This window comes from Peromyscus maniculatus, chromosome 11 (genome assembly GCF_049852395.1).
Source record: "Peromyscus maniculatus bairdii isolate BWxNUB_F1_BW_parent chromosome 11, HU_Pman_BW_mat_3.1, whole genome shotgun sequence".
Taxonomy (NCBI): domain Eukaryota; kingdom Metazoa; phylum Chordata; class Mammalia; order Rodentia; family Cricetidae; genus Peromyscus; species Peromyscus maniculatus.
Genome location: NC_134862.1, coordinates 70,504,291 through 70,576,379, shown reverse-complemented (window position 1 = coordinate 70,576,379; position 72,089 = coordinate 70,504,291). Strand labels below are relative to the sequence as shown.

At 41.3% G+C, this 72,089-nt stretch overlaps 1 protein-coding gene across 1 annotated transcript; it reads right to left on the bottom strand.

Moving 5' to 3' along the window:
- Positions 1-32,809: 32,809 nt before the first annotated feature.
- On the bottom strand, positions 32,810-53,308 carry Tnfsf4 (TNF superfamily member 4). The gene is given in 3 exon segments (XM_006979590.4): positions 32,810-33,204; positions 35,052-35,094; positions 52,797-53,308. Coding segments are annotated over 3 exon segments (597 nt in total). The 5' UTR covers positions 52,956-53,308.
- Between the last annotated feature and the right edge of the window lie 18,781 nt (positions 53,309-72,089).

The window sequence follows — 72,089 nt, the reverse complement described above, 5'->3', positions numbered from 1 at the left end:
ACAAAGAGAAACATAAAGCAGGAGAAGGGGATTAGAGAGACCATAGAGGTCAGTGCCAAAGTCCAAAATGCAGTGTGGTTTTCTGAGCCTCAGAGGTGCCTAATTAAAAGAGTATTTACCAATCCTGATGTTTCAAATCCTCTGAATCATCCCTCACTGACTGTGCTCCTCTGAGGAGAGTCTGTTCCTGGATCTGGATCAGAGCCTGGGGCCTGGCAGACCAACTAGAGAGAAATAATTGTGAAAATCAGAGAAAGGAGACTTATTCAATACTGTCACATTTGCAAGTGGAGCAGATGAAAAGGTTCAGTTTTCACAGGTATGGCTCAAAGTTACGAGGACACCTGCTGCGGTTGCAAGGTTCTCGTTTGCTGGGACCAAGAACTGAACCTGGGACAAATGGACAGTGGCAGAAACAAAGGCAGCTAAAATAGCACTTCGGAGAGTGGTAATAGACCAGCAAGAAAGGGGTGGTGTGGGGCTGTGCATGGATCCAGTAGAGTCGTAACCCATTATTGGTCATCTTCATGGTGTCATCCTGCTCCTGAATTTTGGAGACTGTGGGCTTGCCCCTGGTGGGAGAGTTTCCAGTCTTTCTTTGAACTAGCTTCATTCATATGCTAACCTCAATGCCTCCCTTTCCTCACCCTCCTTCATCCCCTGCCATACAGTGACCCAAGTCTACCTTTGGGGTCTTGACAAAAGGTCTAGGATTAAATAGAAGGCAAGAAGTATCCACACATAACTAAGCAGTCCTGTTCAAGGTTATAGCCAAGCCATCACTGTCTGTGTCCCTGTCTCCCCTATAGGTAGTTTGACAAGTTGTCAGCACTGTGTGAAATCTCTTCCTGGGAGACAAGTTCCTCTCTGGCTGACACCATGCTTCATCCTGCCCCTTCTCCCAGCGTAAGATTCCTTTGGAAATTCCCATTCTTTGGTAACTATTATTTCAATAATCTGATAGCCAAAGGGAAGAGCAAGAATGTCTCTTTTTAGAATATCCTCATTCCTGCCAGGATGGTTAAGTTTCTTCTTACGTAAGTGAGAGGAGAGGTTCATTGAGAAAAGAAAAAAAAAAAAAGCAGACTTTGGGAAAGAACAACCCAACATATTTAAAAGACATTCTATGGAAATTTGAATCTGGATCTTGATTTTTCCCAAGACTACCTTAGCCTTGATCCTTGGTATACCTGCATGTTAAGAAATGCCCCAATTTGAGGACTTTCGCTATTAACATCCTAGGACACAGACACAGAGAGTCCCAGCTGTCTTCTGCATGTCGGCCTTTTGCTCGTTGGCTTCCATTTCATTCTGATATTTGTTCTTTTCTGTGCTGCAGTCTGTGGTGCTTCCTGGCTCTGTTTACATATTTTGCACACACTCATAAACCACTGCCTACATGTGGTGAGAGCAGAGCCAAGTTCTTGTGAATGAAAACGAAAGAGTCACCACAGAACACACCCCAGTGCTTTTTTTTTTTCCCCAAGTGGCTTCCCAGGTATTGGCCTGTGCTAACAATGAATGGGAAATTCTCTAGTAGAACTTTCCACAGCCCAACTTTAAACACCACAAGTTTGCTCAATCTTGAAGCCTAAAAGGGATGATTTGCTGATAATGGGTGTATTCTCATTTGATTCCTGAGATTCTTTCTTGCATTCCAAACATAGTTAGCCTGCACTTTCCCCTCAGGGGACAGTTTGCAGAAGAAAAAAATATATAACAACCTGTATTTTATTTTTCCCACCAAATGTCCCAAACGTATTTTTCAAGTTTTCAAATTCAAATTAATGGAATAAAGTCCAGAAGGTCTATGGGAGTTAACATTTGATGAAAACCTTTTGGCAAAGAAAAGGGCTGGAGAAATCATTGCTCACAAGCTGATGACAGCTAGCTGAAGTCAGCGGTTTGAGGTGCAGAGGCACTCCAATGTCTAAAGGTGATTCCCTGACTCGTTACAATCCTAAAAGGCAAAGGCACATTCCTGCAGTGATTTAAGATGTGAATGAGACCTGGGAAACTACGTGAAACAGGATGCAAGACAAAGCCTGCACTCTCCAAGTGACCCAGAAACCCTGCTTATAAAAATTACCTCCAAATCCCATGAAATGTAACATAAAAACCCCTATCCTTCTACACCTTTATTCCATGAAGCTGAGAGTCTCTGAGGGCTCTGCTCCTGCAAAAAGGCCTTCTGACTGTTTAGGCATGGATCCGAGTCGGAGTCCTGAGGGAGCCTGCTGAGATTCCCAGCTTCTTATATTGCAACACAAAGAATTAGACGAAGGCAAATGGATAGTTGTAGGAGTAAGGGAACACTCCCAAGCATGGAAGCAGGCAGAAACCTAAGAACTTTGAACTCTAATGGCCCCCAGCCAAGAGTGTGGTGTGCCTTTGTGGGTCGCATACCTACCACATACCACCTTTTTGGCTGTTTGTCATACATGCTTTATCTTGTTACACGGATCCCTGGAGATGGGGAGAGTGTAAATGGTAGTCTTTCTGACAACTGACTTCTTTCATACATTCATCTCTTTTGTTTGTTTTGTTTCTTGAGACAGGGTTTCTCTGTGTAACAGTCCTGGCTGTTAGACTCTGTAGACCAGGCTGGCCTCGAACTCACAGAGATCCATAAAGGCATGGATCATCATACCCAACTTCCTATGTTAGTCTCGATGCCTCTTTCCCAAAGCCCTGCTTACTCTTCTGCCCCAACAGATGTTATTTGAGTAAGAAATTACTCCCCACCCCCATAGCCTGAGGTATTAATTCAAAAGAAAAATGAGAAAAAACAAATCATGAAATATGCTTAAATCTATCAATAGATTTTATAAACACAGCTTACCTTGTTATTTAAAAAGTTAAGACACCCTTTTAAAATAAAGATTGATTTATTTATGTATATGAGTGCTCTATCTGCATGTACAACTTTATGCCAGAAGAAGGCATCAGTTCCCACTACAGATGGTTGTGAGCCACCATGTGGTTGCTGGGAATTGAACTCAGGACCTCTGGAAGAGCAGCCAGTGCTCTTAACCACCAAACACCAGCCCCCAAACACCCTTTTTTGTTTGCTTGCTTATTCAATTGAAAAGAGTTAAGTCTCTTTAGCCCTTTAGCCGTTTGTAGGTATAAATGATCTATCTTTAAGGTGTTCTTGAGGCCATGGCAACTCAGAAGCTTTAGAGAATAATTTCTGAGTTCTGTTAGTCTGGATCGATATTTATCTGCTTTGAATAGGTATTAACAAATACCAGAAAGTGTTTATATTTTTGATCAAGTTTTTGTATATGTTTTATAACTGTCTGAAAGAATGTTTTTGAAGGTATACAATTCTACATACTGCTACCATCCATGTTTTAATGCTATTAGTGAACATAAATATGTCGTAGCTGTTGTCTTTGGTGCCTTATACATGTTTTAATATTTTATTGTAACCTTATCAAACCTAATCTATTTGATAGCAACACACAAAGCTTCTGTTACACATAAGAAATCCAAGGCTCCAATTTTATCCATGCCTTCTGTGTTACAGACTGTTTGAGATGTCATTTTTCTCTCAATTAATGTCACCACTTCATTCTAAATTTCTGACAGTTTTTTTTCAGTGATCTACACACTTATTTATACTAACACTCTCATGTTTTTGCCACTGTGGATCTGGAGTATATTTTGAAATCTGATACTGTGTTATCTTCAAGCATTGTTTTGCTCAAGATTGATGTGCATATTTGGAGTCTTTGTGCTAAATGTGTTGTTGAATTTGAGTTGTATGTATTTTATTTGCCTGCTGGTTACTATTATATTCACTTATTTATTGCATCTATGTTCATCAAGGGAGTCGATCTATAATTTTCTAATTTTTCTTTTTTGACTGCTTAGTCCGCAGAATATCCTGGCTTTGTAGAATTAACTTGGAAGGTTTTTATTTTTCTTTTATATTGTATGGAATTGTTTGAACAGTGGTATTGGTTCTTTCTAAAAATATCTGCTGAAATTAGCAACGAGTCCATCAATAATCTTGGGCTTTTCTATGTAGGAAGACTTTTTATTAACACTTCCACCTCATTCTGTACTTTTATTTGAGATGCTTACTTTTTAAATACACATTAGGTTCTATTTGCTTTAGTTTCACTTGTTACTTAAAATATGCCAGATTTCCAGCAGAACCAAAACGTGTTCTTCACAAGAGTGAAGCTCTTCTCTATTAGACTTAGAGAACAGTTCTGTGGAGAAGTACCCACCAAGTGTGTTTGTGGCGCCAAGTTTGATACTCAATGCTGCTCATATAAATAATTCAAAAACACATTAAAAACTGTAACTACAGCACCTATTTTTTTTTTAAAAAAGAGGCAATATATGCTAAAAGGTTTCTTTTTTTAATAGTAAGAATGCAAAACTAAAGAAAGGTAAGAGATTTACAAGGAAGACTGCGGAAGTAGTTTTTAAAGAGAAAAGAATGACAGAGAATGATACAAAAATATGGGGGAATGAGAGAGGAAAGAAGTCACAATGAAATTCAATTAAAGAAATAAAGGAATGAAACAGTTAAACATATGAAAATGCAGAAAAAAATAAAGTTAGACTAGACAAACGGAACGAGAGCAGAAAAGAACAAAGTCTAGTTAATGTAGAACCCCTTGTCTAAAGTCTGGCCAGGAACTCGGACCAGAGGTGCTGTGTTCCTGGTCCTGCAAGCCTCTGCCTGTATAGGAGGAGAATGGGATGCTAAGACAGCTGGCTTGGCTTTCTCCAGCTTAAGGCAAGTTGTCAAACCAGTTAGGGCTCCAGCAAGCTTCCCTGAAGTTTCTCACTGGGCAGGTTTCGAGACTGTTGATCATGTCAGGGGTGTTTCCTGGGGACCTCAAGGCATCCCAAGCAACTGAACCAGCTGGGAGCCCTCTAATTTCTGCATGTTTAGAGTCCTGCTGTGTTCACTTTCTCCCCAAGACTCTGTGCACCCAGCTGTGCCCCTAAATTGGGCCACAGCAGAGGCTTTTTCTTTTAAATAGACCCCTTCTAAAAGTGATTTCAGCATACTTTATAGGCTGGACATGGTTTCAGCAGATGAATCTAGACTGAGCACCTGGGGTCATGGTTAGCACGCAAACCCCAGAAACCAGAGAGTGGCTGCCGAGGAAGTAGGCCAGCTGTTCACTCCAAGCATACTTCCCCAATAATAATAATAATAATAATAATAATAATAATAATAATAATAATAATAATGTTTTTAATTTTCAAAATTACAATATAATTACACCGTCCCCTCTTCCTTTCCTCTCTTCAATCCCGTCCACATAATTCCCCTTTGCTCTTTCTCAAATTCATTGTCTATTTAATCGTTCCTACATTTATATCCATATCTCCAGTTGGTTATCCAATACCACATGGTCTCAACTTCCTCCAAACTTCTGACAGTAACCCGACTGACCGGCACTTCACTCCTCTCTGCCCTAACACACATTCCCCTTGCCACTCCAGTCTCTCGGAAGACACCGTCAGCCAAAACTATCCCATAGGATGGCTGGTTTTCCTCACATCAAAGTCAACACAGGCCGCCCACTGGAACACAAAATTGTAATTTCTGTGTGTCCTCTAGTCCACAGAGGGGTTAGTCCTCAACAAATGGACCCTTCTCAAGAAGGCTTCTCAAAGAGTCCTTTGAGAGTTTAACTGAACTGTTGAGATGGATTTTCTTCCCCAGTTGCTACCTCGCTGTGCAGGTCACATCCAAACTTGAAAGGACTGTGGGCAGCGGCTCTTACGGGGTGATAGTGGTGTCTGTGTTCCCATTTTACCCTGTACTTGCAGCTCCCCTTCCTGTTCCCTGCCCCCAGTACAGGAGCCAGGATAGAAGCTGTGAATTGTTGCGCAGCCCGGTCTGTTTACCGTTCTGATTTTCCAAGCAGTTTTAGTTTTTCCAGACGCTTCTTGATTACTTCCCAGATTTTTCCTCCCCCTCACTTCTTCCCCTCCAGATACAGTGTCTCTCAGTTGCAAACACCAACAAAAAGTTGCAGACACCGATACTGTCTTAGTTCCACCTGTCATTATTTCTCCACAGCGTTTTCTACGGTCAGCTGTGGCCTCTCTCCCCTGACCTCTCTCCCCTGTATCATTTCTGGTTCACTGGCTAAAAGACATTCGCAATGAGGCCTCTTTCCCTATGAAGGCTGACACAACCTCCGAAAGCCTTTGCTTCTGATTGAGAAAATAATTCTGCCCATTAAGAATTTCTACTGCTTGGCTGTTGTTTTCCCTGAAAGAGTTTTTTTTTTTTTTTTAAAGAAACAAAAGTCTTGTCAGTGTTCACTGGTGTTCACAGTCCAGCAACTTATGCACACACAGGAAGCCAACAAAATATGTAAATATTTGATGCCATGAGACTTGCAGATATCACCCAGGGTGTTTCCTCAAGATAAGAAATCGAGAACCAGAGCTGCTGCAGAAGGGAAACCACCTCCTCAACAAGCTAAATTCCTAGCATAATACCATCATCTCTCCGTTTCAAATTTTCCCATATTTTCTTGTCAATGATACACCCAAGCATTTTCCATGGAATTATTATGGGTTACGTTCCCTTGGTCATGTCATTACACATTCTTTGAGAATCTATTCTTCCAACAGCATCATTCCAATAGAGTGATCTGTGTCGCTATTCCTGTTATGCAGGAAGACAGCACCACGTTTCAGCCACTTGTGCATCCCTATTGGCTAGCTCCTTTCTGATGCATGTGGGCTGGGTTCAATTCATTGTATTTTCAAAGCACTTTTTTTTTTTTTTTGCATGACACATGCTTGCCCTTTACATTGAGGTTTGAAAAAGGAATGTCTATCTCCTTATCTCACACATAGGAGAGGTGTTGACTTCCAAGGAAAATAATAATATATAACCACTATAGTTTGTAAGACATAGGAGTTTGAAGTTCAGGGAAAATATTGATTCAAAATATGGCATAACTGCTCAGGGAACAGGGCCAGAAAGGTGCTTGTATGTCCCTATCAGACATTATTGCTTGAGTATGTCAGGACAAAGAATAAAGAGGGAAATCCTGGTGTATTGAGCTGGCTTTTTGGAGCCCACCACCTATGGTGGGACACCTCACACAGCCTTATGACAGGGGGAGGGGCTTGGCCCTGCCTCTACTGAATGTACCAGGCTCTGCTGACTTCCCATGGGAGGCCTTACCTTGTTGTAGGAGGGATTGGGGGTGGTTTGTGGGGGGAAGCCTGGTGGGGCAGGAGAAGGGAAAAGGGGGATCTGTGATTGGTATGTAAAATGAATATATTTTAAAAAATGGAGTACAGATCTACACAGAGAATTCTCTACAAAGGAATCTCAGTTGGCTGAGAAACACTTAAAAAATGTTCAACATCCTTAGCCATCAGGGATATATAATAAAATTACTTTGAGATTCTGTCTTAAACCTGTCAGAATGACTAAGATCAAAAACACAAGTGACATGCTCTCCTCATGCTGTCAAAGATGTGGAGCAAGGGGAACACTCCTCCACTGTGGATGGGAGTACAAATTGTACAAACACTTTGGAAATCAATATGGTGGTTTTTCAGAAAACTGGAAATCGATCTGCCTCAAGACACAGTTATACCACTCCTGGGCATATACCCAAAGGACACTTCATCATACCACAAAGACATTTGTTCAACTATGTTCGTAGTAGCTTTATTCATAATAGCCAGAACCTGGAAACAACCTAGATGTCCCTCAACCAGAGAAGGGGTAAAGAAAATGTACATTTACACAATGGAGTATTACTCAGTGGTTAAAAACAATGACATTATGAAACTTGCAGGCAAATGGATGGAGCTAGAAAAAAATCATCCTGAGTGAGGTAACCCACACTCAGAAAGACAAATATGTTATTTATTCACTTATAAGTGGATATTAGCTGTAAAGGATAACCATGCTGCAATCTACAGACCCAAAGAAGCCAAGTAACAAGGAGGGCCCAAGGGATGACTATGAATCTCCCTGGGAAGGAGAAATACAAAAAACATTGTGGGTGGAGGGATGGAGGGATGGGAACAGGAGGGATTAAGTGGGGAGAAGATGGAGGGAGAGAGTACTGGGAAAGACAACTGGAATTGGGGGCATCTCTGGGATGAGCTAGAAACCTAGTGCAATGGAAACTCCCAGGAATCTATGGAGATGACCCTAGCTAAGACTCCTAGCAATGGGAGATACAGCGCTTGAACTGGCCATTTCCTATAACCAGGCAAGACTTCCAGTGGAGGTATTGGGACACCAACCCAGCCACATACCTTTCAATATACAATTTGTCCTGACTATAAGATGTGCTGGGGTAAAGGTGGGACAGAAATTGTGGGAGTGGCCAACCAATGACTGGACCAGCTTGAGACCCATGCCATGAGGGAATAGCCCACTCTTGACACTGCTTGGAACTCCAGGACCCAGAGGCTGGATAGCCCAGAGGCCTGGGATAGAACCAAACATGACTGGTGAAAAAAAAAGTCAGTGGATGATTCCTAATAATATTCTGCTATACTCATATATTGGTGCCTAGCCCAATTGTCATCAGAGAGGCTTCATCTGGCAACTGATGGAAATAGATGCAGAGACTCCTAGACAAGCATCAGGTGGAGCTCAGGGAATTCTGTGAAAGAAGGGGAGGAAGGGCTGTAGCGGCCAGTAGGATCAAGTACACCATAAGAAAACTCACAGAATCAACTAACGTGGGCTCACAGGGGCTCACAGAGACTGAACCAACACCCAGGGAGCCTGCATGTCTAACCTAGGTCCTCTGCATATATGTAACAGTTGTGTAGCTTGTTCTTGTGGTTACAGTCCTAACAATGGGAGCAGGGACTGTCTCTGACTCTTACCTGCTCTTAGGACCCTTTTCATTAGGCTGAGTTGCCTTGTCTAGTCTTAATATGAGGAGAGGTGCCTAGTCTTACTGCAATTTGATATGTCATATCCATGGGAGACCTGCCTGTATTGGGTAGCCGTTCCAGCTTTGACCTGGAAATACCACCCCCTTTGAGGCTTCGGTAACTGTCATACCCACAAGGCGGAGCCAAGAGAGGACCCCTGAAGACCCGAGATCCAGATGGGGGAGCTCTCTTGGTTCCTGGACCCTGGATGCTGGAGGTAGACTGAGCAGAGTTCTCCAGAGAACACTGCTGGACTGCGCTACACCTTTCCCAGACCCTGTTACCTATCCCTTCACTTGCAAGTTACCCACAAAATAAACCTCCCTTTTAACTACGTGGAGTGGCCTTAATAATTTCACTAATATACCACTGCCACCACTCTTCTCTGTGCTGTTCACCTGGCCCTTGGGTTCCTGTCACCATATTGTTACTTACTTGTCATTTATTCTATTTATAAAAGCAGATGAAATAAAATGGAGAGAAATTTGCCCATGAGTATTTCTCACACTTTCTTATGTCTACTTCCTATAACTGAAGTTTGCCTGTATCCTGCCTGGTCCATGGTCAGGACAACTCTCTCTCACCCGCCAGTCCTGCAGCCACTTGGGCCCAAGTAAACACACAGAGTCTTATATTATTTACAAAGTGTATGGCCTATTGGCTCAGGCTTCTTGCTAGCTAGCCCTTACATCTTAAATTAACCCATTTCTATAAATCTATACTTTGCCACATGGCTCCTGGCTTACTGATATCTTTACATCTTGCTTCTCATGGCAGTGGCTGGCAGTGGCTACTGACTCAGCCTTCCTCTTCCCAGAGTTCTCCTCTCTGCTTTTCCTGCCTGGCTACTGGCTAGTTAGCATTTTATTTATCAACCAAATCAGAGTGATAGACATATACAACATACAGATGACATTCCCATCAACTTCCCATGCTTAATACATCATAATAAATGGGATAAATCATTAGGAAAAAATACTTGTCATTATCTTTTGTGAGTGCCACATCATGTAGTAGTCATGGATAGTCACTGGATAGAAAACTTCCAAGAATTAGTCCAAAGTCATATGATCAAGGGTTTGTCACTTTCTCAGCATGCATGTGCCCCTACCTAGTGTTTATGAGAAGCCTACCCAAAGGCTGTATGAACTCAGTGCTTACCCGCAACCCCCTCATCTCAGAATCTCAGCCCACTCCAAAATCTATTCCAGAATCAGTATCAGCTGCCAAACATTTTCACAGCTCTCTGATAACAACTTCATAATGCATGAGCAATGAGTCTTCAGCAGCAGCAAGATGTACAACTCATGATGTAGTTCATAGTTCAGTAACTTGGAGACTTAAATCCTCATCTAGGTCTGGGTTAGGACAAATTGTCCCTTTCCTCTGAAATCCATTTCTTCTTTCATATGAAGGTTTCTTCAGGCCTAGAGTTTTCTAGTCATAGGGAACGGTTCTATTTCTTGACTTTGGCACCTCTTTTCCATGGTGTGAGTTTTCCATAAGTGTTTGTCCACCTTAAGGAACCTGACGGGCTTGTCTTCTGGATAATCTCATTTGCCTCAGATTTCTGTGGAGGAGGATTCAGATGTGCACCTGAACATTAGCCTATCATTTCTATATCTACACATGGTACAGCGACTCCTTACTGTTTAACACAATACCCTCGTTACCTCAAACACAGACTCAAATTTATCACCCTTTTGAGGCCTCTAAGGCAGTGGTCTCAATCTGTGGGTCACAACCCCTTTGGGGTCAAACGACCCTTTCACGGAATCTCCTAAGACCATCAGAAAACACAGATATTTACATTATGATTAACAGTAGCAAAATTACAGTTATGAAGCAGCAACGAAAATAATTTTATAGTTGGGGGGGGGTCACCATAACATGAGGAACTGCTTAAAGGGTGTTAGGAAGATTGAGAACCACAGCTCTAAGCTCTTCTTAGAACTTGTCTTGGTGAACTTTAGGCTTAGAGGTCCCAATAACCTCTGCTTTAATGGTTATTTTCTCCTACCTGTGATTAGTCCACTTTACTTTTAGTGGACTGCTTACACTAAGGACTTTCTAGTCTTTCAATAATTCTCAACATTTCACCAGTGTAATGACGATCTTAATGATGACTACAAATCAATAATCTCTTGACCTTAAATTTCTATAACACTTCACAATTTACAAAGAAAATACCCTTTGGATAATCTTATTTCATCCTTACAACTCTGCCATGAAGTTCTATATGTGGAGATACAGCAGCTCAGGGAACTGTACCCATGTATGCAAAATCACAGAGCCAAAAATGAAGACGATGCAGCTTTTGTCATGCTGGTAAGCCACACGATGCTCATGCTTGTGGCACAAAGCTAGCATCCCCTTCTACAGTCCCTCAACCCTCTGGAACAACTGTCCCACCTCAGGACTCACATCGCTCTTCATAGGCACACAGGCACTCATCTCCAAGATTAAGTTTCATTGCTTTAGACTTTAGTGACAAACCTTTATCTTGTTAATGCAATCAGTGTGAATGTCTACTCAGAATACTAGGTTAATAAGATTTCTGAAGCCACAACGGCAACAATAGAAAGTCTAAGTCAGTACTGCTTGCCACGCAATAAAGAGATAGTGACTTTGTGTGGGACACTCACGACTGTTCTTTCCCAACTCCACCTGCTTCCATATCTCCTCACCATCTTCTCTCCTTTCTAAGTTTGCATCAGTGGGTGTAAGACTTGAGTACATTGCTTATTTCTGATATTTTAAAAAGGAAAACTGTTCTCATGCCCCCTCGGCTGACTCTCCTGACTGTGGTGGCAAGGGGTTGGGGGTGAGAGTGTATTTTCCTTACCCTTGTCACCCCATGGCATACGAGCGAGGGCCCAGGAGTGGCTATCCTGCTCTCACTCCCATAGGTCCCTACCAACAGAGTCAGCTCTAGTGTGCTGCCCAGGCAAGGTGCCATGTCCACTCTCCCAAGTGCTACAGCTAGTGAGGGTCAGGACCAGCTCTCCTAGTCTGGTGACCCCAGAGCCAGCCCTCTCACCTGATGCAGGGGGCATGAGGTGAAGGGAAGGAGGGCATTCTCCCTCACCCAGGCCACCATATGGCAGCCGAGGGGCGGGGGAATCAGTCCCCCTGCTCCCATATCCCCACCCCCTGCCAGCTTACCTGAACCCCTACCAACAAGTTCAGCTGTATTGTGTTGCCTGGGCAAGATGCAGGGCCTGCTGCTGGGGGGGGGAATGGGGGGCAGTGCCAGTTCTCTCATCTCATGACCTCAGGACTAGCTCTCCCACCTGCCATAGGCAGTGAGAGGCAGGAAAGGGTGGTGGTCATCTCTCACTCCCTACTCCACCATATGGCAGATGAGGGGGCATGAGTACAGAAGAGCTGGCCCTGCCCCTCACCAAGTGCAGCAGTCCAGAGAGCAGGCCCTGTACCTTGCCCAGGCCAAACAGAACTGGCCCTGGTGGTGTGAGTGTGGGTGAGCTGGACCCAAGGGTGTGAGAGCAGAAAGGGCCCTGGCCCTTGCTGTCTGCTGCATTGGGTGAGCTAGCAGGGACAGTGCTGGAGAGTTCACCAGGGTGGTGACAAGGAGGGAAAGCTGGGGGTCTAACCAATCCAGCTACCACCAGGCCTAAAACCAGGACTGCAAAGTAACCCACCCTAACATCCACCTCATCTATGAACTTCTGGAGCATGTGGACGGGCCAGACCTGCAGATCCAAAACTACAGGATCTCCATGATACAGGGCAACAACAAGCTATCCGGAAGGAAGACCAGTATTGATAGTGTTGCAGAAGCCAGAGGCCTCAAACCAGGCCCATGACTCATGAAAATGAACACTGACAAGTAGAGAGGTATGGACTATACTGTGTGAGTCACTGGGCCACGCTACAGTTTCCACACTGAGATTTTTTTTTTAATTTTTTTTGTTTGTTTGTTTGTATGGTTTGGTTTGGTTTGGTATTTTTGTTGTTGTTGTTTGGTCTTTTAAATTTTTGTTTTGTGGGGGAGGTTGCAAGGGCAGAGGGCAGAAGTGAGCAGATGGGGAGATGAGTGGGATGGGGGTGGATGATGTGAAATTCACAAAGAATCAATAAAAAGGTTTTTTATTAAAAAAAAAAAAAAAAGGAAAACCTTGTTTTCAGCATACCACTTCAGGAGTGTCGGCAAAAAGTTCTAAATTTTTTGAGTGGTTCTGACAACTTTTGTTATAGCTCCTAAAAGAATTAAGATACACCGTGAATTTTAGTTGTATTCGTCATGTTGGGGCATTAAGCATTAAGATAAAAGCATACAACTGTTGGGGGATATTTTTTCTAAAGGCTCAACAAAGGGGCTATATAAATCTCAAAAATGTAGCTTTTCTGGTTCACAATTTCAAAATCCCTATTTAGAGGTTCAGAACTCTATCTGAATACCATTTAAAAACAAAATTAAGGGAGTTTTTTTTCTATTCAGTGTCAGAATATAAAATCAAAGAAATGAAGAACTAACTTTACACACTCTTAAAAGTTGACAACTTTGGTGGTCACTGTTGAAGGTTGGCATTTTGTTCTGTGGCAAGTCTGGTAAAATTTAATTTTAAAATTAAGCACGATGAACAGCTAGGAACAAACAATTAATAGTAATGGAATAATTATAACATTATTCTAGAAAAATATAAATATATGGACTCTCCCTCTTGAAACGTCTTATTGTACTATTCTGACTCTCTCTCTCTCTCTCTCTCTCTCTCTCTCTCTCTCTCTCTCTCTCTCTCTCTCTTTCTCTCTCTCATTTTTTTTTGAGAGACAGGATTTCTTTGTGTAGCCCTGGCTGTCCTGGAATTCACTCTTGTAGGCCAGGCTGGCCCTCAAACTCAGAGATCCACCTGCCCCTGCCTCCAGAGTGCTGAGATTAAAGGCATGCACCACTACTGCCCAGCACCCATCTGTCTTGTGAGTGTGGAGTACGGTGCAATGCCCACGTGATGAGATAAAAGAGCAGTAGCCATTATGGTGTCATGTGATGCTACAGCATAAAGATTACTTGAACCTAGCCTGCAGTACTGCCACTGTTGATCTGACAATCCGGACAGCTGCGAAGTGAATAATGAGTGAGTAGTACACATGGTGTGATATGGTGCTAGGCAAGGCATGATTCAACACTTATTATTTCCAAGCAGATTTTAACATTTCTCAAGACAGACCCCACAATAAGACAACTTATGCAAATGGCTATTTCTTCAGAAAGATTAAAAGGGGGACATGAAAGTGTGAGTAACGAGAAGACTGGGAGGAAAAGAGTCAAGCATGCACTGAGTTGGTCACTGGGGAAGCATTTGGCTGAGAGCACCCATTGCTCAACCCCAAACAGGCCAGACTAACACCTCAGAACTTACTTAAAGACCGTGTTTTCTCTGAAGAAACAGCCATCTACAGTTAGCTTTACCTCTAATCCACAACATATGGCTTTCCTGGTAAGGAAAGCAAGCGGAGGAAAGGGGAAGTATGCATTTTGGCAAAGGTAAGTCAGAGATGAAAATGGAAATTTGCCATCTCCACTGACGTCTATGGAACAGGAGAGGTTGCAAGGCCAACACTTGCTGCTTGGAGCCATGCTCTGACCTCTTTGTACAGGGAAATTAGCCCAGTCAGAGAGAACACATAAAGACAAGTCCTCTATTTTCACTTTGATGTGAATTTTTTTCCTGTTCATTTACTCAGTCATTTTCTAGTCACCACCCATATCCTAATACTCTACAATGCCAAAGTTCTTGCTAAACATTAGAGGTAAAACTTTAGACACAATATTTAAGGGAAGAAGCAGACAGATGATTTAGTAATTACAATCAATATCAGACATGTATTATGTATTATGGGTATTGGGATAAAAAGACAGCCTTCCCAGAATAAACAATAAGACTGTAAGGAAAAGTAGACACTTAAAGGGAATAAAATATTTCAGGCAGAATGATCAGAGCAACAAGATGGGGGAACTGAAAGTCATCCATTCTGCTTGGGATGTAGGTCTTTACCAGTCGAGGGCAAAAGGTGGGCGGACATAGTGGGAGATATGTCTGGAAAGACAGGCCGCAGCTAGACCAGAAAGCCACAAATGCAACTTAGAGATTGTGTGTGATGTGGAAATGGAAATCACCAAAGCAATCAGTTAAATGAAATAATTGTTTTCCCCTAAGATCAAGCATTGTCTAAGCTCGCTCCATGATGGACAGCATCCAGCATTCCCAAACATCCTACCTTGTTTCTGCTGCTGTTACTACAAGTGTTCTTTTCTAACTCTTCTCTCCTACGGCCATCTCGAGGTGAGGTCTCAAATTGGCTGTGTGAGCTTCCTCTAGTACTTTGCTAGTCAGTTCAGGGGGGAAAATGAGAACAGGAGCAGCAGAGTACAAACACTCTTGAAAGTTAGCCCTACTTTACAGATCTTTTCTAGGTACCACACTCTAAATTTTGACTCCTAGCTCCATGAATTTAACTTGGCCATATGACCATAACTTCTGCAAGTGATGCCAGGAAAGGTGCCTTCTTACCTCTACACGATTGCTTTCCATAACAAAATCACACTCTGATCATAAAGAAGGAGAAAGGGATTTTTAGAGCAACTGCTAGTCTTTCTCGTGCCGCACCAGGTTAACAGTGTTTGGAGATAAGTGGCCAATCGTCCATGTGCATCAAGCTAAGAAGCTGCAGGCTTGTAGTACACGGATATCATTGGGTTGAGGTACATGTATTCCTTGCATGCTCTTTAGCTGTAGAAGGTTTAAAACATTGTTATTATAACTTTATGTGTATGAGTGTATAGCTTATGTGTATGTCTATGCACCACACGTGAGACCTGGTGCCCTCAAAGTTCAGAAGATGGCATCAGATCCCCTAGAGATGGAGTTATAGACCATTGCAAAACACCACATGGGTGCTAGGAATTGAACCCAGGCCTTCTGGAAGAACAGGCAGTGCTATTGAATGCTGAGACATCTCTCCAGCCCCTAGCTGAAGGTTTTCTTCCTTCTTTCCTTCCTTCCTTCCTTCCTTCCTTCCTTCCTTCCTTCCTTCCTTCCTTCCTTCCTTCCTTCCTCTCTTATAATCATAAAGGGTGTTTAACATTATCATTTTTATTTTGCATCTGTTGAGATGTTCATGTATTTTTTGTCCTTCTCTATGTCAATGTAATGTGTGTGTGAGTGTGTGTGTGTGTGTGTGTGTGTGTGTGTGTGTGTGTGTGTGTGTGTGTTGAACCATCCTTGCATCTGTGGGATAAATGCCTCTTGATCTTAACGAATGTTTCTTTTAATGTACTGCTAAACTCATTCACTTCTTTGTTTGGTTATGATTTTTTCATGTGTTTGTTCACATGTGTAATTGTCTTTCCTTCCCTATAGTGTCTTTGGCTCTGGTATGGGATAATGCTGACCTTATAGACAAATAATTTTTGAAGTATTCCTTCCCCATTGATTTTTTTTTGAAAAGTTGAGAAGCATATTAAACATTTCTTTAAATGTTTAATATAATTCATCTGTAAAGTTATCTGGCCCTGAGCATCATCTGGCTCTCATCTCTCTGATGAGATTATTTTATTACTGATTCAGTCCCCTTACTCATGATTTGTATATTCACACTTTCTATTTCTTCATGATTCAGCCTTGATAAATTAGTTCTTGGAATTAATATTTGTTTCTGCCATATTACCCAACTTGTGGCAGGTATAATTGTTCACAGTAAGTATTTATCATCCATTGTATTTCTGTGGTTTCATTGGTAATGGCATCTCTTTCACTGCTCATCTTGTTTGTCATTAGTTTAACTAAAGTGTTGACAATTTTTTTAAAATCTTTTCAAAAAACCAACTCAGTCTTATCGAACTTTTTTCTTTCTTTGAGATTTCAATATTTTATCAAAGTTTTATTTTAAGTGATGTTAATTACAACATTTGAAGGGGAGGAGCTAATTCTGCATAAAATGGAAGAGTCTATAATGTATCCACTAAACTACTAAAAAATAGAGTAATGTGGCTATAACAAAAGTCAGTTCAGATTCCTAGTGTTGTCATGGTGTGACTGCAATCACCTGCCCAGCTCAGAGCTGGAGATCCAGGAAGCTATTTCATACTCTGGTGCAATGACGATGATGATGATGATGATGATGATGAATTGAAGAGGAGGAAGAAAAGCAAAGAAGAGGAAAGAGAAGAGAAAAAGAAAAAGAAAACTACACCACAACACAAGGAAGAATTAAGTCCACCATGCCCACCCTCTCTACCCTAAAATGGCACAAAAGAAATAGCTAACCACCCCCTGAAGACTACTCGGTGTAAAACAGGTAACTGATGGGCTAAAATGGGAACAGTGCATGAAGATCTGTCTGAAAAAGTCCCTTTCACATAGGTGTGTGCATAGGATTGGGACACCATGATTGCTCAGGAAGTCACAATTTCATCTCTGGACTTGATACAGATTTACAAAGGGCCAGCACATTCCCAGCTTCCACTTGCAGACTGACATCTCTAGAGGGAATCCTCCCCAATCCACATCTCAGCTAAAAGGGCCTTTTCTGGGATCAGGTTTCTTTTTATTGCCTTTCTATTGCCCTTCAGACAACTGAAGTATTGTCTATACTTCAGTTATTTTCATTCTGATCCTTGTCATTTCCTTATTCTTCTCTATTCTTTGTGGGTCTATTGTTCAATTAAAATTATTTCTTTAAATATAGGCATTTATAGCTACAAATTTTTCTTTTGTTGATTGAATTACTTTTGCTACATTCTATAAGCTTTGCTATATTATATTTCTATCTTCATTTGCCTCAAGATTTTTAAAATTTCCCTTCTGATTTCTTCTTTGACCCATTTGGATTTTCATGAACATATTCTTTAATTTGCACACACTTGTCTATTTTCCGTTTTTCTTCCTGCTAATTCACTTCAGTTTTGATACCATTATCATTAGGATTATGCATTCTTTGATTTCTGTCTTCTTAAATTGGGAAGTCCTTGTTTTGTGGCCCAATATCTAATATACAATCTATCTTGTATTCTCCTATTGGAGATGAAATGACTTGTGTATACTGGTTTTAGTCCCTTTGTTTTAAAGTATAGCTCAGGTTCAATGTTTCTGTTCAATTTTGGGTCTAGATGATCAGTTCATTGCTGAAAGGGAGGTGCTAAAGTCTGTACTACTATTGCATTATTGTCTAACTCTCCATCTGGACCCATTAATATTTGCTTGTATTATTTATTAGATGCTCCTATCTTGAGTATAATTCTTGTCTCTTTATATGTTGATGTCTGAAATATTTAAATCACAATGTAAATAATTAAGTTAGGAATACTCTTAATAACATGATGATCATGTACAAATCACTTAAATCCTTTATATAAACTTAAAATACAAAACTATTAAATATAACTATAGCTTCATTGTATAATAACCTTTTTTCAGTTTTTTACTTAATGTCTACTTTTTCTGTATAATTATATCTACTCCTCTCTTTTGGTTACCACTATAATGAATGAGTGTGTGTGTGTGTGTGTGTGTGTGTGTGTGTGTGTGTGTGTGTGTCCATGTGTGTCTATGTGTGTGTGTGTATTGAGACAGAGTCTCACTATATAGCCCTGGCTGGCCTGAAACACACTAACTAGATCAGGCTGGCCTTGAACTCACAGATATCCACGTACTTCTGCCTCCCAAGTGAATCTTGGGATTAAAAAGCATAGGCCACAATGCCCAGCATATATTTCATATGCCTTTAATGCCCAGCATATATTTTACATATCTTTATAGCATATGTATGTCCTAAAAGCCAACACCAATCTCTTGCAGATGTTACACAAGTCTGTATTGTAGTGAATTGGTTTGGCATGGTTTATTATCCACTCAGCCTTTCTCTGTTGATTGAGAATTGAATCTGTACACTTTCTATGTTACTAATGGCAGTTAAGGACAGATTATTGCCATTTGGTTAGCTGCATTCTGGATATAGCAGACCTTTTATTTTATTTATTTGTCTTATCTTTTCTTGACACCTTTCTTTATGCTGAGGCAATTCTTCTACACTGGTATGCATTTTGATCCCTGTCATTTTATTTCCTATGGTTTTTACTATGAGAAGCATGGTGTACCTCTTAGAGTTTTTCATTTTATCACCTTTTTTGCAAATCCATAAATTTTAACTTTCTATACTTCTTTTACAAGTACCTATGTCATTGGTGTATATGAAATAAACTCTTTCAGGGTAGAGACTGTGGTTTCTACAAGCAGTAAAAGCAAATATTAAATGCTGAAAATGTCACAAACTATGACTTGTTCTCAAAGTTTCATTGAGTCCTCACAGTGACCCTGTGAGAAGCTTCTCTCTTCTTATTTGTACTATGTCACAGACTGGCAGTTAGTAAGAAACCCACAATTAAGTGATTAAGCAAAGGATTCAGTTGCTAAGTGGAAGTATAGGTAAATCCCAACTTGAACACACACTGAATCATGGGACCTTTCTACCAACTATATTGTGCTACCTGGGGAAAAAAAACCTAAATCTTGTTGTGTATTCCAGACTGAACTTTGAATCTTCCTGCCTCTGTTTCTTGAGTATTAGGATTATAAACATATACTGCCACATCTGGCCTTCTGCCACCTTTCTAATCTCCCAGATTCTCCAGATCAGCTAGAAGGACTAGTTACATCTTAAAAGAAATTGAACAAATACCTGCTTGAATAAGTTACCTTGAGGTCTGGTCATCCTTCTGTCACTATTAACAAATGGCCAATTTAAATCAATAGAAAAGATAAGGTTGTTTGGTTCACTGTTTCAGAGGTCTCAGCCCTTGTTCAGTCAGTCCTGTTGCTTTGGAGCTGGCAAGAATGCATGACAAAGCAAAAACATTCACTTGGGGACAAAAAAGTGAAGGGGAAAAAAACAAACAAAGTGAGTGCTGTGATCCCACCATTCCCCCTGTTCACTTGGGGGCAAAAAAGTGAAGGGGAAAAAAACAAACAAAGTGAGTGCTGTGATCCCACCATTCCCCCTGTGCTGGATAGTTTTATGTCAGCTTGACATGGGCTAGAGAAGGAAACCTCAACTAAGACAATACCTCCATAAAATCAGGCTGTAGGCAAGCCTGTAAGGCATTTTCTTAATTAGTGATTGACAGGGAGTGCCCAGCGCATTGTGTATGGGGCCATCCCTGGTTTGGTGGTCCATGGTTCTATAAGAAAGCAGGATGAGCAAGTAATGAGGAGCAAACTAGTATGTAGCACCCCTCCATGGCTTTTGCATCAGCTCCTGCCTCTAGATTCCTGCCCTGTTTGAGTTCCTGTCCTGACTTCCATAGATGATGAACAGTGATAAGCCAAAACCCTTTCCTCCCCAACTTGATTTTTTGGTCATGGTGTTTTATCACAGCAATAGAAACCCTAAGATGCCCTTTAACTAGACACACAATCATGACTTTAGACTCTCCCATAGTGCCCATGTCTCCTAAAAGTTCCAAAAAAATAGCGTCACTGTGGGGAATAAGCATTTAACTCACGGTCTTTGGGGGAGCCATCCACAATCCACACCTTAAATTTTAAAAAGCTCAAATGTGAATCTGTACTCATTAAAGTCACTTGCATCAACTTTTTGTTGATTTCTTTTCTTCTCTGTGCCTGCTTTATTCTTTATTTTACTTCCATCATTGTCCCTTGTTCCCTTCCTCATGCTCACACAGGCTGCTGAGAAGAAAGAATGTTATTGAGGTAGTCATGGTACACATTGTACTTACTCACTTGAGAATTTCTGGCAGTACTCTCCTGAAGAGCATGGCTTATTGTAACTTGGGAGAGATTCCTGACTTAAGTCTATGGTGACAACCGTCAGTTCAGACGAGAACTTCTTGTAACATGTGGATCTAGACACAATTGTCTGCATGTCTAGACTTAGCTTGGTTTGGAACAGTATTTTTTTTTCTCCAGGCTCCCAGAGATTTCATTTCTCTTCCAGAAAAATTCCTGTTAAATTTTACATGAGTTATGTTTTCAATTGACACTAGACTAGTGTGGAGGTCTGCCAAAGTAAGAGGAAATTCTGCTTTTGATCTAGTCTAAGGCTAGCTGGCTTGTCTCCACTCACAAATGTCTTCCAATTGTAAGCTTATGGCCTATGTGCAACTCAGAATACATGCTACAACTTTCTTATTCTTATATCTTACATAAGATACTGTACCCTATGTATAAAGAGGTTGTAGCAGGTAATTAGTAATGATTTAATTGCTCTCCTTGTGGGTAGATAATTGTGGTTTATGAAGCTTGTCTTACAAATATATGCTTAAGAACTAACTACCTTTGGAAAATGATAAAATTACGGGCCCTCAGGGAGCTATTCAATGCTGCTGGTAAGAAAAAAATAATCACCAGGGCAGTATCTGGGTTTCCACAAGGAACATTTTACTATTTAATGATGAGCTGTTATTGATGAGAATACTCACCCTCCAGACATTTCATTGTCTTGGGAATTATTTAAAGGCCCTGTGTGAGAATTTTATTAGCGTGTCTTCATATTGGCCATTCAGGATCAGTATGCAGTATGTCTTTTCAATGTGTAGTTTCAAATTTTTTATTATAGTTTCTAGAATCTTCCATTTATAATACTGGTTTCAGTCTTAGAAGATTCATATCTTCATATATATTAAATCTTTCTGCTTAAGTTTCAGTGCTCTTACTTTTTCTTGATCTCAGGATCCCACATAGACAAGTTGGAACCCATATTGAACTTTCAACTTTAAAGACACTTTAGACTTGCAGAATGAATTAGGTTACTTTACTGAAAAGATACACACACCTGGACATGGCTTGGAGAAGCTGAGAATTGAGATATGGAAGCTATGAAGCCAGCTAGGTTCAGGTGAGCTAGGTGAGCCCAGATGAGTTAGCTGGGTTCAGATGTTGCTTCACCACAACAAGATGAGCCAACAGCAATGAGCTTGCTTGGCATTGACCTTTACACTGACAACATGGATGCCCTTTGCTTTATACTTCCAATCTCATGCAGAGTTGTGCTGTATAATAATCCTTCTGTACACTGTGAAGATGTGTCTTGGCCAAGGCACCTCCTGATTGGTTTAATAAAAGAAATGACTGCCTAATAGATGGGTAGGAAGAGATTAGGCTGCAGAACCAGACTAGGAGGACACTGTGAAGAAGAAGGATGAAGTCTCAGGGTTCAACAGCCAGATGCAGGGGAAGCACGAGATGATCATGCTGTACTGAGAAGAGGTATCACCATGTGGCAGAGGGTGGAATACAGATAAAATATGGGTTAATTTAAGATGTAAAAGCTAGTTAGTAACAAGCCTAAGCTTTTGACTGAGCATTTATAATTAATATTAAGTCTCTGTGTGGTTATTTGCAGAGCCAGTGGTCCTGAAGAAAAACCCCACCTACAGAGTTCTCCCTATAACTATCAGAGAGAAATAACTTTAAGAGTAGTGTTTCCATTTTAGCCAGCTTCTACTAGCACAAAACCACCACATTTCTGCATTTGTTACCCTGGCATCAATACACATATCTTTAATTAGATTTAACTTTCAATTCACTACAGTAGTAAACTGATGCTTCTACTCACCAATGCAGGTGTCTCCTAAGTAACCAAGACCATGTTAGTTCTCCCTTGAGATAAGAAACACGAATCTTACCCCATCTTCAGAAGGTGTTTGTTCCTCATAGCTGAGTTATAGCCATTCTTTGATATCCTGTAACTTACGCTGTAAACTATAAAGCTAACTCCAATCACTGCATGTTGTATTAGATGGAAGAGAAATTGGAGAGTTGAAGCAAGGCAGCAGTTAATAATCATGCATAAGCATAGTTGAAAATAATGAAGAAGTACTAACAGTGACAAATCTTCACTGCCAAAGTTGACTACAGTGTATTAGGTGGAGTGTTGAACTTCGGTCCCTTCCCTCCACTCCCACCTCACTGGCAATGTTTCACAGAGCTGGTTTCTTCTCATCCTGAAGTCTTCACTTCAATATCATCTTTCTTCTTCCTAATTTAAAGTAGATAACTTCATCTTTCTTCTCTTAACATTCCGATGTTCTTCTTTCAAGATGTATATTTGTGTGTGTGTGTATGGTTTTTATTTTTTTAAATGGGATCTCACTGTGTAGCTCCAGCTGGCCTGGAACTCCCTACATAGACCAGGGTGGTCTTGGACTCATAGAAATTCACCTGCTTCTGCCTCCTAAGTGCTGGGTTTAAAGGCAAGCTTGTTCCTATTTCTCTGTGCCTCTAAAAATAATATTTTGAATGAACAAATAAATTCCTTCTTTTTTTCTTTTTACTGCATGCAGATATCAGTCACCAAGTGCCATAAGCTTTTCATTCCTTATATGTTTCAGGTCCACTTCTCTCTTTCCATTTGTCAGCACTCAGCTTTTCATCAATCATCCTAGCTTCTATCTACTTGACCTCATGTTATGCACTATCTTAGTTAGGGCTTCTAGTTCTGTGAAGAGACACCATGACCATGGCATACTTTTTTTTATTTATTTTATTTGTTTAAAGATTTATTTTTATTTTATGTACATTGGTGTCTCACCTGCCTGTGTGTCTGTGTGAGGGTGTCAGATCCCTTGGAACTGGAGTTACAGACAGTTGTGAACTGCCATGTGGGTGCTGGGAATCAAACCTGCATCCTTTGGGAGAGCAAAAAATGTTCTTAACCACTGAGCCATCTCTTCAGCCTGACCACAGAAACTTTTATAAAGGAAAATTTTTAACTGGGGCTGAATTACACTTTCAATGGTTTAGTTCATTATCATCATGGTGAGAAGCACAGCAGCACGCAGGCAGACATGGTGCTGGAGAAGGAGCTGAGAGTTCTACATCTTGATCAGCAGGCAGCAGAAGCAAATGTCATACTCGGCCTAACTTGAGCATCTATGATCTCAAAGCCAATCCAATAATGACACACTTCCTCCAACAAGGCCACACCTATTCCAAAAAGACCACACCTCCTAATAGTGCCACTCCCTATGGACCAACTATTCAAACACGTGAGTCTATGGGGGCCATTCCTATTCAAACCACCACAGGCAGTATATTCAATTCTTAGTGAAAACAAATTATCATAACATCTTTATATTTCTAGTATAAAGCACAGTTGGCATATCAGTACACAAAGTAAAAATTAAATAAGTGTCTGTGGATGAATAAAATACCATTAGTTATAAAAGGGATGCATTAGGAAATCTACTGTTTCTAACTCTGAATATCTTATCAATTCCATGCCCTAAGATGAAAATTCATAGATGAAATTATTTTTGAATTTTCAAATATCTGCTTTCTAAATGATAATAATAATAATCAGTGTATTCAACCACTACTGAAATAAAAGTTTAACTGTACATTAAATAAGAGAATTAATTACTCATTGAAAAGAAGTGTGTTAGCATAAATGTTCAAGAGTTTAAAATAGTTTGAACATGCTTTAAGGACATGAAAATGGTAACGATGACAAAGTAAAAATAACTTAGTATTTTATCAATACTGTTTATTTGATGAAATAATTCTTTGGGAGGATTGGCTTTTTGAAGGGGAATGGTTTTCAAGACAGGGTTTCTCTGAGTAACAGCCCTGGCTGTCCTGGAACTCTCTTTGTAGACTAGGATGCCTTAGACTCACAGATATCCATGTGCCTCTGCCTCCCCGAGTACTAGGATTAAAGGTGTGTGCTACCATACCCAGCTGGAATAATGTTGTAGGCATGCTAAGAGTAGGATTGGTAATAGATGTAATAGCACAAACGTATTTGATCTTGAGAATGAGAGGAGACCAATAGCTAAATTCCATTTCCTTAAAGAAATAAAATTTCACTGAATACCATAGGAGAATTATTTATGTTAACTAACTACTGATTGATTTAAAATAATGAATAAGGTTTTCACAAGTTTAAAAGCTCTAATTGCCTTGGATGGTCATAGATTAAAGAAATTTGTATCTTAAAACCAATTACAAAGGCAGGGTATGTTACTATATCTTAAAATTATGAAGATAGTATATTTCCTTACTAATAAATAGCTCATCTTAAATAAAGTAGACCACTAAATTAAAAAGATCTTTGGGGGACATTGCTTGCTCACATTTTTATAATCTATATTAACTACTTTTTAATTTTGTTATTCTCATTATTATCCTAAGCTCAAGCCTCAAAAACCTAAGAAGATCAAGACAGCATGAATGAGGAAGAAAAGTGAAAGATCTTCTCTCTACCAACAATAAAGAGAATGTATATAAAATAAAAAGCATTTTCTCAGGCTTGGTAAGACTCACTAAAAGAGGGGCTAGAGAGATGGCTCAGTGGTTAAGAGCACTGACTACTCTTCCAGAGGACCAGGGTTCAATTCCCAGCACCCACATGGCAGCTCACAACTGTCTGTAACTCCAGTTCCTGGAGATCTGACACTGTTATACCAATGCACATAAAATAGTTAATAAATTATTTTTTTAAAAAAACTCCCTAAAAGAAACCCACTTGCCATTCCAATTTAGGCTCCTAATATCACTCTGACCTCCTCCTGTAGACAGGCCTCAAGATGAATAAAATCAATCCATTCCATTAACCAGACTTGGATGTAGGCCTATGTTCATCCAAGCCCCAGCGGCAGGGCTTCACATTTGCAAGGACTGTGAAATTGTCAGCTGAGGGCTGGAGTGTAGGCTGGACACACAGCTCCACACTTCTGCCTGCTGCAGCCTGCTGAGTTCTTCTCACAGGCTTCCAATAGTAAAGCAGGAACCCTTGACTTTCTCATAGAAAAGATTTCAGGACAAGAAACAGAGCTGGAGTTCATTATCGGGAAGCAATTTACATTGATTTACACAGTGATCAGAAAAAGGGTGCTCAGAGGAAGGACAGTGTATCAGCAGTAACCATATGCGGGGGGGGGGGGGGAAGGGGGGGCGGGTACTTTTTTTAAAAACTCTTGCGATAAATGAGGATTCTTGTGGAGTTCCTTGAATGCCATAGGTTTATAGCTGGGAAAAGTCAAAAGGCATAGTAAGTAGTCAGGCTTAGGCCTTAAGCATAGTTCATTAATATTTCAACACTCTTATTTGAAATAAGTGTTAAAATATTAATGAACTCTGCAGGCGGGGGACATCAAGATCATGACGGGAAGACGTGCAGAGATGACCGGCCACATTAGTAGAAGCTTATGAACTGTAGACTAGTGGCTGTGGAGCCCCCATTGGACTGGACTAGGCCCTCTGGATACACGAACTCTTTGGGGGTACCCAGACAGGGGGATCAGGATCCATCCCTGGTGCTTGGACAAGCTTTTAAGAGCCCCATGTCTTGCTGCAGTGGGGAGGAGCTTGGACCTGCCTAGGCTCAGTGTTCCAGGCTCTGCTGACTCCCTATGGGAGACCTTGATTGGGGGATGTGGGGATGTGGGGTGGCTTGGGAGGGAGGGCTGGGATGTGAGGAGGGAGGAGATGGGATCTGTGGGTGATATGTAGGGTGAATAGAAAATTTCTTAATAAAGAAAAATGAAAAAAGAAAGAAAGAAATATCTCCATGAAAAGGGATGTTGTCTCCATGTTGATAACCTTCACAGCAAACTGTATGGAGTTCTTAATTTGGGGCTGGCAAGAGACTTCAACCAGACTCTAGTATAAAAGGCCTCTTTTGCTTCCCATGTCCTGTAATTTTCCCCATCCTTCTCTCTTGGCTCAGAATAATATTTCACTATTCTGAGTTTTCAGATTCTTCTTCAGGCAGTTTTGTCCATCTCTATTTCATGTGCTGCACCTACTGTCCCCAGCTACCATCCGGACTCCTCGGTCAAACCTAGAAGACCCTACATCCCATCTCCCAAAGTCTGGATGCACCATTGGACCAGCTTTTTAGGAGTCTTGTGGAAGATTAATCATTAGCAAGCCTCCATGTAGCTTCTTCCTAGGTTACATTTATACTTTATGGCATCCTTCCGTGCTTTGGTACCATAAAGTAAGTGACTGGCTTTAATAACTACCATGTTGGGTTATTAGGAATTTTGTTGAGAGAGACTCCAACCACATCCTTAGTATGTAATGGGGATACTATGAGAACAAAAATTTTCAAAGTGTTTCCTTGAACTGAGTTTTTTAACAGGACATATTGAATTAAGCAATTTGTACATGGGAATGTTTGAAATCCTGTGGGATTATGTAGCATTCAAGACATAATCTACTGAAAACCACACAGCCTGGTCTGTATTAAACGTGCTGTCTGAACTTAGTAAGACCTGAATATCTTTTGCCAAATATTATGAACTTGGCCATGCCATTTCTTTTTCTCAACTAGCAAAAATAGCTCAGTGCTTTTCAATTGACAGAAAGTAAAATATTCATAGGAATTTTAAGTCAAAATGAAAAACATAATATTGGCAAGAACTTAAATTTTTCCCCAGTTGCAGTAAATACTCTCTACTGGAAAATTTTCAGTGATGTACTATAGGATATGGTCATTTCTTCAGTTGTAGTAATTTGAATGAAATTGGCCCCCATAATCTCACAGGGAGTAGCACTATTAGGAGGTGTGGTTTAATTGGAGTAAATATGGCCTTGATGGAGGAAGTGTGTCACTGTGAGGGTGGGTTTTGAGGTCTCCTATGCTCAGGATACCACCCAGTGTCACAGTTGACTTCCTGTTGCCTGCAAGATGTAGGACTCTCAGCTACTTCAATACCATGTCTGCCTGCATGCTTCCCACCATGATGATAATGGACTGAACACTCAACTGTAGGTGAGCTACCCCAATTAATCCTTATTTCTAATCATGACCACACACAAAATTTCATTTTAGAAAATAAGAATATGGTACTGAGTGAAAAGGGAATGAGTGAATAAGTGGAACAACCATAGTGGACACACTCCTTGTGTCTAGAACATGCCATGAGAAGTCCCACCTCTGAGCCTCACACACTCAAACCTTCCCATTAGGTTCTTTCCTTCTTCTCTTATCTAAGCATTCATACTTCAGTGACTTCTCTGTTCTCAAAGACCAGAATTGTGCTATTCATTTGACCTTTACTGTCTTATAGAACAAATGATTTTTATATATTATTTATTGAAACCAAACCAAGATTTACACAGGAATCTCTCTTATGTTCACAACAGTACAGAAATAAGATGTATGGTGGTTTGAATAGGAATAACCCCCATAGGCTCATAGATTTGAATACTTGGTCACCAGGGAATGGCATTACTAGGAGGTGACCTTGTTAGAGTAGGTGTGGCCTTGTAGAAGGAAGTACGTCACTGAAGATGGGCTTTGAGGTTTTGAATGCTCAAGAAAGACCCAGTGTTTCTCTCTTCCTGCTGCCTGCCTGCAGAGGACAATGGAGTTGGCCTGATCTAGCTGCCTTGAGATGCATGTGTCATAGGTTTTTCAGGTTAGAGTCCGTGGCTTCTGGGACACAACATGCCTTCCAGTTCCTGAGAGACCAACACACTCCCTTGGGCAGCAAAGTGTTCACATTGCTTTGTGTTTCTCTGCATGTTTCCTTAGTAGTCAAGGAAGTATGGAAAGTTGACAGGACAATTGGTTCTTAGACATTATCTCATGTACCTTGTATGGCTTGCAAACATCATTGTATCCTGGCAATTACAGCTGTATTGGTACTGTCAAATGCCATTGTAATTTGTTTCTGACAAAGGTATAAAAAGTCTGATTTCTCTCAGTAAAATGGTCACAGCCTCAGTCTTGCTGTGGCCCCTCCAGTCCAAACCTGGTTTCATTATTTGTGGCCATATCAGGCGACCTTGGTCAGGTTAGTAAGTGAGGATGCTTACATCTGCCTATCCAGAGGAAGGACTCTCTGCTCCCACTCTAGCACCATGTCTGCCTGTGTGCTACCATGTCCTGCCATGATGACAATGTACTAAACCTCTGAACCTGTAAGCCAGCCCCAGTTAAATGTTTTCCTTTGTAAGAATTTCCATGGTTATGGCATCTCTTCACAGCAATGAAACCCTAACTAAGACATATATTAATATCTTCATTTGAAAGAGGAGGAAAATATGATTCTGAGTGGTTAGAACAAAATTTGCCAAAATCACTTAGCTAGTAAATAAGTCTTTAAAACTGTATTCTCAACACTGTGCGTTCTCTATCCTATACCTTGTTTTGTTTATACATTTTACTCATTCAATGAACTAATGTGTATCAAACTAGAACTCACAAGTAGGCCTTGTGAGAACTCACTACAATAGTATAAAGCAGGACTAAGAGGGAGAATAAGTGAAGCCATAGTCAATGATGAAAGGATGAAGGAGGGAAGAGGGTAGATTCAGGAATGATTATGATGCCTTCAGTCAACACCATGGACCAGGAGGATGGGCTTAGCTAGGAGGGCATACTTTTCTACAGTGAACATGCTGTGTAGAAGTGCCCATTACATCCACTAGAGATGCTCATGAAGGCCAGAGGTACAGTGGTTAAGAACATGCTCTTTGGTGTCAGCAGTCTTTGGTCTTCAGTTTGTAGGACTTTGGGCAAGTTTACCTGAGGGTCTCAAGTATTTAAAAGAGGAATCACAGTAATGCCTACCTGAAAGAGTTATTGGGAGGACAGAATTAAACAAGTTTCAGAAGATGGCTAATGCAATGCCTAGAATAGATTGACTACTCAATACTGTGAGGGTCTCTTTGTTTTTGTTTTACTAAAAATACAAATAATAACCATACATGTGACATTAGGATGGAAGGTATCTGGGTTAAAAAAAATGACTTTAGCTATTCTTAGTATATAAGCAATGGCACTGGCAAGTACACAGAGTAGATATAGCCATGTAAATGCTTCAAAGCTAGGAAGCTAGAGTTGGTGTGAGTACCTTTGAACAAAGTGTGGATGATGAACTTGGGAAAACTGTTCTCCAACTGGAGATGGTTACTAGCATGCCAAAAATCAAGACCATTCTGTTGTTTTATTGTTCAATGCATTGAGAAATTTCTCAGTGTTTAAATACTGGGAACTAAATTCAATCTAACAAAGAAATATAACACATGCATAGCTGGATCATGGCTTGTTAAGTTCTTAACAGTGGCCTTTGTCACAGAGGGAGGAGGAGGCGGTATAGCTCCACACAACACCAGTGCCAGAGCAGCGGACAGAGAAAGAGTGTAAAGATCAAGAAAGGCAGAGGAGAGAAAAGGCAAGTTGAGGGAAGGAAGGGTGGAGAGGGAAGACTAGAGGAGGGGAGGGGAAGAGAGAGGAGGAGAGAGAAGGAAAGGGGAAGGGAAATAAAGAGAAGGGAAGGGAAAAGAGAGTGACAAAGGGGAGGGGAGGGGGAGAGAGGAAAGGAAAATAAAGAGAAGGGAAGAGAGGGGAGAGAAGAAAAGGCAAGAGAAAAGGGGAAGGGGAGACCAAAGAAGCTGAGCATAGGAGCACTTAGGGAAGAGAGAGTCATAAATATCACCAAGGTGGCACCAAGATTCCTGTGGTCATAGCATGTCACAGAAGCCATTCATACTTGTGACCTCCTTTTCAAACAGCAAATAATTACTACCAGGCAGAAGGGACCTAATTCTCAGGTCATCCAGGGCTAGATCCAAGATGAAAAGCCCCATGTGAAAGAAGGTCCACATGTCCTTGAAAGGACTCTGCATAGCCGGTTCCCTTGAACCATGAGCAGGGGCACTGACTTCCAGCTCAACAGTCCCCTGGACAGAGCCAGGTAGGAAGTCAGAAAGCTTGTCCCATCCTCCGTACTTATGAGGAATTAGTTAATCAAGATATGTTGAGAAGAAACACAAAGAAAAACAACACTCTAACCACCAGTAGATTCTAAGGTCTTTTATTCTATCCATGTAACTACCGACAGTATTATTATCTATATTGTTAACATTGATATTTATACTCTTCTGAGAGCCAGGAATGCACTGAATACAAAATTATGACTTAAAACCAGGAAACCACCTCATAAGTTTAAGAACACATTATGATTGACATTACAAAACTGGCTTAATACAGTGTGTAGTTAAGGCATATCTTAAAAATAAAGCAATTTTTTATCTTTATTAAAAAAAAAAAACCAGACTGCCCTCCCCATATCATCCTATAATCTAATGACTTTCAGTTACAGGATGATATAGGGAGGCAGAATGCAGAAACATAATGTCATTTATCCAAGGTCACTTGCTTAGTGACTGAATCAAATTTAGAATTCCTGACTTCTCATTTCACAGTCAGCCCATGAAGCTCTTCCCTGTGTAGAGTACAGGGTTAATTATTCCTTTGAAGGAATTGATAAGGGAACTGAGACACAGACCACACATGGAGTCAGGCAGGGGACTGAGCCTGGCACAAGGCAGCATTATCCCAGAGTGGCTATCAGAGGCCAGCACAAAAGGAGCAGGCCAGGTGTGCTCCAGGGGAGAGGGGTTCCAGAGCAAAGACCACGGCACTCAAGACAACAAAACAATAACCAACACAACAGTGGTGCTTAGAGTAGGCCTGTACACTGCACATCCATAAAATTATACAGACGTAAATCCCAAACTTCAAAAACAAAACATACATTTTCTTAAATAGTAACCCATAGTTATAAACAATTGCTTTTTCAGCTGTTACTTATTAAATAACAACAACTTTACAAAGCATAGTAAATAACCAGAACTGAATACACACACACACACACACACACACACACACAAATCTCCTGAGTCACCAAAACAAAGATCACAGAATATTTTACCCTGAGTAATTCATGTAACACAGGCAGCCCAATGTGTGGCCCACAGTAGGCTTTCCAATAGTAACACCATGGTTATCTCATGCGCAAATTCTTTTACATAGCATTTTTATTCAGCTTCTTCTCATAAAAGATTGAAACAGAGTGGGAATAGTTATAGACAGATGCTTAAGAGAATATATAAAATTATCAGACAAAAAATTCAAATATAACTGAGTTCATTTTGTACAAGGATTAATAGACTTCTAACTTCCTGGAGGTTCAAGAGATAAGGGCTGTATTGTAGCACAATGTGATCCTTACAAAGATACAGGGTCATCTAGAGTTGTTGTGTCTTCTATTGAAAACAGCCAGAAAATACTACAATTTTAAAAATTATCAAAAATTTACATAAAAGTTTTGGAAGAGAGAACTTACAAACCAGTTCTCAGACTGTGAAAGTCCTCATCCTGAGACATCAAGTTCACTAACATCCTGTATAATAAGAAGAAACGTGGGAGTCAACTATCTCTCCCACCCTGTAGAAGAAACAAAGCTCTATTGGTTTTCTTTACATCTTTGATGAAGTTTTTCAGTGATATCATAGCCCCAGGACAGCTCCTTGAAGGGAGTTTTCTGTTGGGTGTGTTTGGAGGCCAGGAGAGGAGAGTAAGAACAGAAGCCCCGAGTGCACTGTATAGTTTAAACAGTGTCTTCAAGTCCTGCCTTCCACAGGGTGGTCTTTCTTCTGAGCTCCCAAGAAATGAGAGAAGGATGTAGGCAACATGTAAACATTGATCACTGTGACCTTGGAGAGGGCACTTCAGCTCCTACTAGTTGGTGGACACTACCCTTTCCAGATTCATAGTCCCATTCCTTGCTCTTTGTTTTGACAATGCCAAACAATGTCTAGAAACTAGTCATCAAGTGCTGTTTTCAGTGACAGACGTTTATTACAATAATCTTCTGACCAACAGAAACAATCTATTTCAAAGAAACATTTATTTTCTCATTCCCAGAAGGTCTCTTCGTAGGCTCAAGGCAATCATGGGATTGCCTTGTAAACTGTCATGTAAGACAGGTTTTAAATATCCTTGAGTGAGGAAGTAGGGTAGGATCTGCCTTTGGTCACGTCTCCTAGAGTTGAACTTGATGGACTCATCTCTCCCAAGAAAAAAACCTGTATCCTATGCACCCTCCGAGTGGAATTCACAGAGGCACCTGGTTCACAGCGCTACTGTGAGATCTTCAGTGGGCACAGAATCGACCAGGAGTTAGGTGGACAACAATCAGTTCCCCGTCATTTATCTGGAGGTCTTCACAGGAAGTGTCAGGAGCATCTACAGTCAAGTAAACTATATCTTTGTAGGCCAAAGAAGCTACCACAGTGAAGTCAACCCTTTGACCATTGTTCATCATGGGCATAGAGATGGGACTTCGACCCTTACGGAAATGAAGGTTGATCTTGACCTCCTGGAAAAAGGAGCCCTTCGCGTAGATGAGATAAAGCCCATCACAGGTGATGGCGATTGAGTTGTTCTTCACCTCCATGGTTTGATACTCATTCCTGGGTGGGCTGATGAATAGTCTCCCATTCTCACATCCTAAAAATAATTGAAAATAAGATTATTCTTAAGCAAAATATGAGACAAGAATCTTCCAGCACAGCTAGATCTGGTGAAGAAAAACTAATCGAGAAGGAGAATTTGGAAGGAAAGCAAGGGAGCATTGTGGTATACCAACATCTGGAACCTGCTGTACCCACAGACAGAGTGGAGAGGTTATAGCCATTGTCACCTCGGATGTGTGGCAGGAAAGACAGGTTCCAATTTTCCCTGATTTTTTCAAAAACAAGAAATGATGGCATCTTCAGTGTTTACTTTCTAGCTGAGTGGATAGACTAGAGAGCAAAAGTTAGACATGATGGGACAACAGGACCTTCACTGCCTTGGTCCTGCCATTCCTTATTACCTTGACTCAAAGCAACTTCACTTAACCATTTTCTACACCTTCCCACCTGAGCACAAAATACAAATGCTCCACATGCCCCCGGGAACCAGACTCACTGATGGCATTATTAGCGGTCTTTGCCAGCAGTCAAGGAAGCTTAGTAATGCAGCCAAGCACAGGGTGCTTGTGGGTTGGAAGTGCTCCCGTGGAGCAGGGAGAAAGAGCCCAGGGAAACAGCCATGTTTCTTGCTTCTTCCTTCTGCCTCCTATAACTAGCATTTCTTGGAAGGTAACTTGGGAGAGTCAGTGCCACAGAGAGAGCAAAAGAGGAGGAAGAAGAGGAAGAGGTGGGTGAGGACGAGGAGGAGGGAGAATAGGACAAGCAGCAGCTTTAGTGGTTTTGTACCTGGCCTTTCCCAAGCAAGCCCAAAGCCTGAGTTTCTTGTAGTTCTGCATCAGCCTGAATAGCATCTTGAAGGGCTAAGCAACTGCATTTTATTCACCTACTCTGGCTCATGCTCCTCAGTGATAGGAACTAACAGGCCCCCAGTGCTGCCCCCAGTTCAATAATTCTTACTTTGTATCAGACCCAGGAGCTATACTTTGAATAGAAAATAAGAATGACTTATTAAGACAAAATATACTTCCTGTTCAGCTCAGAGAACTTAATAAATATTCGAAAACTCATACAGAAACTTCCAATGGTTGGTAGAAATTAAGGACCTAAATGATAATAATCTCTTGATTAAAGTATCAGTTTTTCTTTATATATATATATATATATATATATATATATATATATATATATATATATATATATATATATATATTTAAGGTATTATCTTGTTACAGAGTAGAACTGGCAGGTATCTTATAGCCAGCCTGCCTTAGAATCCTCAGCTGAAAACAAAATGAAATTGCTACCCTAAAAACATTTCTAGGAGGATTAAGAAAGGCACATTAAGTACAGAGACAGGAACTGCTTTGGCTCTAATGCCGTTTTTCCCTGAAAATAAAATAATATTCAGACTCCAACAATTTGAGAATACAACACTTACCTAAGAGAAATGACAGATCCTGTGTTCTAGGAAAAATAAGACACCAAAGAAAAGAGCCTCGTAAAAGCACGGATATGAGGCTTTGGAGATGGCTCTGTTCGTGAGCTGTCTGCTGCACAAGACGAAGGCCTGAGTTCAGTTCGTCACACCAAAAAGAATGGAAGGGATGAAGAAATGAAGGAAAAGAAAAGAAAAAGAAAAATACCAGGCCCAATGACACAGCTCTGAGAAGGCAGAGACAGGTGGATCCCTGTAGTTTGCTGGCCAGCCTGTTTAGCTAAATAAGGAAGACACCCAGTGCCAACCACACACACACACACACACACACACACACACACACACACACACACACACACACACACGTGCACTCATAAATACAGACATACATGTACTACACAGATACACAAAAGAACTAGAGAAAGGTAATTTTTGGTAATACTTACTGGTAACTTGTGCTCTGAGACTTTGGATTGGAGGATACTTCACCTAAGGAAGGAAAAAGATGGATATTTAGAAAAAAGAAAGGTGAAATGAATACAGCAGCCCGCAGGAAAAAAAATACTTGACAAAAGACAGTAGTGTTTTCTTTGAGGATTTGAGCCAGACTTGCTACCCACCCCTTGCTTTTCTCCTGCTATAACATCTCTTCTGATGGGGAAAGATAATTCTGCTCTATCATACAAGCATCTAAAAACTGACTTCATTTCCCCAAACTCTTCTTTGGGATACTGTGTTGGTTCACAGGGCCCCAGTTCTCCATTAAAATAGCAGTGCTCGTTAGAAAGTCCCTTGGAAAAATCAATCCACCAGGGGCACAGACTCCCAGAACACACTAGGAGAAAGTTCTGAGAGCTTTTGTGTGCTTTCTCTTCCACAGGAGGAAACACATCCTGTTCTCAAGGGGCTAAACAACCTGCTCTAACCCTTTAAAGCAGAATATGTGTGAACATAGCTTATTCATTCGTTCATTTATTTACTTACTTATTTATTTAGTATGTGTGCATGTACGTGAGTGCAAGTGTATGTGTATGTGTGTGCATGTTTGTGTGTGTGCATGTGTATACATGCATGCATATCTGCATGCACCCATGTGTAGAAGGCAACTTTCAGGAGTCAGTCTTTCATTCCATTATGGGAGTTCAGCATATCGATATCAGGTCCTTAGGTTCAGGAGCAAACACCAAGAACCCTTTATAAAAGATGTAGTTTCTCATTAGTTAGTTTTATGTATTATTTGTGTGTGTGTGTGTGTGTGTGTGTGTGTGTGTGTGTGTGTGTGTGTGTACCCCCACATGTGCATACCATGGCACGTGTGCATGTCAGGGGACGATTTTGTAGAATCAGTTCTCTCCTTCCTCCTTCCACATTTACATAGTTTCAGGGGCTCAAACTCAGGTTGTCATGTTGGGACCAGTGCATTTACCCACCGAGCCATCCCACCAGCCAATTAGCTATTCTTTTGTTTGCCTGGTTGGTTTTTGGTTTTTGGTTTTTCGAGACAGGGTTTCTCTGTGTAGTTTTGGTGCCTGTCCTGGATCTCGCTCTGTAGATCAGGCGCTCTCAGAGATCTGCCTGGCTCTGCCTCCCAAGTGCTGGGATTAAAGGCGTGAACCACTGCCACCTGGCCCAGTTAGCTATTTGTAAGCCTTGGATCTTTCCCTTCCCATCAACAGCTTTAAAAACCTAACATGAACCCAGTCAGCACATGAGACTAAGAAGTAAAACAGTAAGGAGAAGTAGCTTGGAGATAAAAACGCACAGGACTTGGTTGCCAGAAAGACCGAGAAACTCAAAATGGAGCAAAGTCAAAGATCTATTAAGTGAAAATACCAAGGGACTTAGAACCAATGTAAAGAACATTCATGTCTGTTAAAAACCAGAAACATTTTTGTGCACATTGAGTATATCTCAAAGAATGCACCAAAAAGCCAGATACAGATGCTGTCTCTGGAAATTTTAATTAGAATCCTGAGGTCAGAAATAGTTGGGACCCTTTCTACGACGTGGTGTATTCCCTACTAACAAAGAAAATAGGAAAAAGAAATGCCCACTGTTTCGGCCAAGAACAACAGCCACAAGGTTATTTTTGGCAGAATGTCCTGATCGGAGGCATGGGAGAAATTTGTTTTCATGCCCTGAGCAGTGGAATCCCTACTTCCCACTCTCCTGGCAGACTAGTAGCCTCAGTCAAGAGGATTCCACTGGGGACTCCCCCACACAATGAGGAATCCCCTACTTCTCTTTTAAATGTGATCCTGGGCCTTCCTGAGCCGAAATCAACAGGGATGAGCAAGGGCTTTCCCGAGCCCTGCCAGTCCCTAGGCTGAAGAACACAGTGATGCAATGTGGTGAGCATGTGGAGAGAAGTGTTGACTTGGGGAGGAATGTGAGACTTGTCTCCTCCCACCCCTTGCATGCTGCTTCTTTGTGCTTTAGGAAGTGTTCTAGAAGACCTCCAAAAGACCCATTACCCTCACCCACCATAATTCCCTAGACAAATAAATGGCCCTGTGCTCTGGGACTGGTTGGTACCAGGACCCGTTGTCTGAAGCAGTTTATGTAGTGGTCCAGGGCTCAGCACAACATGCACATTCTAGGTTTTCATACCAGAAAAGCAAGTAACGGGTAGTCTTAGATTAAGTATCACAAACTCCTTAAGCAGCAGATTGTCATCTTTAAAAATCAGTACAACACTATGGGCATCCATTTCAGGACCAGCTTTCCATGGTATATATATTTAAACTCCCCCCCAAAAAAACAATAACAACAAATAAATAAACAAACAACAAATAAACAAACAAAATAAAACTAGCCCAGTGTAATGGCACACATCTTTAATCTCAGCACCGGAGGCTGAGGCAGATGGATCTTATCCTGGTCTACATAGTGAGTTCCTGGCCAACCAGAACTGCATGGTAAGACTTGTCTCAAAACACAAAAACAAAACAGAAGCAGCAACTCTGAGTTAATGAGCTACTCGCAAACGGGGAGAACAGGAAGTTTCCCAGTTCACAGGCTGACTTCAAGCTCTCTGATCTCAAAGCTCTGGTGAGTTGGTTTCTTTCTTTTCTTTTTCTTTTTTTTTTTTTTTTATGGTGCTGGGGATTGAACCCAGGGCCTCTCACATTCTAGGAAAGTGCTTCACCAGCCCTACCACCACCTAGCCACACTTCTAACACCTCTAAAAACCTTTCGGTTTGTGACATTGCCTTGTCAACTTTGAACTCACTATTTTGACTGACTTTGCAAAAGACTCTAAAAAGTTCCTCTCTCTCTCTCTCTCTCTCTCTCTCTCTCTCTCTCTCTCTCTCTCTCTCTCTCTCGTGTGTGTGTGTGTGTGTGTGTGTGTGTGTGTGTGTGTGTGTGTGTGTGTGTTTGTGTGTGTGTCTCCATTTCTATCTTTTTGTTGCCTGGATGTTGTAGGGGTAGCAATGACCAAAAGGGCATCTTCTGGGACTGAGATATGTATCTATTGAGAGGCAGCCAGGAAAGCACATGTGACTTCCTCCATTGGTTTGATCTACTGCAACCCCGGATATCCTGTTCCTTCTCCCAAAGGTCACCTATAGTGGAAATTTGCATATCCTCAGAAGTCTCTTAGAAACAACAATTTAGTGAAATCTGGTAATTTTATGAACTGGAGAAAGGTGATCCTTCCTGCTCCCAGAACTTCGGCTCTCATTCTGCACACCTGATGCTCAGCACCAGCTGCCAGCTGCCCAGAGACATTCCCACACTTCCCATAAACACTCCTACAACATCCAGAAACACTCCCACACTGCCCAGAGACTTCCTACAAAGTTCAGAGACATCCCCATAGTTCCAAAGCCAATGTCATGTTTGGCCTGGCTGCAACCTCATTCTCAAGCTTTACACATACCTTTTTGCATATTATGATTAAATCAACTCTTTTTTTTTTTTAATCCTCTTCACTTTAGATGAAGAACCAGATAGGACAAGACAAAGAGCAGATTGATTGGCCTCAGATTTGGTTCAAATTGTGGCTTTTCTGGCTTTGTGAATTTAGAAAAGACATAAACCATTTCTCAGCTTTTATACAGATGACTATAAGGCTTCCTACTGCAAATGGAATGCCCCAAGAACTAACAGTGTTTAAGGAAAATAATGTTAACCACCCAGCAGTTTGCCTGACAAAATGCTCAGAAATGCCTGCTTAGTCTCTTCTCTATTTCCAAAATGTCTACCTATCTGCTTCTGCCCATGAGAATCACAAGCCCAGGCTCAAATCAAATCCGTGATGCTTGACAACTGTATCCCCATACCAAATATTTTAAGACACTTCGTTCATATAAAAACTTACAGAAGCTGTGGTCAGAACCACCAATACTTGGATTCAACCAAAAGTTCTGGAAAAGATAAAACTATGGAGAAGCCACAAAGAGACGATTACCTTCAGAGCTAATAGGAAGTGAGTCATCTGGCCATGAAAAGCTGTGGAGAAAACTTTACTTTGTATATCTGTGTTAAAAGAACCATCAGAGAAGGGTCCACTCTGTGTGATTCCAACTGTAAAACATTCTGGTTGAAGCAAGTCTATACAGACTAAAAGATCTGGGGATGCCCCAGATCAGAAACTGGGGTGGGAAGGGTGCTGAGTAGAGGCAACACAGGAGATGTTTGGGGATAATTGAGCTATAATGGGGGAATATGTGTCATTATACATTAGTCAAACCATAGAATACAGAAAGTAAAATATCAAAAGTGAACCCTACGGTAAAACAAAATCACTCTTGACTGATAATGTCTTCAATGCTGTAAGTCTCATCTCCTCTGCTTAGAATATTTTGATGTGATCTTCAGAAAATTGCTTTTAGCTTGCTGATTTTCAGTTTCTTATCTGTGAAGTGGGAATAGAAAAAGTCTATTGTCTCAGAAGGCTGGTGTTAGGCTGAATGAGATAATATGTGCAAATGGTCAATGCTTGACAGGAAATATTTCAGGGGTCAACAAATATCAGGTATTGTTCTTTGATACACAGAAAACAAGGTCAATGTCATTTTTGTGATTTATTCTCCCTAATATTGTGTTTGATCTATGAAAAAATGGAAGGATAAATTAAAGAATAAAACAAAACTACCAAAGTTCTTGAATCAAGTTCTCTATCTGTAACCCAGAAAGGACCTGGGCCTAATGAGAAAGTGTTCCAGAAACAATCCAAAGACATCTGGTCTACCCCCACATATTAAATACCATGTCTGAATACCAAAAAGAACAACAAAAAAAAAAAAACCCAGAGCATATCCAGACACCAAGGCAACTGGGAGATATCGAAAAGCCAGAAGGTTTCCACATAATCACAGCTTACAGAACAGTTTCCTTACTCTGCAAAGTATGGAGGTCTCTCATCATCCTCACAATTGAAGATCAAACTCCAGAATCAACCAGCACTGAGTACAGCCCTTGGGTTTAAATAGGATTGTCTCAGAAGCACAAAAAGATACAGAAGAAGCCATCTTCTGTTGAAAATAATGTCTCTGAGGAAGAAATTAAAGTCCATGGAAGTGAAGTGACTTGACTCCTGTCCCCAATTCCACTACAAATTTTATTATAACATCGAGTGATTTTTTTTCTTCTTCTTTCCTGTTTAGATTGCTAGAGACTGAATCCAAGGTCTTGTTCATATAAGACAAGTGCTCTACCACTGAGTCATGAGCCCTTTCTTTCCTTCCTTCCTTCCTTCCTTCCTTCCTCCCTCCCTCCCTCCCTCCCTCCCTCCCTCCCTTTCTTTCTTCCTTCCTTCCTTTCTTTTTTTTTAAAGAGAGGATCCTACTAAGTTCCCCAGACTGGCCTAGAACTTACTTTCTATCCCAAGATGTCCTTGAACTTTTATCCTCCTGCCTCAGCCTCTTAACTGGAGACTGTAGCTCTCTGTCACCAGACCTGACATCAGTTTCCTGCACATACAAATATGAAATGAAAAGAAACTGCCTTGAAGGTTGTATTAATATTCCATGCTTGTGTTCTTGTATCCACTTCAGCACCAACACTGAAGAAGAAAAGTTGCCACACAGCAGATTGGCAATGACCTCATCATGATGGCACCCAGGGAAAACCCAGATTCCATTCTTTCTCCTCAACACCACTGGGGACAGCTAATGACATCATAGGAAGATTTGTTAGTCCAGTGGTGCTTAAATGCTAAGGTGCTTTAGAATCTCCTGGGAAATTTTGGGGAAAAAAAGTAGAGATGTTCAACTTATTCACAAAGCCCCAACTCAAAAGGTCTGGGTTACCAGGCATGGTAGCACATGTAATATCAGCAGAGAGGTAGAGGCAGGTGAATCTCTGTAAGGGATCCTGGTCATCCTGGGCTATAGGGCAACTTCCAGGCAAGTTAGGGCTACATAGTGAGACCCTGTCTCAAAGAAAGGAATAAAAAATCTGGGTGGAGCCAGGAGTGTACATTCCTACAAGAATCCAAGGCTCACAGTTTGAAAATCACTAACTTGTCAACTTCTGGAGGCCAAAATCCAGAGAGAAGGTTGTTCAATAAGCCCTGTGGAAAAACCTGGTACTTAAGAAATGCTTGCTATTCCCAGAGAGCTAGTCAATAGTGAAGAAAAGCATGACTATCATATTATTTGGTGGTTTGGCTAAAAGCAGCAGCAAGTTATTAAGTATTGCTTGACATAATGTTATCAGATTATATATTACTGAAATAGTATAACTTGGTTTTTCTTTATCCCTGAATAAAATTCCATTCTATACATGTACTACTTTGTCTTTAACCACTCATCTGTCATTGTGTTAAATGAAATAAGCCAGATCCAGAGAGACAAATACTGCAAGTTTTCTCTAATAATGTGGAATCTGTATTTATATGTAGCTCATAAAAATAGAAAAAGGGGCCAGGTGGTGGTGGTGCAAGCCTCTAATCCCAGCACCTAAGAGGCAGAGGCAGGTGGATCTCTGTGACTTTGAGGGGAGCCTGGTCTACAGAGTGAGTTCCAGGACAGCCAGGGCTACACAGTGAAAAAGGAAGGAAGGAGAGAAAAGGACCTTGAGAGAGGAAGAAGAGTCTAAGAGAGGGGTGAAAGAGGGCATGAACAGTAAAGGAATATATGTGACATGAGAACAGACATGGGGCCATTTGTGAGAAGGATAAGGACCAGCATAGGGTGGGGATGATGGACGATAAGGTCAGTGAGTGAGGCAAATAAGAGCAAAGTATAATGATGTGAATATATAAAAATGCTGCAGTGAACCGCTTTACTTTGTATGTTAGCTAAAGCAAATTGATAAAAAAATAAATAAATAAAAGTACTTTAAAAACAAATTATTGCTGTGTCACAGCCATTATACTCAACTTTGTGAACACAAAGGTAGAACATACACACTCCTTGGTTTGGGCAAACTTGTATTCCATTCGGAAAAGTGGTCTCTCAACACGAAACCTTTAGGAACTATCAACAAGCAATGTATTCCACAGAGTTCCAGAAAATGCAAACACAATCATTTCATGGTTTGGTAGCACGAGGAAAAAACACCTGGCTCTAGGTTTTAAAAGAGTGAAGACTGGGATCAGCAAAAGACACTCCACTGTGAGCTGAGGGAAACACCTACCAATGAGATCATTCTCTGTATAGTTAAGAAAAGGGGAAATAATGAACTGAGAACTTCTGGTAGTACCTTGCACTGAGATAATCTTGTTGAAATCCATCACCTTCCCCCAACCCCTGCTTAAAATCACTCTATGACACAGAACAATTCCCTGTAGTTAGAAATCAGAAAAAATGAGTACCAATGCTGTTTAGAGTGTGTTAAGGAGGAAAAGGTACTGAGTTCAGAGTTACAGAAGTCACTCTTCTCTTTATTCCAGGATCCTTTAAAAATAAAGAGTTCACAAGAAAGCATTTATCTGGAGTACAAGACTGATTTGAACTGTTTTATTCATTATTAAATAAGATCAAATTTTTGAATTTGGGGATAACTGTCAAAATACTCAGATTTAAAAATACCTAGAAGTTCTCCAAAGTAACTCCTCAGATAGAACCCCTGTAGGTTTTCAATGTAGATCCCATTGACAGCATCATCATGTGGGCTCTGACTGGGTGTACCTGTCCGAGAAGGGGATAACAACCCCCCAGACAAGCTCAAAGTGGGTGCATGGAAGAGTTGGAATTAGATAATTCCTTGGCATGTTCAATAACACAGACGAGAGAATGCAGTGCATGGTCCTTCTCCATACCATGTCCCCAGGAAGGTGATAGTGTTTTAAGAGATCATCTTCGGAGAGTGTGAGCTTCTGATTCTGACTCAATGGGATGTGACATAATGCTGTTGACCTTATACTCATCTGGCATTTGTCTGGAAGTGAGCAACTGTGCCAGGAGCAAATGTTACTCATCAAATATGAAACCAGGAAGTAGGCTCTGCAGTCATATGTGGAGCTTGCTATCAGGGCACAATGTGTAGATCTTGAGGGGGCACATGAATGAGCTGTGAGTCACTTGAGGAGACTGAGAACTCTGAGACAGTGTTCCCTTAGCCCACCACACCACCTTCACTGTGACAGAGTTGTTGTTCCCACCTTGAACTTCTGCCATCAGAGGAGATCTGAGAGGTCAGGAAAGCACAGCCTAATAAGTTATTAGGCTGCATCTCAAAACAGAAAAGTGGCATGTCTTACACTTCCACACTGCAGTGGACTAGGAGGGTAGAATTCCCTGCTTGAGGATTTACTGAGTACTTCACAGAAGCAGCCTGTTGTAAAGAGTGGGCTCTGCTTCTGATCAAAACAACCCAGAACCTCATTTAGGGAAAGAATTGGGAATAGGAACAGGCAAAATCTTGGCCAAGAAATCTTTAATATTTATAAGAATGTATCCCTAAAGTTACATCATCTTAGAGACAAAGGCGGTGACTTCGTAGACCTTGCTTTAAAAAGTTTACAGAGCTTTTTGTGAACATTAAATCTCTCCTCCAAAAATCTTCTTCACATTTACCCTGACTACCTCTGCCAGCACCTTTTCCATTCAACCTCTCCTTAACTCATTTGCCTTCTTCCCCATTCCCCCAGTCTGCTGATAACCTAGAGGCCCCCTCTTCTGAGTGTTCCCACTCCTGTTGCCCAGCTACTTTAGTGCTGGCTGTTTGTGGCTCCCTAGAGGGACTCACCACTCTCTGTCCCAGAGGACAGGAACTGTGGTTTCATCGTCTCTGGTTCCTAGGAGTAATCTCAGATATTCAAACGAACAACAAAAACAGTCCGTATACATGCAGCCTGAACACTAAAATACATGAAGAAGTGTGTCACTGAGCTAATACAGTAATACTTTGTATCCTCAAAAGCAAGATGATGATGATGATGATTATTATTATTATTATTATTATTATTATTATTATCATTATTATTTTGGTTTTTTAAGAGACAGGGTTTCTCTATGCAACAGCCCTGGCTGTCCTTGAACTAGCTCTGTAGACCAGGATGGAACTCACAGAGATCCTAGTGCAAGATATTCTTGTACTAGGATTTCCCACTCCAAATTAGCTGGGGAATTCCTCATGTAACACTGATAGAGGGATCTACCAAAACATTTCCCTCTTACTCCTCTCACCTCCCCTCAGTGATTGAGAGAGTCTCCACTAAAATATTCTTGCACTAATTTAACAGTTAAGCAACTGGAAGGGTACATTTTCACAATGCACCCACTGTATCAGCACCCTTTCTGCTAGGTCTCCGACATAACGGCACTCAGTAATTACATTCGCTGACTTGTGCTGGCACTTCGTCTTTCAGACCCGGCTGGACCTAAGCCAGCAGCTGTGCGGTCACATAAAAGCTGACGGTGTCCCTTGGAACACTGTACATTGCCCCCGATTGTTGAAACTGTCCTGGACATCTTTGAGTAGAAGGAAAGCAGCAGAAGTCTTGCCACTGGTGTCCCATTTCTAATTTCGCACACTATATAAGAAGAAGGGACCACTGCCTTAAGAAGACAGCCTAGTAGAGTGGACTGGGCATCCAATTAGCAGTAGGGGTCTCCTGGTTTCTGTACTGAGTCTAGAACAAGTCCTTTCCCTTCCTGGCCTTTTAATGGCCTCATCTCTATGTCCAACCTCAATCAAAATGGCTGTACTGCGGTGCCTAATACAACACCACTGCAGAAGTTTATCAGACCATGTCATGGAATTCCAAAGAGTAATCTCCAAACATTGTGTGACAAGAAGACCTTCCGGACCACAGATCTTAACAGACCCTGCTGATGGAAGAAAAGCTGCAAGCCTCTTCCTCCTGAGAAGGCGAGCTCCCTCTGGTAATTAATGGACACTCAAGGTACCTGGTGCAGTGAGGTGTCTAGATCCGTTTGCACTAGGCTGAACTCTCAGCATGAGCTCTGAGGGAAATGAGGTTGGTGAAGGGTAAAATCGTCAGATTGTAGCAGCAGGGGACGTGTAACGGTGACAGTGATGATAACGCCATTTTAAACTAAAACCTTTCAACTAATTAACAGAAGAGAAACCAACTGCCTGATACAAGAGGACAGGATCCTCACTTTTTAAAATCTCAACTGAAAAGCAAAACAGGTTTTTTTCCTTCTCAGGAGGAGAAAATTCCTCCTGAGAAATTCCTTACTAACTACCTCTGCCTGGCTTGGCTAAGGGGTGCTTGTCATATGCCCTGCCATGCTCATTTAACTGCCTTCCTTTCCCACTGGGTTACCAACTCTATCACAACAAGGAGGACCACGTCTTTCTTCCTCACCATTGTGTCATCCTCAGTGCCTGGTAGGAAACAGATGCACGAGGAACATTAATTTAGAAAAAATTGAATGAATGGTTTCAGTGGCTTAAACAGCATGCCCTTCAAATGTGTGTCTGCCTAAAACTCAGAATGTGTCCTTATTTGGAAATAGACACAAATAGAGTTTTTACAGATATAAGTAATCAAAATGACATCAACAAGATTAGGGTGGGTCCTAAACTTAGTATGACTGGTGCTCTTCAAAGAAAGAGAGAGGTTCCACAAAGACAAGAAGATAGCCGTGTGATGGTGAAAGCAGAGGTTGGTGTGAAGCCAAAGAACCAGAAGGAGTTTTGACAACCACCCACAGTGGGAGAGAAGGAAGGAAGGATTTCCTGCCTAGAGCCTTCAGTGAGGGCATGACTTGCCAGCATCTCCCACCTTCAGGACTGTGAAAATCAATTCCTGTCATTTAATGCCACCCAGCTGTGATACCTAACTGCAGATGCCCCAGAAAAACCACTGAACAGTTGAATGTGGGTTTGCAGGTAGTGTAGAAATCACACAACATATCATCTCATTAATTACTTGAATTGGTGTCTTACAGACATTAAACACGTGTTTTACAGATTATTTTATAATGCAGCAAGGCCTTATTTTCCTCCCATGTGGACTATATTGATGTTTCTTTATAATTCATAATATTAACTGTCACTATTAAAACCTTCGTCTGACTACTTATCTGGATTCCAGGCTCATGCTGCAGCTGCCTGCAGGGAAGCCCAGCCCTCAGTGCACATCACTTAAACTCACTGGAGTCCTCAATGTGTTTCACACCAACACAATGCTATACTTTGTAAGGAAGGCTTTTATCCATAATATTTATTAAGCAGTATGGAAATAATTAATGTGAGAGCTTCTTTTTTCTATCTTTGATAGTTAGCGGGCATATTTAAAAATATTATCAAAGAGCCAGGCGGCAGTGGCACACACCTTTAATGCCAGCACTCTGGAGGCAGAGGCAGCCTGGTCTACAGATGGAGTTCCAGGACAGGGTCCAAAGCTACACAAGAAAACCCTGTCTCAAAAAACCAAAAACAAAAATAAAAAATAAACAAACAAAAAATTAAAATCGTTATCAAAGACAAATAAAGTTGTATAAATTAACCCATCTATGGAACATTCCAGAAATCTAAAAGAAATCAGTCACTCGGGTCATTTCAGTGTTCCCAATATTGTGAGCCAGACCACATGTTTCTTGTAGATATAATTTTCTGCCGTTCAACAGCCAAGTCTCTGGAGAACTGGACAATGTGAATGAAAGTCAATAAAAACTAAAATAGCATGGTCCATGTATTGTAATCCTGTAATTCTAGTTTTTTTAAAAAATAATAATGACTTGTTTATTTATTTATATGAATGTGCCTGCCTGAGATTTTGTGTGACATGTGCGTGTGCCCACAGAGGCCAGACAAAGGTGTCAGATCCCCTGAAACTGGAGTCATGGGTGGCTATGAGCCACTCGATATGGGAGCCAAATGACGTCTTCAGAATAGCACTAAGCACTCTTATCCACTAAGCCATCTCTCCAACCCTGAATTGTAGAATTTCTTTGAACCACATTTAACCAGACACTGAACCTAATAACACTTCACAGCTTCATAAATTCTCCCTTTCTGTCTTCTTTTATTCTCTACTACAGCTATAAACAACTCTTAATTAGAAAGCTATGTTAAAAGAAGGAGGGGGAGAAGGAGGAGGAGGGGGAGGAGGAGGAGGAGGAGGAGGAGGGGGAGGAGGAGGAGGAGGAGGAGGAGGAGGAGGAGGAGGAGGAGGAGGAGGAGAAGAAGAAGAAGAAGAAGAAGAAGAAGAAGAAGAAGAAGAAGAAGAAGAACATGAAGAAGAAGAAGAAGAAGAAGAAGAAGAAGAAGAAGAAGAAGAAGAAGAAGAAGAAGAAGAAGAAGAAGAAGAAGAAGAAGAAAAGAAGAAAAGAAGAAGAAAACAGAACTCTTTCCAAGGTGGATTATTTTAATTCTCAAATTTACAATATAGAAATCAAGTCTATGAAGCTATGATTAATCTTAACATGGTATGTTTGCTGAGTTATGAGGTGTAGTTTAATGTCTGTGTTTATGTGCACACACCCACTACAAAGTAAACGATTATGTGGCAGTGTGCTTATGTAAATATGTCCATGAATAGTAATAATAATCTTGGCATTAATGAAGCTTGGTACTCAAATGGATGAGCCTCCCAACCAAATTCCAACTTCAAAAGTATTAAACTGACGTACAGGGAATTTACTCAGGATCATGAAGTTAAAAGTCTGGAACAAGCCAGACTTCTGGTTCCCGTTCACTGCATATTCCGTTACACTTCAACACCTTTCCCTAAAGTCTAAGACAACCTTCCGTACTTCTGCATAAGGAAATATTTTTGTTCCTTCATTTGAAAAGCATCAAAACTAGCAAAGCACAGGATGTTAGAGATTCCAATTTCAAACCGACTCTTCTGTTTATTTCACTAATGACTATGGAAAGAGAAGCATGGTATATCATAGCTCGGGATTTAGTTGTCTTCATTTTCTGTTTATGTGTTAAATCAAAATAACACTGCGGTGGTTCCTCTGACTCACATGATCACAAAGGATTAGTGCTGGTTTTCCATGAACATGAACCCCCCGAAATGGGAAGAAAGTGGCATGTTCTTTGAGAGTATAGGGCACAGAGGTAATTGCTACCAAAAGGAAAAGAATAAGACCTAGTCCCTTGGCAAGGCTGGGTCTGCTCAGTGCTCGTAGCTTCAGGCAACGGTCAACAAAGATAAGTAGGGAGATCACATCCATAGGTTGGCGTGTGTTTGTGTCCATATGTGTACTGTGTATAACATTTTTTTCAGCATAATTCCCACAATTCACATTAGTCTATTCTATTTTAAAGACTTGGGTCAGAATACACATATACCTAAATTGCTTGTTTAGGAAATACCATCACTGTATGAACAAGAATAATATTGCCCAATAATGCTCCTCCTCATCTATGTGAGTGAGCACATGATTCCTGAGAAGATGGTTTCATCTTACATCAGCAGAGGTTACTAAATGAATTTGGTTAAAAAGGAGGGCAGGAGGGCATGGTTAGTTTTACTGTGGTGCCCCCTAGTGCCAGGTGAGATTAGGTTAATTTCTGTATTGCCAATCTTTAGATCCCATACAAGAAGGAAAATGTGGAGAATCATCAGTGTTCGTAACTGCCCCCTTTGGCATAAAATAGAATACATGAAGTTTCCCAGCATGGTTTCCAAGATCCTTAGCCATCCACACCTGCCTACATCTTCAGCTTCTACCTCCATCCTCTCCTAACACTCAGTGTCAGTCCTGTGGAATGATTTGCTCTTGTGTCTACCCTCCCCCACCCCTCCTGCCTGTCTTCCCTCTAACTTCGGTTGAATTGTGTTATCTCTTCCCTCCGTTCCTCTGACTTCCCACACACATTCCCAGACATCTTAGGCAAATCCTCCTCTCCCCCTCCCCCCACCTGTTGGCCCTTGAGCAAGTGTCCGAGTCTCTTGTCTTCCTGCCTCACCTCAAATCTTGACCATTAATCCAAAGAGTTTAAAAGAAAAAGGAAAAACATTCTTCAATGCTGTTTTTTATTATTATTATTATTCTAAAGGTTCAAACAGTGCTCTATAAAAAAAAGCACTCAGAACGAATGTAAGGATGCTTTACCTGTATTTCCTAGTACAGGAGTCAAAATTGTCTAGTTAATTAAGTATATAGGTGATCATGAGCAGTTTACCTACCTTCTTTTGGCTTCTATTTTTTTGTAAAAGACTGTGGCTAATACCTACTAAAAAACCCAAGGTCTTTGGGCCATTTCATTAATACACACCACCAGAGCCTCAAAATTCTTTGAGGACTTAATTCAACACTCCAAATGTCCTTTTTTAATTCTCAAAGAGTTGCTCATAAAAAGCAAATTCTACTTTCATTTGAAGTTATTTTATGTATATGGTTGACTAATTTCTAAGAAAAAGACATGTTAGAGTACATGTAGCCACTTAAATTAAGCTAATTCTAGGCAAAGAGTTAAGGCAAATTCCTCTTTCCGATATTTAACAATACAAAAATAAACTGTTGAAGTTATGATATGAAACATCACCAAGAAACTGAATTCTAATTCTGGCTCTCCTTCACAAAGACCACTTCTGCTTTTCCCAGCAGAACAAGCAACAAGCAGGTGGGATTGGCTAAGGAAAAAGTCTTCAACTCAAAAAAAAAAAAAAAAATCATGATAAAGGTAACGCAGAGCTTGGAAGACTCCAACAGCCCCAGAACATACAAATATAATTTACCAAAGCTCCTCACGGGCTGGAGAGATAGTTCAGATGATAAAGTATTTGCCTAGGAAATAGGAGAACCTAAATTCAATCCTCAGAACTCACATAAAAATGCCAGGCATAAGAGCATGTGCTTGTAATCCTGGTGCTGGGAAGGCAATGCCAGGAGGATCCCTGGCTTCCACTCAACGGAAGGTCTAGCCTAATTGGTGCACTCCAGACCAATGAGAGATGTTGTTAAAGAGAGTGGGAGGCATTTCTGAGGGTGACATTTGAGTTCCTTCTCTGGCCTCCACATGCAAATTGCCCAAACACATACAACCATGTACACAAACACAAGTACCCACACATAAATATAGACATATGCATACACATAAATATACACAGCCACAGACACCACATTAAGGACAAAAAGCTTCTCACCTCCTAGACCAGCTTCCCTTCTGCCATTGCTTCCTAGCTAAAGTTCCAGGTAAGACTGAAGCCTGGTGCCTTAAATGGCACCCTAGGGTAATGCCCAGTGCCCAGCAGCCGCAGCATTCAGTTTTATAATTCAAGTGACTAATGTTCTAGAGTTTTTGTGTTTTTCCTCAATCTAAAGAAGGTATTTTGTGACTCAGAATAGGTTATTTCAATAACTACAGAGAGCATAAATTACGTATAGAAAGTATATGCAGGAAAAGAGGTTTTCTGCCGAGCTAGTCTTAAGAGCCAAGAAAGCTGTACATTCAGGCACAAAAATATGCTAATGCACCCTTTCAGTTCCTTCCGTCCTCAGGCCTGTTCTTTGAAATGACATGCTCATTAGCTGCTGAGCTGAAAGAGACCTCGATGTCCATCTCTTTCAGCCATCTCCCGTTACCAGTGGGAAAACCAAGAACTCTGTAAGATGTAGGTGAGGGCTGGCTCGCTCTCTCTCTCTCTCTCTCTCTCTCTCTCTCTCTCTCTCTCTCTCTCTCTCTCTCTCTCTCTCTCTCTGCCAGGGGAAACTGCTTTTCATATATGTGAATGAAATTTAACCCAGTAATTACTATTACTAAATAAACTTGAAGAGAAAGATAACTGCCAGACAGAGTTTAGAAGCTGTAACTTCAGAATCTTGAATGTAGGAAATTAAGGCTAAAAAGTAAAGCTAAGAAATAAGGGGGGGGGGGAGGGCAGGATTTTCTTTTTCAAAATACCTTGCTCCTACAACAACAACAACAAAAAATTTCCTGGGTACAGAATAAGCTGAGCAATTCGGTTTCCCCTGACACATCACTACAATGTATGTCTCCCAGGAGAGGCTTAATTGCATCATCCCCCACCACCTGGTCCACCATGCCAAATATTAGTATTTCAAAGTCTCACTGGTCCCTTGGTCAAAGACGTTATCATCTCCCCTCTCATCGCTTCCTCTGTCAACACAGTTTGACCAAGCTCCAGAGAAAATGCTTTCCATCTATCCATGCTCTCCTCCCCTTAATAAGTGAGATTAAATATAATGATCCGTAACGTTCCTAGAACAGTGTAAAAAGTCTAAATAGCTAAGACCTCAGATCATCTCTAGCAAGAGCAATCAGGTTGCTTAATTCATGAGCAAACAGCTTCAATGTCCAATGTACCTCTCCTACTTTTGATTCCATTTCTGAGCCAAGAGCATAGAAAACAAATTCCTTCCTAGACTGCAGCTCACCTCAAGGACCTTGAGATATGGCCTTGGCTTGATTCCCCACCTCTGCCACAGAGCTGCTGGGTGACTTGAAGAAAGGACACCTATTCTTACCGTGCCCTGGGTAAGACTGTCCACGGAGGCCCCAGACACCAGCCGTTTACGCCTGTGTTTCACTTTTTACTCTCCCCTGCCCTTGCCCGGTTCCTTTGTGTGCCTGCTTGCCCTTGACTGGGGCCTTGTATCCTGTCTTCATCATCCCACAGAGTAAGGAAACACACAGCCCTGCGGTTTGAAAAGGCTCAAGACTCCCTGACCTATTCAACGCTGGTCTATTTTTGGTTGCTCTGTTTGCTTTCTTCTCAGAAGAGCCTAATTCCGGTCTGCATCTTAGGCATCTGACCACGGACACAGTACTCTACCCTGGCACCTTCTCCCCAAAGTGCCTACTTGTCATCCAGAGTCCTGCAAGAGTCCTATGTGGAGTGGAGGAAAGAGGACCAGTATGGTGGTGCCCTGACTGGCCAAGCACCACATCAGCTATATTCTGGAGTTTGTAGACACAAGCAAAAAGCACTCTACACGGTTCAGCAGTCATGAACACATACACTCCCACCAGCTTCTATATACTGAAAATCTCACTTCCTGTAAACAGAGACAAGCCCAGGCATTTGCCTGGACAGTTGATCATATCCTGATTTAATTTGAGGTAGCTGTGTCTCTGACATGTACCTTAAATATAAGTTCCATTTTGTCTGTCATCCGCCAGGGAAAGACTTCCTGACATAAAGCAATCACTGAGGAAACAAGAATTATGAGATCCAATGAGGGATTAAGGGGAGACTATAGAGAGTTACCTTCTACAATGAAGAACATAAAAAAAAATGGGGTTTTAGAGTGGTTGTCAAAAAAGACTATGAGATTAAATTATTGATGCAAGTGTGAGCATGTATGCAAACAAATGTGCACACACATGTTGCAGCCCTTCAGATACAAGGGCAGTGATGGGAAAGGACTTAATATGACACCTTCAGGATTTTAAAAAAAAAAAAAAAAAAAACCAGGTCCCCTTGAGTATCTGCAGATCATATGATCGGAAGTAAATGGGTCTGTTACTGTTACTCATCTCCTTTTTATATTGATCTCTTGATCAGACACGTAGCCACCAGGATGAATAGACAAATCAGTGACCCAAAGCTTCAGGGTGACAGCTCATCAAGACACATTGGGATTTTTGCATTACAAAGAAAAAGACAAAAAAAAATCTAGAGCAGGGTCTCTCTGCCCTTCAGTCTGCCCTAACACTGCTCCTTTTGAAATAGGAAGGAAAGGAGACACCAAAGGGTATTTGACCACACTTTACAGTCACCTGACGGAGGTGGCAGGGCCCTCAACAGTTTCAGCGTTCAATTATTTCCAGGTGACTGCAGCTGTTGTAACTGCCACTCAGCAAGAGCTGGAGGAAAAGTAGCACCCACTGGTGCATCTTACCGGAGAAGGATAGAGGTGCAGGCAGATGTAGACCAGGCACAGGAGTAGCCCCACTCCCTGAATCCCAGAGACCACCATTGATAGCTTCTTCCACTTGAACCTTGGCCTTGATCCATTTTCCAGATTCTCATCCAGAGGTTGAACCCTTTCGACTTCCATCTTCACAGTCCCGGTGCAGAGAAGATGCAGATGTGGCGAAGGGGAACCTGGAGAAGACTGGTCTTTACCACACAGAGGATAAGGGCAAAGCCAAGCCTGTGGGTCAGAAGATAGACAAAGGTCCCAGAACCTGAGACAAAAGGCGATTGAAGGAGTGGGCCAGACTCTCTCAGTTTTAACTCTGCAGATTTTGCAGGCGGGGGAACTTCTATGTGACTAATCTGAATTTCCCCTTTACTTTCTTTCTTTTTTTTTTTTCCCTCTGGGCTAACAGGGAGTTGTTTTTGTGGCATTCCAGTTATGAATTGAGTGACTTCTAAATGACAGTCACAAACATGTGCTGTTAAGTTTTTTATTGCAGTTAAGATTTTTATTGCACCAGTAAAGATAGATAAAGATCATCTTTTTTTTCCCTTTCCTTTTCTTCTTCTTCTTTTTTTTTTCTTTTTTAGTAGTTCACTTAACAATCCCTCAAGACATGTTAAACCACAGAAGAGATTTGAGGAAAATGCTGCCCTGACATCCTTGTCTTATGCAATTACTCTCCCAGCCCATTTTACAGATTAAGAAATAAAATCCATACAGCTTGTTCTTGAGATAAAAATGACTAAAAGGAAAATAGGACAGTGGATTATGCAGATAGGTATAAAGGCAAGATCTTATAGTTACATAGTACATCACATTAAACCAAATAAATTAGTATTTATTGAGCAACTATTGTGTGTTGGACACTATGTTAAATGACCTTGCAGCCATCATATTTATTCATTTCAGGAAAACTCAATAAACACATAATTTTCTTAATATCAGAAAAGAAGCAGAAGAAAATTCTGTCATCCCCCCACCCCTTCACTCCACTTTATATTTTCCCCACACATAATTTCTGCATGAGTAATTCAAGTAACCTTTGAGCATTGCTATTTTCTTTGATGTGCTGGCTGGACTCAGAACCCGCTAAGTAAAAATATCTTCCCGGGCTGGAGAGATGACCCAGTGGTTAAGAGCACTGGCTGCTCTTCCTGAGGCCTGGGGTTCAATTCTCTGCTCTTACATGGTAGCTCACAAACCATCTGTAATTCTATTTCCAGAGGATCTGATGACCTTTTCTGACCTTTATGGGCACCAAGCATTCAAGTAGTACACATACATGCAAGCAAAACATCCATATATTGGAAAAAAAAAAAAAAACAAAATAAAAACCTTTTTATCCTTCCAATAGACATTGATTACCCTTTCTCACTGACAAGCACAATGAAATTAAATAAATGTGAAATAATAATGTCAAGTCCAAAATGGCAAAATATTGAGTATGTAATATGAAGTCCATGCTATATGAGATAGCACAGGGATGCTGAACATAATTCTCTCTCTCTTTTATGAGAAAGTGTGTCTCATGGTTTCTCATGGAGACTTCAACAGACATTTAAAGAAAGAAGTGTGAGAAAAATATCCTGAATACTAAAAATGTAAGAAGGTACATGAAACTTCATATTTTTCACAGTTTAAAAAAATCATGGTAGCCGGGCGTGGTGGCGCACGCCTTTAATCCCAGCACTCGGGAGGCAGAGGCAGGCGGATCTTTGTGAGTTCGAGGCCAGCCTGGGCTACCAAGTGAGCTCCAGGAAAGGCGCAAAGCTACACAGAGAAACCCTGTCTCGAAAAAACCAAAAAAAAAAAAAAAAAAAAAAAATCATGGATATGAGGTATATTCAAAAGAAACACAAGTTGCAGGAAATGGAAAGTACTTTGCCACAATAGTCAACAATTTAAATAAGTTGATGCCTTCATTGTAATAATGGTGCTTTGCATTTGAAGAACATCCTGGGAGCTAAGGCATGCATCCAAGATTTAAAGCCAAAAGTGGAACTCAGGTTCCACATAAGCTTCTCTGCCACAGAGATTCCCTCAGCAAGCGTGAGCGAGGCACAGTGTGAACACAAAAGGTGAAAGAAAAATCGGTGTGTAACTCCTGCCTTGCATAATACACAACAGTTATATCCAGCAACATTTTACTCATCTATTTTTCAAACAATGACTAAAAGAGATAGATGATGGGGAAAAAAAAGCCTTAAACTCTAATAGAAACTAGACACAAGCTGAAAAAGTAGAAAGTGCATTCATGTTGAAAATCATAAGGAATAGTCTGGCTAGATGTAAGTGTGTGAGTGTGTGTGTGTGTGTGTGTGTGTGTGTGTGTGTGTGTGTGTGTGTGTGTGCAGGTATTTGCATGTGGAGGGAGCATTGCACAGGGGGGGCGTGTGCAAGTGGGGGTGGTGGAGAGGGCACATGCTTGTGTGTATACATGTAGTAGTGGAGGTCGATAGACATCAGGTGTCATCTTCAGTTGCCCTCTGACTTAGTTTCTGAGGAAAGGTCTCTTGCTGAACCAGGAGCTCACATTTAGATTAGACTGGCAAGCGTGCAAGGATTCTCCTGTTTTAACTTCCCTAGCACTGGGGACTCCAACCAGCTTTTACATGGAGGCTGGGGATCAAATTCAGGACCTCTTGTTTGCACGGCAGGTTCTTTACTGACGAACCATTTCCCCCAAGTCTTGGGGATATTTTAAATGACTGCCAAAAGGACAAGTAAATAAATAAACAAACATCTATGAACATAAACCTGTGCACCATGCATGTAGCTTCCTTTATCATTAGCATCATGCTCCTCTGAAGAAAAATTAACAAATATCTTTTTCTTATATACAGTGGGAACTGTAGAGCTGTTTGGGATCTTGTGCTAAGAAAGCAGAGGCAGCTGAGCCAGCCCTGAAGCTGCACAGTCATGCTGTGTTTCTCCCTCTAGACCTCCCACTGCTATGATTTGCCTCTTGTGATCTTTTCTGATGTGTGGTATCTTACACTTGTTTCTTTTTTATTGACCACATTCTCTCAGCTTCTTCACAGCCCTTGTGGAAGGGAGAACACACAAAAATGTACACACATGAGTGCACACACATAAACACACACACAGAGTGGGGGAGGGAATTAGAAAACAAGCTGGGAATTCTGGATGAGATATTTTGATAGACTATGTGAGTGTCTCAAAGCCCATCACAGGCTGCTCTAGCGTTTGAACACCACTAATTAAAAACCACTGTCAATTACATCATTGGTGGCATTTCAGTCCAGGGAAGATTGGACAGGGATCTCCATCTTGTAAATGCATTTTAATGAAATATAGTTGAAATGTTTGTAAAGAACTTGAATGAACTACTAACTCTGTGAGCAGTGTGTTTTAAAACATCTTACAAAAAATAAATATGTCTGCCTGAATAAACTAGCTTTGAATGGTAGCCTAGAAAGCAAAACAAACCAAAGTGATTACTTCTCATAGACATTAACTTCCTATAGAAATAACCAAAACTATAGAGAAGTATGGAAAATAAAAATACTTCAAAAGCTGACAGAATATCTCATGTTCAGAAAGTAGCAAAACTTTTGGGGGCTTTTTTTTGGTTTGGGGATTTTGTTGTTGTTTTGGGGTTTTTGGTATTTGGGGTTTTTTGTTTGTTTGTTTGTCCATTTGAAATATCTATGTACGTCATCATTTTCCACTCAGTAAGCCTGGACCAGGTGCCTTAATCCTGGTGCTGGGGAAAAACACATGACTAAAACACATCCTCAAAAAGAGTCACAGATAGGAAGGCAGGATAGCCACAGCCTAGAAGATGTTGGAGCTGAGGTGTCACCAAAAGGAGGAAGGATGCAGCAGGAGGGTACCATTCTACACTGAAATTTATATTTAAAAGGGAGTAACTGCCATAAGATGAGTTGGGTAAATCTTAGAGAAACCACAAGTCTGGTCTTCTAAGGAAGTAGGGACAGACATGGGGACAGAAGCAGCCTGTTAGACTCTGAGTAAATCTTGCTTGTGCCTTGTACATTCAGGGAACTGCAGCTGGAGAGATGAATGGTGGGTGAGTGCCTGGGAAGCTTTCCTGAAATGAATTTTATTACATGTCAAGGACTTTAGAATGTTCCTTGAAGGAGTTAGGGAAACCCTTACAGGCTTAAGTAAAAGGTGATGTGAATTACATTTTAGACTGCTTTTTTAAGTAAGGGCTCTGGATAGGTCCAGTGCAAACGGTAGGGTAGGATTAAATGTTTCCCACTTGGGAGACATTTCTAGGGTGTTCTATGCCAGGTGAAAATGTAAGCATGCCCTATAATATCACCTCTGTTTCAGCTCTCCAAGCCCCTTCATCTTTTATCTTCCTAGAGTGGTATATCCTATTTCCCAAATATTGAAGGGCTGCATCTATGCAGAATAATGCTAATTTTCTAATTCATGAACCCAGAGAGGTTGCCTTGTTCCAATTCACACAACTCTTTAAGTGAGAAATAAACCAAAGTAAGGAGACTAGTGAACTCAGAAGTATTTGCAGTAGCTCTTTATGCACTTGGAACATTCACAAGGAGTTACAACGAACTATCTTGAGTGATTGAGTAAGATCTATAGGAAGTGATGGAGTCAAATGCATTTTCAAATACTAGGTTTGCCCTAAGTATTTTCACCTGCTGTGGATCCTGATGTCCTGGGTTTGGCGGCCCAGAAAGCTCTGCATCTTAAAATTAGCATTGGCTTGTCTTTACCCTTGATCAGTCTAACTTTGCAGAACTATCTGTCCCCAGCATGTGGTTCCTGGACTCATGTTGTCTTACTTGGTCTATCCCTACTGCTTTCAACCCAAATCTGTATTCCTTCTCAGTTGAACTCCTAAATTAAACTTCCAACCCCTCTCTCTACTTCCGTTCTCATTGATTCCCAAACCATTTGTTTCTTATGCTCAGTGAGATCATAATCATAGGAAGAGTTGAAATTCTCTGGGCTCGGAGATGACTCAGCAGATAAAAGAAGTTGCAGCCAAGCCTGATGAACTGAGTTCAAACACATGCAAACACACACACACACACACACAAGCTGAAATTCTCTACCTCCACATTTAGTCTCTCTAAGTTCCCTCTCCAAACTCACCTTCCTCATTTTCTGACTGTTTCTGATATCCACTCGGCCTCAGATACCTTTATGTTTCATTTCTCACCACCAAAACCCTACACACTTCCCCAAGAGGGATGCCTTACGACATACGGGCCTTGAAGAATGACGTAAACAAAAACATTAGAAGATGGGGCCAGAGAGACAGCTCAGCAATTAAGAGGCTTCCTATTCTTCCCAGGACATACCCAGTGACTCACAATGCTTATAACTCCAGCTCCAGGGAACCCAACACCCTCCCCTAACCTCCAAGTGTACCTGCACTCAAGAGCACATACTCACACACAAACACACAATTAAAAATATAACAAATCTTACAAACAAAAACTTTGGAAGAACACTGTGGAGGGAACGTGAGGTTTGAGTAGAGGGTTGTTAGCATCCATGGCTCCCAAAGCCTAATTGGTCGTCAGAGTCATTAGAAGAGCTTTACAAAGATTGACATCCCTCATTTCTTCCTAAAATTTCTGACCCAGAATACTCCGAGTGGGGTATGATAAACTGTATTCCTGAAAGATCCCATCAGAACCAGAACTGTGAGTCTCCCCAGAAGCAAATGGAGATTTAAGCCTTAAGTCTCTGTGATAAGAACTCTTCCCAGGGCCCCACACTCTCTTGTTTCTCTTAAATTATTTCAGTCTTCCTCGTGATTCCTGAGTTCAGGGATGTTGTACTGAATTCCCACAAGGCCCTAATAAGCTTTCTATAAAGATTTGCCAAATTAAGTTGAGTTTCTTGCTTGTAGATCTGAAATACAGTACTTACAGGAGCAGAGGAGGAGAGTATTGAAAATAGCACTGTTAAATATCGAAGTCTCCTGCTTGCCGGACTGTGATCTTAGATTTGGGATTAACACACCTGCGATGTATGCTGCTCACTGAAACCAGTCATACAACATCAGCCCAAATGCAAATGTGAACTCACAGAATGACGGTCCACTTCGGTTTCAGAACCACTAGTCCCTTTTCTTCAGGGGCTAACTTACCTTTTCATTCTTCGCATTAGTTGACGCTTCTTTTTACAGCTTGAATTGACCACTGGCAGCTATTTTGGGGCATGATGATACTTTATAAAATTCAGTGGTACAAAACAGTCGCAATAATTTTTCCCTGTATGGGACTAAGCCCATTGTATAGCCCCCCTTTATGGAAAACAACCAGCTAGGAAAAACTGCTAGTGTTCACAAAATTATGGTTTAAACTGTATATCCAAAATACATGTCCAGTACCAAGAGAGTAGGAAAACTGTGAGTGTATTAGCCAATAATACATACAGTTTTATTTTTAAAGAACTTTATCATACTGAAATATGATTATATACAATAAATTCATCTATTTAAGGCATACAATAAACAACTTTTGGCAATTCTATATAGCCACAATGTCACCAAAATAAGAACTTCAAAATATAACCTTCTTTAAATTTAACAAATGCAAAAGCAAGTCTATGTTGAGTTCATAAGAAAGCTGGTAGACAGGTTTGTCCCCGAGAGATAATTTGACAATATTTAAGGCACTTCTGGTCATTGAGACTGAGCATAAAACAGTACTGGTACAGAAGCTAGGGATGCTGCTAAACGTACCACAAGGGACACACACACACACACACACACACACACACACACACACACACACTGCAAGATTATCAACATAAAATGTGACTGATGCTGAGGGTGAGAAACCATGGTGTAGATATACCCTTGTCCATAACTTACCAGGAACCAGGCTTTGCAGCATTCACTCCGAGCCTGTGTGTGTTTATTGCTCTGTCTCTGTGATTGCTGTGACCATGACCACTGTGTGCAGGCTGCCATCCTCACCTCAACAACTGCGCACACATCCTATGATGTCCTTCTAGTGCCGCAAACAGGTTGACATCTGGAAATTACAACAATTGCGCCAAAATAACATGATTTCTCGACTGCACCTTCAGATATGTCCACTCTATGAGAGGAAAAGTTTTATCCTGTCAGCTTCAACTTCTTTGGCAAAAACTCATTTCTTAAATATTGTTCTTATTTTGAGGATAGAATGAAATCACCAACGTAATAAACCAACCAAGATGTCTGAATAGATCAGACCCTAGGCGATTGTAGCAGTGCTACTTGGGTTTGGTGTTTTGTTTTGTTTTAACCTCGAAAGCCCTTTCAATGTTAACTCCCCACACTGAGTATCCTAGGGATACATCTGTCTTTATGTTCCTTATGTTGGTTCTCGGGATCTGAACTCGGGTCCTCAAACTTAGGTAGTAAGAGCTTTACCCACCGAACTATCTTCTCAGGACCTCATCAAACATTTTCTGCCCTCCCCTACCCCATTTAAGGCCTGGGCTTTGAAATTCAAAGTTAGGGGAATCTTTCCCTCCCTTTTTTGCTTGCACTTTCCTTCATCTGTAGCTAGAGTTTTCCTGCCTTGCCCACAGTCAGGACAAATCTTTGTCACCCGCCAGTCCCCCAGTTGCTCAGACCCAACCAAGTAAACACAGAGACTTATATTGCTTACAAACTGTATGGCCGTGGCAGGCTTCTTGCTAACTGTTCTTATAGCTTAAATTAACCCATTTCTATAAATCTATACCTTGCCACGTGGCTGGTGGCTTACCGGCGTCTTTACATGCTGCTTATCCTGGTGGTGGCTGCAGTGTCTCTCCTCAGCCTTCCGCTTCCCAGAACTCTCCTCTCTCCTTGTCCCACCTACTTCCTGCCTGGCCACTGGCCAATCAGTGTTTTATTTATTGACCAATCAGAGCAATTTGACATACAGACCATCCCACAGCATTCATCTAAAGAACAGATAACTAAGTGAGACAGGGAGATGGGGGAGGGGAGTGGGGGGGTATGACATGGGACAGCAGGGGGCAGGGGGCGGGGAGGGGGAGTAAATTACCAATTTTAAAATGTTGACATAAGTCGTCAAGAACAGCATGGAGTGACATCTTGACTGAGCCGGGTGAAAGGAAACAGAGAGAACAGAGAGCAATGAGCTATACTTTGCTTTCTCTTTGAAAATGATACTGCTCATCTCCCCACTCGACACTATTCATTTCTGTCTCCTTCAGCTGTACCTAGAAGTCTTTGGAATGTGACTTCTCTGCAAAAGTCACACACACGCATCGGTGCCCTGCTGCTCTATGCAGATCGGCCTGGGGAATTGCTACGGGCTTTTCCTTTCCACTTCATGCTATAATCCTTTGTGCTTTTTTTTTTTAGCCTTTTATGTTGACTCAAGGTTCCCAACTTGTCCTGGTAAAATTGGGAAAGATTTCACTTCACTGACCCAGAAGTCCTGAAGGGTACTCTGCTGCTAAAAAAAAAAAAAAAAAAAAAAAAAATTAAAAAAAAAAAAATCCATGCTCCAGTTTCCCACAGCCCTGTGTCTCACCTTGTTTCCTACCCTAATACCTTCCCTCTGCTGTAGGCTCAGCCTGGAGGAGATAGATGAAGGCTTTTTTTTTTTTTTTTTTTTTTTTTTTTTTTAGCACAGATCACAGTGTTATGTGTTAGAGCTATGCCCATATGTGCCTGTCTGCCCTTGCTAGAGGAACTCAAAACCCTCTTCATACACCCCTATGAACCCCTAGTACCAATCCACGGCCAAGCTCAATAGCTGAATACAATTAGATTATATCCCAGGCTATAGTTTCATTCTTGTCTAGTCAGTGCTTCTGTCTTCTGGCCTCTGCACTCCCATCACCATGGCTACCAGCCCTTTACCCTACCTTACTGTTCTTTTTTTTTTTTTTCTACCTTACTGTTCTTGACAATTGGCAAAAGTCAGTAGATCTGTATGCAAATCGGTTTCACTGCTTTTCATTGGACAAACTAGCTAGCCTCTTAGCTTTCATTATGCACTATAAAAAGAAGGGAGGAAGGGAGAGAGGGAGGAAGGGAAGGAAGGATGGAAGAGGAGAGACATAAATTCAAATATGAGGGCTGGAGAGATGGCTTAGAGGTTAAGAGCACTGACTGCTCTTCTAGAGGTCCTGAGTTCAATTCCCAGCAACCACATGGTGCCTCACAACCATCCGTAATGAGATCTGGTGCCCTCTTCTGGCCTGTAGTCATATATGCTGTATACAAAGTAAATAAATAAATCTTAAAAAAAAAAAAAAGACTCCTTAAAAAAATTCAAATATGAGCCTGCCACTTATTAGAATTCAATGATTGTTATTTATCACCATACATATCATTATCTTAGCTTGAAGCTGACTATGGCAATTGTGTTTATAACATGGAAATCAGCAAAGGAACAAATGGGAATTGTTCTTTTCCAGAGAGCTGCGAAGCCACATATCAAAATGTTAAGAAGTGGGGTCTATTAAGGTAAGTGTAACATTATTAAATTAATTTTACTTTCTTCTTTTTACTCTTTTATGTGACTGCTAAAAATCTTAAAGCACATTGTAATATTTGTATTGGACAGTTCTAGTTTAATCCACACAGTAAGATGATCCCATCATACCCAGGGTAATATGGTCCTTGGGTATTTCCGGGCATCACAGGGAGGGCTTGTGGACCCTACAGATCAGTCCAGGATAATGTTGGTCATCTTCATCACAAGTTCTCTCTGGACTATTGTTCTTGGGTCCTCAGGCCCTTGCATGGTCTAACTGCCTTGGTATCCCACATTGATCTATTTATCTGTTTCTATTTGTTGTGAATTAGGTCCTTTTCCTGGCTGCTGCAAATGGCATCTCAATAAGGGTAAACTGTGGGGTTTGAATTTTACAAAGTTAGCACATAAAATATTATTTCTTGCCATTTTCCAATAATATTTTAGCACTTTCCTTATTGCTGAGAAGAAGAAAAGGGAATGAAAGCTAATTGATTAGGTTTGGTACATATGGAGGAAAATAATTCATGCTACAATTTTAAGCAGTAAGAAGCATTTAACAGACCAAATAGACTACAATCTGAGAGAGTGCCTGAGATTATTAACCAGACCATTTCTAACCTCGAATCACCTCCTACAAAAAGAAAAGAATTTGAGTTGTACCCTCTCTATTGGGAGGAAGAGCTAGGCAGGGGACAGGAGATGATGTGAGGTATGACGTGTACATATCCACTATTGCTACAAAAAGGAACATGTTACAGGGATGTAAATAAAATCCAGAGCCTAATAAGAATTATTTAATTGTTTTATTATTTTAATTTCTGTGCATGGGTGTTTTGCCTGCATGTACGTTTGTGCACCATGTGTATATCTGGTGCCCAAGGAGGTCAGAAAATGGCATCAGATACACTAAAACTGGTCTTACCAATGGTTGGGAGGCACTGTGTGGCTACCAAAAGAGAAACATAAACATCAACCCAGCCACAAAATCTTTGAGCTACAACATGTCCTGCCCACTGCTAGGGCAATGGTGGCACAAAGCTTGTGGGAGGAACCAACCAATGTCTGATTTGACTTAAGGCCCACTCCATGAGATGGAACACATACTCAACATTTTTGGGGGGTTATCAAGAGTCAGAGACTAGATAGCCCAGAGGCTGCAGGTGAAACTAAGTGCTACTGGGAAAGAAAAAAAGAAAGAAGGAAGGAAGGAAAGAAAGAAAGAAGGGAGGGAGGGAGGGAGGGAGGGAGGGAGGGAGGGAGGGAGGGAGGGAGGGAGGGAGGGAGGGAGGAAACAATACAAAGACTTCAGATGACATTCTGCTATACTCATGGATCAGTGCCTTATTCAGACATCATCAGAGAAGCTTCCTCCTGCAGCAGATGGCACCAAATACAGAGATGCACAGACAGACATTAATCAGAGAAAGAGACCATGGAACATATAGTTCTAGTGGGATATCTCCATTAAATACTACGCCTCGAAGCCCAGAGAACCCTAAGGAAGAAGAAGTGTAAAGAATGTAAGAGCCAGGCGAGATGAAGGATATCAGGAGAACAAAGTCCTCTAAATCAACTGAGCAAACCTCATATGAACTCACAGAGACTGAAGCAGCATGCACAGGGCCTACATTACATAGGTCTGCACCAGGTCTTCTGCATATACATTATAGCTTTCACTTTAGTATTTTTATGGGACTCCTGAGTATGTGAAAGATTGGGTCTCTGTTTCTTGTGCCTTCTCTTAGGGCTATTTTCCTTCTGTGGATTTGTCTTATCCAACTTCAATGTGATGGGTTTTTTTTTCTTACTGTATTTTCTTTTGTCCTGTTTGGTTGTTATCTCTTAGAAGCCTATTCTTTTCCAATGAGAGACAGAAAGGGAGTGGATCCAGAGGGGAGGGGAGATGGGGAGGGACTGAGAGGAGTCAAGGGAGGGGAAACCATAATCAGAATATAGTGTATGAGAAGAAAATCTATTTTCAATAAAAAGGAGTGGGGGGATGCTTAAAGGAAAGAAAATGACCACACACAGTAAAGGTAAATAGTGAGCACGACATGAGGAGGTGACATCAGCAGCTAGGATGAAGAGGGCCTGTTTATCACATATTTAATGGAAAGTTGCTGGAAGCTTTCAAAGAAGGAGTGGAGTCAAAACAGAATTGGCATCAGATTTGAGCTTTAGAAATGTAGCTGTCTGGATTGTGTGTGGCAGGTAGTCACAGTAAAGCAGAGGTTAAAACAGGAAGATGAGTGAGAAGTCTGTCATCATTCAGGCAAGATGTGAAATGCCTTAACTTCCGGGGTATGGCACTAGAGGACACAAACAACCAGATTCAACAGACCATTGAGCTTGAGCAACAGGATCAACTGGATTACACAAGAAAAACAACGAAATCGAGGTCATTTCTAATTGGCTGGGCTGAGTAACTGAGTTGGTACCACAGCCAAGGTTAGATGGCAGAAAGGCAGGCAAAGAAGTCAGCTTTGTGCATCTCATTTACGCACACCATGCTTTCCAAGAACCACTCTCCTTTACTCATTTCATAGGCAAGGAAACAAAAGCAAAGAGTTTACGCAACTTGGCTGGGGTTACTGGCACACTCAGCCTGTGTGACATTTTCCTTTATAAAGTACCAGAAGGTTAGTTAGGATCACTAATTCTAATTTTTACTGTTTACTGTCTCTATGACCTTTTTTTCCCTAATTTCACTAGGCCCTAATTTCTCTCCTTCTGAAAAATGAACATTTATTTGTTCAGGGTTCGCATGAAAGTCAAGTGGAACTACATGGGCAATATGCAAAACATAGTATATAAGAAATGTTCAAGAGAAGGTCATGAATATTCAGCAGCTGTGATTACCTGCACAAGCACTACACAAGATGCGGCCTGTGAACATTCCCTCATGGATTGGGGAGGGACTCCTGAGCCACCACCCCTTCCCTGAGGTGCTGTTAGCAGTTTATGATGACATTTGCTTCAGTGATGGAGTGACTATTAAGCTGCCCACGCTTCTTTTTTTTTTTTTTCCAGTTTTTCAAGACAGGGTTTCTCCTTGTAGCTCTCAATGTCCTGGAACTTCATCTGTAGGCCAGGATAGCCTTGAACTCACAGCGATCTGCCTACCTCTCTCTCCTGAGTGCTGGGATTAAAGGTGTGCACCACCTGGCACCCAAACTCTTCTAAATAAGCCCCAACCATGCTCAGGAAAGCAATTGTAATCAAAGTCAATGGTCACAAGAAAAAGAAAACAAAAGCATGAAAGTAAAAGAAGTTTCTGGGAAGAAGGGGCTTGGCAGGAATAGGAAGGTGATGAGAGAGGGGAATAGAGGGAGGTGAAAATCACACATACATACACACATACATACATACATACATACATACATACATACATATGAAACTGTCAAAAAGTTTAAAGGTGTTTGCATTATAGCAGTTCGTCTCCAAAGTTAAGACTATAACAACGTTACCATCCTGGAATCACTCTAAAAAACAAAAAAACTGACCACCTAGATGTGTTTTCTCCATCCTGTTGGCTTTAGCCTCTGGTCCTTGGCTTATTTCTCATTGTTATGACTGCAGATTAATATGAGAATCTGATTGCCTGTAGCAAGTGGTCTCTCAGGGGTGGGGTAAGGTACTGATTGAAACCTGAAATAAAGTCTGACTAAGCAGAGGAAACATAAAAAGCAAAAGACAAGATAGGAAAACTCCACCACACAGGTCTGAAATGAGCAAACAGGAAAAGTCCCAACTGTACCCAGGGAAAGTTAGTTGCATCAGTGAAGAAAAAAAAGCCACAGGCACTATAATCATCACTCGTGTCATGTCATAAGAATCTTGAAACTGGAAATCCAAAAGGAAAAAGGAAACTTTTCCCTGAGCTCACACAGGTATAGCAGCCTCCTCCTCCATCAGACCACAGGGCATCCTGGCATAAGGAAACTGCATGTTCTATTTCTCCTTCTCTGTTGTACTTTCTGTGACAAGAGCAGTAAGGAGGACGAGCCCTCCAGTCAGCCACTCGTCCAAGTGACATCTTTTCAATGACTTTTAAAGGTCAAATAAGAATGTAATGATCAAAATGGGCAGGGAAAGCAAAAGCCAGGCATGGTGGTATGCACCTAGCATCCCAGAACTTGGGAGGCAAGCAGATGAAAGCCAGAGTTCAAGGTTAGCCTTAGCTACGGAGTGAGTTAAGGGCCAGCTTGGGCTGCGTGAGAGCCTTTGGGCTGCGTGAGAGCCTATCGTCAAAATGAAAGAACAAACAACTGATATAGAAAAGTATCAGAAGAAGCAGGGCAAAGGCAAGACTATGCAGACAGAAATGGAAGTTGTCTTGCTGCACTTTGGAAACATGAGGCCTTTTCTACCCATCCTGTGTCTTTCCCACAGACCTTGTGCCAGTCTCAACCAGCTTTCTCCTGGTTCCATCCAGACGAAGTCTCTGGTTGGAGTGTCTGGTTCGTTCAGTCTATGAGGGATGCTGGCACAACAGGACTTCTTTGAATCCTGGCTTGCTATAGCTTTTCAGCCATAATGGAAGAATCACTGAAGGAACTGGGTAAAATACTTAACTTTTTAAATCCTTGCTTTTCTCATCAGTGAATGTGGAAAAGAGGATGACTGACTCCCCCACCCTGGCCTCTTTTTTGTGTACAAGGGAAAAGCTTTGAGAAGATGCTATGCATAGAAACCTGCAAACCAGGGAAGTGCCTCCCGGAAGCAAACCGTGCTGGTACCTTGGACTTGCAGTTCTTTCCTCCAGACCCCAGGAGAAAATTAGTTTTCATCAGAGAGAGGAGGGTGGGGACAATGATTTCACATTTGTCCTAACTGCACAGAGTTGCTACTAAGGTGACAGTATGACAAAGCCTGTGAGTCCCTGACACTCGGCTGTTAGTAAGTGCTTACACTTGGTTCACAATCTGGAGTTTTCATCTCACTGGAACGGGTTTGTTTTTGCTTTTGTTTGTTTGTTTGTTTTTTAGTGGGAATGAACCTTTAAAAAGAAGAAACTCAAGGTTGGAAAGGTCGCTCGGCAGTAACAAGCACTGGCTGCTCCTCCAGAGGACCTGGGTTCGATTCCCAGCACCCACAGGGCAGCTCACAACTGTCTGTAACTCCAGCCTCAGGGGATCTGACAGTCTCTTCTGGCCTCCTCGGGCACTGCATCCATGTGATACACACATGTGCTGGCTAGTTTTATGTCAGCTTGATACACGCTAGAATTACTGGAAAAGAAGTAATTGAGCATTCATGTAAAAAAAAAAACTCTAAAGAAAATAATGAAGAAAGTTGTTTTATAGGAAAGGGGAGGGAGAGAGAGAGAGAGAGAGAGAGAGAGAGAGAGAGAGAGAGAGAGAGAGAATGTAAAAGTGGATTCAGAAATTCATTGGGAAAGACAAATAATGAGGAGGACTGGCTAAGAGAAAACAACCCTAACTTTAATTTAAATATGAGGGTCAGGATCACGTCAAATTGTGGTTTCCTCTTGTGTAGATTTTTTTTCTCCTTTCTACAGACATCTCTTAAAAACAGACAACCAGGAGAAGCCATGTATTGAGAAGAAGCAAGAAAAGAGGGAAGGACTCTCTATTGCGTATGCATCTTGGCTCAGCAAGAGTACAGGGGAAAGAGAGAAGCCCCAGGGGGAGGGAAAGGGGTAGCCAGCACAAAGAGCCAGCAGTTGATCCCATAACACCTCAGCAGAGGAAGAGGACATGAAAGAGGGGTTTGCCTGAGGGGGACGCCCATCAACTTAGCAGTGACTGCAAGGATATGACCCAACCCAAACCCCGGGGTGATTTCCTCTACACTGAGAATCAGAGAGGACATGATATAGATGGAACATAAACTCAGAAGCCTCTAAAGCTAAAACCATTTTTAAAAGATTTTATTCTATTTTTATTTTATCGTGTGTGTGTGTGTGTGTGTGTGTGTGTGTGTGAGAGAGAGAGAGAGAGAGAGAGAGACAGAGACAGAGACAGAGACAGAGACAGAGACAGAGACAGAGACAGAGAAAGAAACAGACAGTATGAGCCTATGAGTGCTGATGTCCATGAAAGCAGAGATGTCTGGTCACCTGAACCTAGAGTTGCAGGCAATTGTGAGTCAATAAATGTGGGTACTAGAAATCAAACTCAGTTCCTCCGGGAGAGCCATAGGAGTCCTCAGCTACTGAGCCATCTCTCCACCTCGCCATTTCATCCTTTTTAACCATGCTACCACCCTGGTCCCAACACTCATCCACTCACGGGTAGATCTTAGTGATGAGAGCTATTCTTATTGAGTTCTTTGAAAACCCCACTGAATACTTTGCATATAGTAGCTCACTGAGTCATCAAAAACATCAAAACAACAAGGAAACGGGGGGTTCACGAAAGCTGGATGACGTCTTCAGAGTCACACACTGGTGGGGCCAAATATCAGACTCTGGTTCTCCCCAGCAACGGTACCAGAGTTGTCACACACGGGTTATAGTGGAGAGTCACGAGTACCCCGGGGTGTGCTTACTGTATGGTGCAGCAGCAGGTGGAGACAGGACCTGACCAGAAGACAGCTTTCCCACCCAAGCCTCAGCTCTAGCCAGGCCTGTCCCCATGGCCACCTAAGCGCTCTGTCCACCAGGTTCTTTGACACCCCTTTGCAATAAAGTGACCCATTCTCCCCTCATCCCGTGGTCCTCCCTTCCTATCTATTAGTCCTCATTGCTATTACTGGGCATTAACAGTGCCATTCTCTTTTCTATCTGTTCTCGACGTAGTGTTTCTTTGCATAGAACGCCAAGCAGCTTTCTGAACAGTGTTCTTTCCTGTCCTTGTTATCCATAACAACTGGGAAGTGAAGGTCCTGCAGCAAAAGGTTAGCTAAATACCACTGGTTAGGTTGTTATAGCTGTCTCCTTCCTCCACCCTCACAGTGAAAGAGGAATTAGCAATGAGAAACAGAAGTCGCTGTTGTAGGTGCATACACATCTCCTTTTCTTACTTTTCTTGACATCCAAATACCACCAACACTCGATTTTCATACGTTAATGGTGGAATGAAAACTTCATCAAAAATAGAAAAATCATAAATTACCCCCCAAATCTCCATAGAGATTTGTCTCTGGCAAGAAGGCACTCAGCAGAGTTGTGGTGGTCAGGCTGTTTGCTGCCCTAAGTTAGTCTATATAACAGTGTGAAACTGGCCTTTAGAAAGCTGTGCCTTGCCCTGGGTGACTTCATTTTACAAAGCAGAATTTAATATCATACAGTGCACGTAAATAACACTACCTGCCCAGCACCAACCAACAGGCACTTAAAAGTAAATGTGTGAAACTGGCCTTTTGGCTGTGCCTTGCCCTGGGTGACTTCATTTTATAAAGCAGAATTTAATATCATACAGTGCACGTAAATAACACTACCTGCCCAGCACCAACCAACAGGCACTTAAAAGTAAATGTGTGAAACTGGCCTTTTGGCTGTGCCTTGCCCTGAGTGACTTCATTTTACAAAGCAGAATTGGACATCTTGCTTGTGCACATAACCACCATCCCCCACCCAGCACCAACCAAGAGGCACTTAAAAGAAGTTACCACCTATAAACTTAATCAAAGCAGATTGGAAACATGTGGACACATGGGAATATTAAAACCATATCAGAAAAATCAGGCCCAGGAACTTACTGAACATACCAATGAAGAGCCCTCCCAAAAGTTCGTATGTTGAACATTTGGTACCCAACTGTTGGTGGTATTGAGGGGTGATTGGATCTTAGGGTGCTACCTTCATCAATGGGTTAACCCACTGAAGATGTCATAATGATGGGCTATTGGATGATAAGGCCTGACTGGAGGAAACAGATCACCAAGGATGTGTCCATGGGAGTATCTTTTGTTCCTGAGTCCTTTTCATTCCTGATTCCTTGGTGACAGGAAGGGACCAGCTCTTCTCTGTCACACCTTCTGTCAGATGCTTCTGCTTTGACTCAGGCCTAAATGCACCTGGACCACATGACCATGGATGCAGACTTCAGAAACTATGAACTAAAATAAATGTTCCTCTTAAATTGTATCTCTCAAATATTCTACCATAGTGATTCAGACTCTCTCAGAAAAGCATCTATAAACGTAGCTATCCCAAGCTCTGAATCTTACTTCTGGATCTAACATAAACCAATTTGCATCCTTGGACTTTTCTTGGCCTCAGTCTCCAGATGTTCTGAATAGAAGACACTGGGTTAGACAGCATGTCAAGGTCCTATTGCTACAATGATAGGTGGCAAATAACCACCAAATTTCAGTCACACAATAGAAATAGTTAGTTGATTAACTCTGGCATTTGTATGTCAGCTAGGGAACAGTTGGCTGAGGCTTGACAACAGCTGCATGATTCTGCCCAGTGTGTCTCCTATGGTCTTCTAGAGATCAGAAGGAGATGTTGGGCATTTTGTTGTCATAGCAACAATGACAGAGCAAAAGCAGAATGATGTCAAGGTTCCATGATAGGCTACTACCACCAAATGCTTTTGACAACTGAGTTATGTGTAAATGCTGAATTTATTTTTTACTGCTCTGGAGAATGGGAAATTCAAAACCAATGCAGAGACAAGTTCAACCTTTGACAAAGGCCTAGCCACTGTTTTCAAGATGGTACCTTGAATGTCACGGTCATGTGGCAAAGAACGTGGTTAAAGGAAAGAACTAGAATCTTAAATGTAATATATAAACAGACCTCAACGAGAATGCTTCCAAAGTTTTCAGCTTTATGATGGCATGAAAACCACACACCTCCAATAGCATGGGAACTCTTTGCAAAGTACATGTGACACCTTCCATAAAGATAGGCTCTTTCTTTGCAGATAGAACTGAGAAAAACAAGTTCAAGGAGAAGGGTCTTGGGGGGAGTCTGGTATGGTCTCTGGCCACACGGATTGCATAAAGGTCACCAGGCTAGGAAACACAGCCACTCCAGCCTTCTGGGTGGGTAACAGGTATTGCATTCCTTCCCTTGAAGGACCAACCCCGTGTGCTTAACATTCCAGGTTCCTCTAGAGCATTTCTATGAGCACTAAGACCTCCGTGCCCCTAAGAAGAGGTCCTTAAAAGATATGTATTATGATTTCATCTCAAATAATCTAGTTGGAACCTAGAGTGTAATACATACCCAATTTTAAACTGTCTATAAATCTGATGTATAAAATATGCCTAATTATTTTAAATATTATAAAAATGTATATCACAAATCAAATGTGTCTAAAAATTAAAAAGAGAGACTCTAAAATCACACATTTTAACATTACTGAGCTTATTTTCTACTATAGTCCCCAGTCACTTTTTTTTTGTCTCATCTTTCCACATTTGTTGTATTTACTGTGGTTGTTGGTGCTTTCGCACTTCAGTCACTGACATCTGACAAGGGTTCAAAAGTGTTTCAGTCATCTGACAAGGGTTCAAAAGTGTTTGCAGCATTTTGATGTTTTCATTTTTGTGTTTCCCTTATTTATGTAGCTTCCTTTCAATTACTTTCTACAACATAATTTTAGGCTTAGAAGCCAAGAAAATTTTTTTAAAAGATCGTGTGATTTAATAAGAAAGAAAAATTCCCTATTGCAATTTAATTACTCCTCTATTTATTAAATGTCTTAGTAAAGAGCTATTGTGACAAAAGTGAGGAGATATCTATAGCTGAAGAGATAGAAAGGCACTTAGAAAACAGCAGAGAACACAAAAGCAGGTGACTGGTATCTGCTATCTGTTGAGCCTCTGTCCTCTGAAATTGGTTCAAAGAAACTTATATTTGTAAGTGAAGTGAAGTGTAGGA